The sequence below is a fragment of the Somniosus microcephalus genome, chromosome 34 (assembly GCF_052327205.1).
Source record: "Somniosus microcephalus isolate GS21.2 chromosome 34, FLI_Smic_1.0, whole genome shotgun sequence".
Classification (NCBI taxonomy): Eukaryota; Metazoa; Chordata; class Chondrichthyes; order Squaliformes; family Somniosidae; genus Somniosus; species Somniosus microcephalus.
In genome coordinates this window covers 14,136,873-14,205,832 of record NC_141020.1, presented here as the reverse complement: position 1 = coordinate 14,205,832, position 68,960 = coordinate 14,136,873, and the positions used below count along the sequence as shown (strand labels likewise).

The following is a 68,960-nucleotide window of genomic DNA, read 5'->3' as shown; positions in this document are numbered from 1 at the left end:
TGGCAGACAGGAAGCAAAGAGTTGGAATAAATGGCTCTTTTTCCGAGTGGCAGGCAGTGACTAGTGGGGTACCGCAGGGATCGGTGTTAGGACTCCAGCTATTCACAATATATATTAATGATCTAGACGAGGGAATTAGATGTAATATCACCAAGTTTACGGACGACACAAAGCTGGGTGGGCGTGTGTGCTGTGAGGAGGATGTAGAGAAAATCCAGTATGATTTGGACAGGTTGGGTGATTGGGCAGATGCAGCATAATGTGGATAAATGCGAGGTTATCCACTTTGGTGGCAAAAACAGGAAGGCAGATTATTATCTGAATGGCAATAGATTGGGAAAAGGGGAAGTGCAACGAGGCCTGGGTGTCCTTGTGCACCAGTCGCTGAAGTTAAGCATGCAGGTGCAGCAGGCGGTTAAGAAGGCAAATGGTATGTTGGCCTTCATAGCAAGAAGATTCGAGTACAGGAGCAAGGATGTCTTGCTGCAGTTGTACAGGGCCTTGGTGAGACCACACCTTGAGTATTGTGTGCAGTTTTGGTCGCCTTATCTGAGGAAGGATGTTCTTGCCATGGAGGGAGTACAGCGAAGATTCACCAGGCTGATACCTGGGATGGCAGGAATGACGTATGAGGAGCGATTGGGTCGATTGGGCTTGTACTCGCTGGAGTTTAGAAGAATGAGAGGGGATCTCATTAAAACTTACAGAATTCTAACAGGGCTGGACAAACTAGATGCAGGAAGGATGTTCCCGATAGTCGGGGAGTTCAGAACCAGGGGCCACAGTCTAAAGATAAGGGATAAGCCATTTAGGACTGAGATGAGGAGGAATTTCTTCACCCAGAGAGTGGTGAACCTGTGGAATTCTCTACCACAGAAGGCAGTTGAGGCCAAATCATTAAATATATTCAAGAAAGAGTTGGATATATTTCTTAAGGTTAAAGGGATCAAGGGATATGGGGAGAAAGCAGGGACAGGGTACTGAGTTTGGATGATCAGCCATGATCTCATTGAATGGCGGAGCAGGCTCGAGGGGCCGAATGGCCGACTCCTGCTCCTATCTTCTATGTTTCTATGTTTCTATGTCCAGTCTGTTTCTGCACCCGCTGCAGGTTGGGTGGTCACAGGCTGCCCTGTCACTCATTCCCAGTGATTGACACAGGCCAGGGGGACTTGTTAAAGGCGCCTGCCCTCCGCCCAGCCGCGGCTTGGCTTCTCAACCTGCCCCAAACAACCGCCACTTTAACGCCCTTGGCAAATTTGGGTCGGCTCATTTTATTTTTGCACTCGCTGCAGCGCTAGCCCAACCAACCTGGCCCCACCCACCGGCAGCCATTGGGCTGGAGCTGGCGTGACGTCAGCGGACACCCGAAAAGGCGCTCGCTGATTGGCGGCGGCGGGTGTCCATCAGCGGGCCCACGGAGCTCGCAGTGCGCAGGCGCTGCCAGAGGCACGCCGCTGATTGGCGACGGTGGCTGTCGGTCAGCCCGTAGGCTCCACTGATTGGTGGCTGTCGGTCAGCCCGCAGGCTCCGCTGATTGGTGAAGCTGCAGACTCTCACTGGGATACAGTTCCTGAAGGTGCTGACTCTCACTGGGGTACAGTTCCTGAAGGTGCTGACTCTCACTGGGGTACAGTTCCTGAAGGTGCTGACTCTCACTGGGGTACAGTTCCTGAAGGTGCTGACTCTCACTGGGGTACAGTTCCTGAAGGTGCTGACTCTCACTGGGGTACAGTTCCTGAAGGTGCTGACTCTCATGGGGTACAGTTACTGAAGGTGCTGACTCTCACTGGGGTTGTGTTTGAGGATGGGGTGGGGCTCAATTAAGGACATGTGTTGGTGGAATGAGCCGTGCCGTGCGAGAATGTGCAAATTAGGATGCCTAGCCTTGGCCAGGCAGTTTGCTGTTGCAGTTTATGTAACAAATGATGATTTTAATGGAAATCTTGATGCAAATCTCCACTATTTGTCTTATTTTTGGACATTCTGGTTGTGTTTCTCAGCAGCTCCTCGGAATGGCTTCTCCCGTGAGGGTGGTGCGTCTCCCTCGGGGTCCTGATGGAGCGAGCTGAGGCTTTGACCCGAGGTCCCCACGGTACCCTGCCCTCGCGCCTTCCCCCATTCAAGCTTCAAACAACTGCCCCAGCTCCAGCCTCGAGGAGGAGCGGTGATCGCTGTCTGCCCTTCGGGAATGCTTCGGGAAGACTGAAGCTGTCGCCTTGGAGCCCACCATAGAGTCCGTCCCCGCGCCGCCCAATCCATCCCCCTCCCCGCCCTCTGTCTCAGGCTGAACCAAACTGTTTGCAATCTCTCTGTGTGCTTCTTGATCCTGAACTGAGCTTCCGACCCCATATCCCTCACAAAGACCACCTTGGTCCACCTCAGTTGTTAGATCCGTGCATCTTAATGTTGTGTCCTTCAATAATCAGACAACAGACTGCAGGAACGATTCAACAGGTGTTTACTGAATGAGGGTTACTCTAGAACTAACTGTACAGATCACTACTCAGGGTTTATATACAGGTGTGGTCACTACCGGTACTACAGTATACAGGAGCTGTAAAAAGTAGTTCTCCCCTTAAAGGTACATACATTACAATTCCTCCCCTTTTAGATTAACAGTACCATAACACTCATTTAACAATTAAATATCAAACTAATTACAATTAACAATTTTAACATGAAACATTAGCTGAAAATAGTCTATTTATAAATTCAGTCTTTGGGGAGGCTTCCTGATCCTTTCTGGATAGCGCCTTTCCCAAGTGTCTTGCTCTTGGTGCGGAGGCGATTCTGGCCCCCTGTCGTCGGTTGGTTCATCAGCTTCCGATGCTACAGTTTCTGGGGTAGATGCTACCTGTACGTCGGGTTCATCACCAGGTACGTATGGGCGAGGCATGGGGTTGACTTGTTCCTGTGACTCTAGGATCTGGTCAGCATGGTGTCTCACGATGCTCTCCCCAACATCCACTGTGTACATTAGTGGGCCCTGCCGTATGCATATCGTTCCTGGCTGCCATTTTTCTGTTCAGTAGTCGCGGGCCAAGACTGGTTGCCCTACATTGAAGCTCCTTGTTGGCTTCTCATGGATGTGCTGGAATTGCTTACTCTCAACATCTCTTCGTACGTTTGGTCTGAGCAAATCCAGGCGAGATCTTAACCTTCGGTTAAAGAACATCATGGCTGGGGCCTGGTTGGTGACTGCATGTGTCGCATTCCGGTAGGCGAACAGGAAATTGTCCACCTTGTGCTGCAGCGGAATGTTGTCATTGTACATAGCCTTTATTGCCTTCTTAAAGGTTTGTACGAACCTCTCAGCCAATCCATTTGTGGCTGGATGATACGGGGCGGATGTGTAATGCCTTACCCCATTCCTTTTCATAAATCTACGAAACTCTTTGGACACAAACTGTGGTCCGTTATCAGAGCAAATCTGCTCTGGCAAGCCGTTCCTGGCAAAAATGGTCCGTAGGACTGCAATAGTTTTCTCCGTGGTGGTGGAGGACATTTTGATCACCTCAGGCCATTTCGAGTGCGCATCCACAGCTATTAAAAACATTGAGTCCATGAATGGACCAGTAAAATCAATATGCACCCATTGCCATGGAGATGAGGGCCACTCCCATGGGTGTAGAGGGGCATGTGGTGGTGCATTTTGGACCTTCTGGCATCCTGAGCAGCTCTTTGTCAGGTCCTCGATTTGCTGATCGATCCCCGGCCACCACACATAAGCCCTAGCAAGGCTTTTCATTTTCACCCCTCCCAGATGACCTTCGTGAAGCTCATTGAGCACTCTCTCCCTTAACTTGGGTGGAATTACCACTCGGGATCCACACAATCACGGTCCCCTGGCATACTGACAGCTGTTCTCTTCTGGATGAGAATGCTGGCAACAGTGAGTCGCCATGGCTGGCCATCCCTTCACCGTCAAATCATATACCCGAGACAGTGTCGGGTCATTTCGGGTCTCCTTCTCTATACCAGCGTTAGTTACTGGCAAGCATTCAATTATAGTCGAATGAAATATTTCAACAGGATCCACTGCTGGTGCTTCCTCCGCAGTAGGCAGTGGAAGGCGTGATAGCCCATCAGCGTTTCCATGCTGTTTCGTGCCCTTATACTCGATTTAATATTGGTGCGCCACTAGGAAAAGGGACCATCTTTGTAGCCGTTGCGCAGTCATCACCGGAACGCCCTTCTTTGGATTAAAGATGGAGACAAGTGGTTGGTGGTCAGTCAGCAAGGTGAACTTCTGCCCGTGCAGATAGTGATTGAACTTTTTCACTCCCCACACTAGGCTGAGGGCCTCCCTGTCAATCTGGGCGTAGTTACGCTCGGCTGAGGTTAGTGATCGTGACGCAAAGGCTATTGGCCTCTCTGAGCCATCCGAGAATTTGTGCAACAGCACCGCTCCAATGCCGTAGGGTGACGCATCACATGCCAACCGAATTGGTAATGCCGGGTTGTAATGGGCCTATACCTCTTTCGATGTGATTAGTGTTTTGCTCTTCTGGAAAGCTCGTCTACATTCGTCACTCCACTTCCATGGCATCCCACTTTGCAGTAGGGTGTTCAGTGGGTGTAGTATTGTAGACAAATTTGGCAAGAACTTATGGTAGTAGTTTACCAGCCCGAGGAACGACCTCAGCTGTGACACATTTTCCGGTGCTGGAGCCTTGACTACTGCCTCAATCTTCTCTGGGGACTTATGTAACCCCTCTTTATCGATAACGTGGCCACAATACGAGATCTGTTTTCTAAAAAACTCGCATTTGGGGCGGTTAGCTCGGAGCCCATATTCCTGCAATCTAGTGAGCACCTGCTCCAGGTTGGCAAGGTGATCACTGTCATTTTCGCCCGTGACCAGGATGTCGTCCAAATAACACTGGGTCCCTGGGATCCCTTGCAGGACTTGTTCCATTGCCCTCTGCCAAATAGCCGGAGCTGATGCTACCCCGAATACCAGCCGGTTGTATTGGTAGAGACCTTTATGGGTGTTGATTGTGAGGTATTTTTTTGATGCTTCTTCTACCTCCATTTGCAGATACGCCTGGGCCAGATCAATCTTAGTGAAGCGTTTCCCTCCAGATAGCGAGGCAAAAATATCTTCAATCCGCGGAAGTGGATATTGTACGGTGTGAAGGACCGGGTTCACTGTTACCTTAAAGTCCCCACAGATGCGAACCTTCCTTGGTTCCCCAGGCGTGCTGCTCAATGACTTTTTCATCACAGGGACGATTGGTGTAGCCCACTCACTCCAGTCTACCTTGGACAGTATACCTGAACGTTCCAGACTCTCCAGCTCTGCTTCGACGGCTGGGCGGATTGCATAAGGTACTGGTCTGGCCGTAAAAAATTTTGGGCTTGCGTTTTCTTCAATTTTAATCATCGCTGTCATGCCTTTTAGTGTTCCGAATCCTTGCTGGAACACTTCTTTCGCATCAGTTAGGATCTTTGACAGTCGCCCAGGTGTGACATCATCATCCTTTTTGTCAGCCACAGTCAGTGCCTGTATGGAATGCCAATCTAGCTGTATCTTCCGGATCCATTCACGTCCTAGTAGTGGTGGTCCTCCATCTGGCAATACATATAGGTCCATTTTTGGTGTTTCCTTGCCGTTATATATAACGTTCACCCTTATTTTTCCTTTGGGGTAGACTTTTTGCCCTGTGTACATCTTCAAGACAATCTTTGTATCTCTCAAGGGTATATGTGAGAATAGCCGCTTGTAGCCCCTTCGGTTTATGACTGTTAGGGCTGATCCTGTGTCCAATTCCATTTTCACTTGGACTCCTGCAATCTTGAGCGTGACCCAGATAGTTTGGTGATCCTCCATTTTGATCACATTATGTAGTTTCAGACAACCCAGCTCCTTGCTTCCGGAGTCTGTATCACTCTTCTGTTCGTCTGAACTACTCTCCGTCACCTTATGTACCTTCTTGTACTTCTCCTGTGGAGATTTCTTGCTGCTGGTTTTCTTTCCCGACCTGCAGGCTCTTGCTATGTGTCCTACTTTTCCACACTGTCTGCACACTTTGTCCTTGAACCAGCAATCATTATGGTCGTGTGTTGTTCTGCCGCAGCGATAGCACTTCACTGTTCCGTATGACATTTCATTTGTGCCATATTCTTGCGGTCTCCATTGTATCTCTGCAGCGCCCCGTGCTGCTGCTTCGTGTGATACTGCAATGCTGAAACCCTTGTCCAGCGTAAGATCCTTTTCTGATAGAAGCCGTTTCTGGGTTCCTTCACTTTGAAGCCCACACACAAACTTGTCCCTTAAAGTATCTGCTAGTCCCGTTCCAAACTGGCAGTGTTTCGATAGCTTGCGCAGTTCCGTTAAATACTCAGCATTACTTTCATCTTTATGCTGGTTCCTTTTGTGAAACTTAAATCTTTCTGCTATCAGCAGCGGTGTGGGGTTTAAGTGGTCCTGTAGGATTGACACTATGTTTTCAAAATCCTTTTCTACTGGCTTCTCTGGGGTTACTAGGTTTCATAGTAAGCCATACGTTTTGGCACCCATTGAATTCAACAATACCAGCGCTTTCTTGTCATCTGGCACTTCATTCGCCTTGCAGTATACTTCTATGCGTTCGACATGTCGTCCAATCTTCGACTTCATTGTCGAACGCTGTGATACAGCCACTCTTCGGCATTTTTGGGTGTGGTTAGACTGGCTTAAAATGGCGTCTCCCGCGCTTTCCTTTCTTCCCCGCTGTGGCTTAAAATGGCGTCTCCTGCGCTTTCCTTTCTTCCCCGCTGCGGCTTAAAATGGCGTCTCCCGCGCTGCTGCCAACGCCGCGGTCCTCGTGGCAAATGGCGACGCCCTGTGGGTTTCGTGCGCTGCTCCTGCGCTGCTGCCAACGCCGCTCTCTGCGGTCCTCGTGGCAATGGCAGCGCCTCGCGTTTTCCTGCGCGCCTCTCTCCCCCGTTGACGCTGCTCGGCCCTTGAACACCGGCTGCGCTCTGCGCGTTTTCCTGCGCGCCTCTCTCCCCCGTTGACGCTGCTCGGCCCTTGAACAGCGGCTGCGCTCTGCTCTCTCTCGCCTCTCTCCCCCGTTGATGCCGCTCGGTCCTGAACACCGGCTGCGCCCTGTGCGCTCTGCCCTCTCTCTCTCCCCCGTCGACGCTGCTCGGCCTTTTTCTGTGCCGCTCGGTCGGGCTCTAGCCCGTCGCTGTCCGGGAAGGGTCTGCGCAGTACCTGTTGCCAGCCCGTTTCGCTGGACCACCGTGACTGGAAAGCCAAGCCTGGATCTCGACAGCCTCCCCTGCGATGCTCAAATCTCCGCTGGATGACTGGGCGGTTGCCCGTGGTCGACGCCCGTGCTTCTGGACTCGACCTTCTTCCACTGTTCTCCAGGAGCGAATCCCTGGGAGGTGATGCAGAGTTGCAGGTAGGTTCGAATCTGCTCGTCGCCAATGTTAGATCCGTGTATCTTAATGTTGTGTCCTTCAATAATCAGACAAGACTGCAGGGAACAATCAACAGGTGTTTTCTGAATGAGAGTTACTCGAGAACTAACTATACAGATCACTACTCAGGGTTTATATACAGGTGTGGTCACTGCCAGTACTACAGTATACAGGAGCTGTAAAAAGTAGTTCTCCCCTTAAAGGTACATACATTACATCAGTAACATCTCCCGCCTCAGCCGACCTGCTGCTGAAACCCTCATCCACGCTCTTGTTACCTCCTGACTCCACTATTCCAATGCTCTCCTGGCCGGCCTTCCCATCCTGCACCCTCCGTAAACTTCAGCTCATCCTAAGCTCTTGCTGCCAGTATCCTATCCCGCACCTGCTCACCCATCACTCCTGCCCTGGCTGATCTAATATTCTCCTGAATCCATTCTTGCCCTGGCTGACTACCAGTGGCCCTTGCCTCCAATTTAAGATGATCATCCTCGTGTTTAAATCCTTTCTTGGCCTTGCACCTCCCTATCTCTCTAATCTCCTCCAGCCCTACAAAACCCCCCCTTCAAAATCTCTGTTCCTCTGACTCTGACCCTTTGTGCATTCGCTCTCCCTTCACTCCACCATTGGCGGCCGTGCCTTCAGCTGTCTGGGTCCCAGACTCTGGAATTCCCTCCCTAAAAGTCTCCACCTCTCTCTCCTCCTTTAAGTCCCACTTAAAAATCCAGCTCTTTGGCCATCCCTCCTCACATCTCCTTCTTCGCTCCGTGCATCCATTCTCCCTCAGATCTCTGCGATCTCTGGGGCACAGTTCTTGAAGGTGCTGCTTCTCACTGGGGCACAGTTCCTGAAGGTGCTGACTCTCACTGGGGTACAGTTCCTGAAGGTGCTGACTCTCACTGGGGTACAGTTCCTGAAGGTGCTGACTCTCACTGGGGCACAGTTCCTGAAGGTGCTGACTCTCACTGGGGTACAGTTCCTGAAGGTGCTGACTCTCACTGGGGTACAGTTCCTGAAGGTGCTGACTCTCACTGGGGTACAGTTCCTGAAGGTGCTGACTCTCACTGGGGTACAGTTCTTGAAGGTGCTGATTCTGAGGGGAGGGGGTGTGGGGTGAAGAGCCCTGAGGTCTGAGGGGTGTCGGGGGGGAGCCCTGGGGTCTGAGTGGAGTCAGGGGGAGCCCTGGGGTCTGAGGGGAGTCGGGGGGGAGCCCTGGGGTCTGAGGGGTGTCGGGGGGAGCCCTGGGGTCTGAGTGGAGTCGGGGGGAGCCCTGGGGTCTGAGGGGTGTCGGGGGGAGCCCTGGGGTCTGAGTGGAGTCGGGGGGAGCCCTGGGGTCTGAGGGGTGTCGGGGGGAGTCCTGGGGTCTGAGTGGAGTCGGGGGGAGCCCTGGGGTCTGAGGGGTGTCGGGGGGAGCCCTGGGGTCTGAGGGGTGTCGGGGGGAGCCCTGGGGTCTGAGTGGAGTCGGGGGGAGCCCTGGGGTCTGAGGGGTGTCGGGGGGAGCCCTGGGGTCTGAGGGGTGTCGGGGGGAGCGCTGGGGTCTGAGTGGAGTCGGGGGGAGCCCTGGGGTCTGAGGGGTGTCGGGGGGAGCCCTGGGGTCTGAGGGGTGTCGGGGGGAGCCCTGGGGTCTGAGTGGAGTCGGGGGGAGCCCTGGGGTCTGAGGGGTGTCGGGGGGAGCCCTGGGGTCTGAGGGGTGTCGGGGGGAGCCCTGGGGTCTGAGTGGAGTCGGGGGGAGCCCTGGGGTCTGAGGGGTGTCGGGGGGAGCCCTGGGGTCTGAGGGGTGTCGGGGGGAGCGCTGGGGTCTGAGGGGTGTCGGGGGGGTTGACCTGGGGTCTGAGGGGAGTCGGGGGGGAGCCCTGGGGTCTGAGGGGAGTCGGGGGCCATGGTTTCTCTGAGCGGGTAGCGGAGTGTTATAAGAGTATGATTTAAAAGTTGCCAATCATTGCTCCCTGGTTTCACCGTGTTGGAATAGAGACTATCTCTGACTTTTCACTTTCTTTCCCAGGATCTCAATACTGGGGAGCTGCATGCTGCTTTAAGTTCTTCCCTCCTAAAATCTACAGGTTTTTACAACTAAGCTTCGTGTCATCTGATTTACTTTATTTATTCTCTCTACCCATTGACTCTTGCTGAGGGACGGTTCCAGGATGTTGCACCAGGACTCACGCAAAGAGTTGGAATAAATGGCTCTTTTTCCGAGTGGCAGGCAGTGACTAGTGGGGTACCGCAGGGATCGGTGTTAGGACTCCAGCTATTCACAATATATATTAATGATCTAGACGAGGGAACTAGATGTAATATCACCAAGTTTACGGACGACACAAAGCTGGGTGGGCGTGTGTGCTGTGAGGAGGATGTCGAGAAAATCCAGTATGATTTGGACAGGTTGGGTGATTGGGCAGATGTATAGCAGATGGGTGATTGGGCAAAAGCATGGCAGTTGCAATATAACGTGGATAAATGCGAGGTTATCCACTTTGGTGGCAAAAACAGGAAGGCAGATTATTATCTGAATGGCAATAGATTGGGAGAAGGGGAAGTGCAACGAGATTTGGGTGTCCTTGTGCACCAGTCGCTGAAGGTAAGCATGCAGGTGCAGCAGGCGGTTAAGAAGGCAAATGGTATGTTGGCCTTCATAGTGAGAGGATTTGAGTACAGGAGCAAGGATGTCTTGCTGCAGTTGTACAGGGCCTTGGTGAGACCACACCTTGAGTATTGTGTGCAGTTTTGTTCACCTTATCTGAGGAAGGATGTTCTTGCCATGGAGGGAGTGCAGCGAAGATTCACCAGGCTGATACCTGGGATGGCAGGAATGACGTATGAGGAGAGATTGGGTCGATTGGGCTTATACTCGCTGGAGTTTAGAAGAATGAGAGGGGATCTCATTGAAACTTATAAAATTCTAACAGGACTAGGCAGACTAGATGCAGGAAGGATGTTCCCGATGGCCGGGGAGTCCAGAACCAGGGGTCACAGTCTAAGGATAAGGGGTAAGTCATTTAGGACAGAGATGAGGAGGAATTTCTTCACCCAGAGAGTGATGAACCTGTGGAATTCTCTACCACAGAAGGCAGTAGAGGCCAATTCAATAAATATATTCAAGAAGGAGTTGGATATATTTCTTAAGGCTAAAGGGATCAAGGGATATGGAGAGAAGGCAGGAACAGGGTACTGAATTTGGATGATCAGCAATGATCTCATTGAATGGCGGAGCAGGCTCGAGGGGCCGAATGGCCTACTCCTGCTCCTATCTTCTATGTTTCTATGTTTCTATGTCCAGTCTGTTTCTGCACCCGCTGCAGGTTGGGTGCTGGTCACAGGCTGCCCTGTCACTCATTCCCAGTGATTGACACAGGCCAGGGGGACTTGTTAAAGGCGCCTGCCCTCCGCCCAGCCGGGGCTTGGCTTCTCAACCCGCCCCAAACAACCGCCACTTTAACGCCCTTGGGAAATTTGGGTCGGCTCATTTTATTTTTGGTGTGGAGATGCCGGAGTTGGACTGGGGTGGACAAATGTAAGAAGTCACACAACACCAGGTTATAGTCCAACAGCTTTATTTGAAATCACAAGCTTTCGGAGCGCTGCTCCTTCTTCAGGTGAAGTGGAGAAATGCTTAAAGACACAGCTTATATAGTCAGAGAATCATGTCAGATGTTTACAGGTAACCTTTCCAACTGCCATTAATCACACCTCGGCAGAGAGATAATCACAGCAGTCAAAGGTGTGAATGGTGTCCAAACAGGTCAGTCAGGGAAACATTACATCAAAGAACAATGAGGTGGGGTCACAAGGGGTCAAATATTGCAGATGCTGGGGTCTGTATGAAAAACAAAAAAACAGACAAAAAACATTTTTTTTGGCTGGAAATCACAGCAGGTCCGGCCGCATCTGTGTAGAGAGAACAAGCCAATGTCGACTCGAGTCTGGATGACCCTGCGTCAGGTGGGGTTACATGTAGCGTGACATGAACCCAAGATCTCTGTTGAGGCCGTCCTCATGGGTGCGGAACTTGGCTATCAGTTTCTGCTCGACGATTTTGCGTTGTCGTGTGTCTCGAAGGCCGCCTTGGAGGATGCTTACCCGAAGATCGGAGGCTGAATGTCCTTGACTGCTGAAGCGTTCCCCGACTGGGAGGGAACACTCCTGCCTGGTGATTGTTGCGCGGTGTCCGTTCATCCGTTGTCGCAGTGTCTGCATGGTCTCGCCGATGTACCATGCTCCGGGGCATCCTTTCCTGCAACGTATGAGGTAGACAACGTTGGCCGAGTCACATGAGTATGTACCATGTACCTGTTGGGTGGTGTCCTCACGTGTGATGATGGTATCTGTGTTGATGATCTGGCATGTCTTGCAGAGGTTGCTGTGGCAGGGTTGTGTGGTGTCGTGGTCGCTGTTCTCCTGAAAGCTGGGTAATTTGCTGCGAACGATGGTCTGTTTGAGGTTAGGCGGCTGTTTGAAAGCGAGTAGTGGAGGTGTGGGGATGGCCTTAGCGAGGTGTTCGTCGTCATCGATGACATGTTGAAGGCTGCGAAGAACATGGCGTAGTTTCTCCGCTCCGGGGAAGTACTGGACGACGAAGGGTACTCTGTTGGTTGTGTCCCGTGTTTGTCTTCTGAGGAGGTCTATGCGATTTTTCGCTGTGGCCCGTCGGAACTGTCGATCGACGAGTCGAGCGTCATATCCCGTTCTTACAAGGGCGTCTTTCAGTGTCTGTAGGTGTCCATCGCGTTCCTCCTCGTCTGAGCAGATCCTGTGTATTCGCAGGGCTTGTCCATAGGGGATGGCTTCTTTAACGTGGTTAGGGTGGAAGCTGGAGAAGTGAAGCATCGTGAGGTTGTCCGTGGGCTTGCGGTAGAGTGAAGTGCTGAGGTGTCCGTCTTTGATGGAGATTCGTGTGTCCAGGAATGAGGCCGATTCTGAGGAGTAGTCCATGGTGAGTTTGATGGTGGGATGGAACTTGTTGATGTTATCGTGTAGTCGTATCGTGACTACACGATAACATCAACAAGTTCCATCCCACCATCAAACTCACCATGGACTACTCCTCAGAATCGGTCTCATTCCTGGACACACGAATCTCCATCAAAGACAGACACCTCAGCACTTCACTCTACCGCAAGCCCACGGACAACCTCACGATGCTTCACTTCTCCAGCTTCCACCCTAACCACGTTAAAGAAGTCATCCCCTATGGACAAGCCCTGCGAATACACAGGATCTGCTCAGACGAGGAGGAACGCGATGGACACCTACAGACACTGAAAGACGCCCTTGTAAGAACGGGATATGACGCTCGACTCGTCGATCGACAGTTCCGACGGGCCACAGCGAAAAATCGCATAGACCTCCTCAGAAGACAAACACGGGACACAACCAACAGAGTACCCTTCGTCGTCCAGTACTTCCCCAGAGCGGAGAAACTACGCTATGTTCTTCGCAGCCTTCAACATGTCATCGATGACGACGAACACCTCGCTAAGGCCATCCCCACACCTCCACTACTCGCTTTCAAACAGCCGCCTAACCTCAAACAGACCATCGTTCGCAGCAAATTACCCAGCTTTCAGGAGAACAGCGACCACGACACCACACAACCCTGCCACAGCAACCTCTGCAAGACATGCCAGATCATCAACACAGATACCATCATCACACGTGAGGACACCACCCACCAGGTACATGGTACATACTCATGTGACTCGGCCAACGTTGTCTACCTCATACGTTGCAGGAAAGGATGCCCCGGAGCATGGTACATCGGCGAGACCATGCAGACACTGCGACAACGGATGAACGGACACCACGCAACAATCGCCAGGCAGGAGTGTTCCCTCCCAGTCGGGGAACACTTCAGCAGTCAAGGACATTCAGCCTCCGATCTTCGGGTAAGCATTCTCCAAGGCGGCCTTCGAGACACACGACAATGCAAAATCGTCGAGCAGAAACTGATAGCCAAGTTCCGCACCCATGAGGACGGCCTCAACAGAGATCTTGGGTTCATGTCATGCTACATGTAACCCCACCTGACGCAGGGTCATCCAGACTCGAGTCGACATTGGCTTGTTCTCTCTACACAGATGCGGCCGGACCTGCTGTGATTTCCAGCCAAAAAAAATGTTTTTTGTCTGTTTTTTTGTTTTTCATACAGACCCCAGCATCTGCAATATTTGACCCCTTGTGACCCCACCTCATTGTTCTCTGATGTAATGTTTCCCTGACTGACCTGTTTGGACACCATTCACACCTTTGACTGCTGTGATTATCTCTCTGCCGAGGTGTGATAAATGGCAGTTGGAAAGGTTACCTGTAAACATCTGACATGATTCTCTGACTATATAAGCTGTGTCTTTATGCATTTCTCCACTTCACCTGAAGAAGGAGCAGCGCTCCGAAAGCTTGTGATTTCAAATAAAGCTGTTGGACTATAACCTGGTGTGTGACTTCTTACATTTTATTTTTGCAGTCATTGCAGCGCCGGCCCAGCCAACCTGGCCCCGCCCGCCGGCAGCCATTGGGCTGGAGCTGGCGTGACGTCATCGGACACCCGAAAAGGCGCTCGCTGATTGGCGGCGGCGGGTGTCCATCAGCGGGCCCACGGAGCTCGCAGTGCGTTGGCGCTGCCAGAGGCACGCCGCTGATTGGCGACGGTGGCTGTCGGTCAGCCCGTAGGCTCCGCTGATTGGCGGCTGTCAGTCAGCCCCCAGGCTCCGCTGATTGGCGGCTGTCGGTCAGCCCGCAGGCTCCGCTGATTGGTGGCGGCTGCCGGTCAGCCCGCAGGCTCGGTTGATTGGCGGTGGCGGTTGTCGGTCAGCCCCCAGGTTCCGCTGATTGGCGGCGGCGGCTGCCGGTCAGCCCGCAGGCTCCGCTGATTGGCGGCGGCGGCTGTCGGTCAGCCCGCAGGCTCCGCTGATTGGTGGCGGCTGTCGGTCAGCCCGCAGGCTCTGCTGATTGGCGACGGTGGCTGTCGGTCAGCCCGTAGGCTCCGCTGATTGGCGGCTGTCGGTCAGCCCCCAGGCCCCGCTGATTGGCGGCTGTCGGTCAGCCCGCAGGCTCCGCTGATTGGTGGCGGCTGCCGGTCAGCCCGCAGGCTCTGTTGATTGGCAGTGGCGGTTGTCGGTCAGCCCCCAGGTTCCGCTGATTGGCGGCGGCGGCTGCCGGTCAGCCCGCAGGCTCCGCTGATTGGCGGCGGCGGCTGTCGGTCAGCCCGCAGGCTCCGCTGATTGGTGGCGGCTGTCGGTCAGCCCGCAGGCTCTGCTGATTGGCGGTGGCGGCTGTCGGTCAGCCCACAGGCTCCGCTGATTGGCGGCCGCGGCTGTCGGTCAGCCCGCAGGTTCCGCTGATTGGCGGCTGTCGGTCAGCCGGCAGGCTCCGCTGATTGGCGGCAGCGGCTGTCGGTCAGCCCGCAGGCTCCGCTGATTGGTGGGGGCGGCTGTCCGTCAGCCCGCAGGCTCCGCTGATTGGCGGTGGCGGCTGTCAGTCAGCGCGCAGACTCCGCCTTCTCTCTCTCCGGCTGTTGGGGCCGAGCCGAGCGCGAGCTGTCCAAGCTCCGCTCCCCCGACATGGACCACAGCCGCCCCGCCGGCTTTCGACAGCGTAAGTTACGTACGTGGCCCGATTATCTAACCCCCTCCGACCCCCAGATTGGTTGTTCATGCGACGGCAGAGGCGGCCACGAAAGTTCCTTCCTTGTCGACAAATGGCAGCTGGCGAAGAATAGCGCGGAGGCGCGGCAGCTTCCCCCGGGACCCGAGTCCAGGACCGAGGGGACAGAGAATGGGCTATCTCCCCCCCCCCCCAGACTGAGGGAGAATGGGATATTCCCCCCCCCCGACTCAGAGAATGGGATATCTCCTCCCCCCCCCCGCCCCGGACTCAGAGAATGGGATATCTTCTCTCCCCCCGACTCAGAGAATGGGCTATCCCCCCCCCCCCCCAGACTGAGGGAGAATGGGCTATCCCCCCCCCCCCCAGACTGAGGGAGAATGGGATATTCCCCCCCCCCCCCCGACTCAGAGAATGGGATATTCCCCCCCCCGACTCAGAGAATGGGATATCTCCTCCTTCCCCCCCCCCCCGGACTCAGAGAATGGGATATCTTCTCTCCCCCCTCCCCCGGACTCAGAGAATGGGATATTCCCCCCCCCCCCCGCCCCCCGACTGAGATAGAATGGGATATCCCAGACTGGGGCGGGAATGGGATGTCCCATACAACTCCCCCCCCCCCCCCCCCCCCAAAAGACTCAGGGAGATTGGGATATCCCAGACAACCCCCCCCCCCCCCCCCCGAAGATTTGGGGGAGAATGGGAAATGGCAGAGCCCCAGATTTGAAGGGGGAATTGGTTTCCCTCGGGATTCCCTCAGTGTGAGAGGTGCGTTACCACAGGGACCCTTCAGTTTGAGGGAAACGTGCGAGGGTCAGGTGCAAGCCAGTGCCCCTTACTTAGGGCATGTCCCCAGGGCAAATCACTGCCCCTCAGTTCTTGGGAACTAGTGATCCGCATTCCCGACCCTTTACACCACTGAGGGTTGTCCCCAAACTTTAGGGGCAGCTGCAGGATGGATGTACACATCTCGCTCCCGCCCCCAGGTTAAAGTTTGTCTTAACTGAAGTTGAATAATCTTCGTAGCTGTGGCTCAATGGGTAGCACTTTGTGAGTCAGAAGGTCGTGGGTTCGAGTCCCACTCCAGAGACTCCAGCACAACACCTAGGCTGACACTCCCAGTGCAGGACTGAGAGAGTGCTGCACTGTCGGAGGTGCCGTCTTTCGGCTGAGACGTAGAACGAGGCCTCATCTGCTCTCAAGTGGACGTAAAAGATTGCACAGCGCTGTTCAAAGAGCGAGGGAGTTTCCCCGGTGTCCTAGCCAATGTTTAGCCCTTATCCAACATTAGTGCGCAAATTGGTTGCTGCTTTTCCAGCGTTACGACGGTGTCTACATTCCAAAAGTACTTCATTGGCTGTAAAGCGCTTGCGACATCCTGAGGTAAGGAAAGGCGCTATAGAAATGCAAGTCTTTCTATATAAACAAACCAGCGAAAACAGGTAACGCTGCAAGACTGCCGTGGAGCTTCAATTCGTAACCTAATCTTGTGTGAAGTCAGACAGAAAATTCTATGAATTTGTGATGTTTAACCGTGCTATGACACAGATTTCTGGTGAAATTCAGTGGCTGGTGTGAAATCGTCACTGACTGCAGCGATGATTAGATAGTTGAATACGTTGCTGAAACTCGCTTCCTGCGCTCACACACACAGGATGACCACTCGTATATTTCCAGCATTTTATTTATGATTTCTAGGGTTTGTGAGTTTTTTTTCTTCAATTTTTACATCGATTTTTAAATCTGTTCGTGAACTGACATAATCTTGGAAGCGCGGGTGGCCTAGTGTCAGCTGTGGCTCAGTGGGCGGCACTCTCTCTCTCGCCTCTGAGTCAGAAGGTTGTGGGTTAAAGTCCCACTCCAGAGGCTTGAGCACAACTAATCGAGACTGACACTCCCAGTGCAGTGCTGAGGGAGCGCTGCACTGTCGGAGGTGCTGTCTTTTGGATGAGACGTTAAATCGAGGCCCTGTCTGCTCTCAGGTGGATGTAAAAGATCCCGGGGCACTATTTCGAAGAAGAGCAGGGGAATTATCCCCGGTGTCCTGGGCCAATATTTATCCCTCTATCAACATAAATAACCAAAACAGGTGATCTGGGTCATTATCGTATTGCTGTTTGTGGGAGCTTGCTGTGCACAAATTGGCTGCCATGTTTCCTCCATTACAGCAGTGACTACACTCCAAAAGTGCTTCATTGGCTGTAAAGCGCTTTGGGACGTCCGGTGGTCGTGAAAGGCGCTATAGAAATGCAAGTCTTTCTATTTATAGTCTGTCAGCATGAGGCTTTGCTGTGGGTTTGAAGAGATCAGGTGCTCCCGGTGATCTCTGCCCTTCCTGGTGCGTATCCTGATGGTAAAAGGGCTCCTTGTTCACCCTTTAGTCTGATATCGCAGCCATTTAGTGCATATAGAAAGAAAGGCACTCTGTTTGTACAGCGTCTTTCCCGTCCTCGTGATGTCCCAAAGCGCTTCATAGCCAGTGAGTTATTTTTGGAAGTGCAGTCACTATGGTTGACAGGCACATCAGCCATTTAGCAGGCAGCACGCTCCCACAAACAGCACTTTAGATGTTTGACTCGTTAGCAATGAGCGAAATGCCCACATAACCTGTTACTGCGATGTTGGTTGAAGGATAACTGTTGGCCAGGGCACGGGGAGAACTCCCCTGCTCCACTTTAACTAGTGCAATGGGATCTCTTTATGCCCACCCGAGAGGGCAAACAGGGTCCCGGTTTACCATCTCAGCGGAAAGACGCCACCTCCAACAGTGCAGCACTCCCCTCAGTACTGCACGGCACAGAGACCCAAGATTCCAAGGTGGGGCCCATGACCTCCCGAATCAGAGGGAGGAGTCCTTTCTCCTTTTGCCCTCTTGCTGTCTTGGCAATCTTGAAGACCTCTGTCGGGTTACCCCCTTAACCTTCCGAGCTGTAGTGGAAAAGGTCCTTATTTCTCAAGTTTCCCACTTTTACCGCAATACAGTTCCCACTGCCCAAGGAATCTGAACCTTTCTCCGTGCACCATGCGTTTCTGGCTGGTTCTGTTCTGTTCTGGCTAGTGCATGGCAATAGTAATCTTGACATTGCTACCTTTTTTAGGGTGCGTTTCTTGACCTAACTCCTGGAACTCTCTGCAAGAGCTGAAAAGTATTCCCTATGTTGCTGACTTTTGACATGAACTACACCTTCCAGCTGCGCACCCCTCCCTCCCTCGCCCCAGAGCTTCTGCACTTAGTCAGTTATGTCCCTTCCCTACACCACCTTTTCTAGAAAAGAGAAGGCTGAGGGATGACCGAATCGAGGTCTTCAAAACTATGAAGGGGGTTCGATAGGGTAGACGTAGAGAAGATGTTTTCACTTGTGGGGAAACCAGAACTAGGGGCCAGCAATATAAGATATAGTCAGTAATAAATCCAATCGGAAATTCAGGAGAAACTTCTTTCCCCAGAGAGTGGTGAGAATGTGGAACTCGCTACCACAGGGAGTGGTTGAGTGGAATAGTGTAGATATTTAAGGGGAGGCTGGATAAACACATGAGGGAGAAAGGAATAGAAGGCTATGCAGATAGGGTTAGATGAAGAAGGGGAGGAGGAGGCTCGTGTGGAGAATAAACTCCGGCATAGATCCGTTGGGCCGAATGGCCAGTTTCTGTGCTGTAGACTCGATGTAACCGAGGAGGCAGCACATCATTCAGGACTCCGAGTGTCTCTCCCCCTCTTTCCTGTCTTCCCTGCTCTCTCGCTCTTGAATCTCTCGGTATCCTGCATTCTCTCCGGGCAGCCCTTTTTTCCCATGGTGCTGTGGCATTCCTCATGCTTGCCCTTCCCTGAGTCAGCAACCTTGGAACAGGTACAGGAAACTCTCGATTTACCAGCACCTAAATAACCAGAAATCTCTGTTAACCGGCAAAATTCAGGAGTAGGTTCAGGTAAGTTTTACTTCATATTAGTGGCAGTTCCTGGATCTGTGGCTGTGTAACTGGGGTTCGTGCACTTGTTGCTAAGCAACAGGGACGCTTGGTCTGTGGCCGGAGTTCCTGCACATGTTGCTAAGCAACAGGGAAGCCTGGATTTGTTGCTGTGTACGGAGCTCTCGTACCTTTTAAACTATACCTCTCTGTAATCCGGACTTTTTGATAAACCGGCACCACGCCGGTCCCGGATAATAGAGTTTCCTGTATTCAGCATTGAAAACTTATTTACCAAGGGGGAGGGGGGGGGGGGGGGGGTGCACTCCTCCCTCCTCGATGGATTCTCACCCACTTCCAGTACTCTGTCACTCCTGCCTGCCCGTGGCAGCAAGTGTTTAGGAAACCCAGATTTAACTAGATATATAGAACATACAATGATACTGACCATATTCACAAAAAAAAATCCAATTACATATAATACTATGACTTACCCAAATTTAGAAGTAAACTGCTTATGCAATCTCACCTCTTGCTGACTTACTGCACTTTTATGCACACTCCGACAAAACAGTTCCTTTTTTTAATTCATTCACGGGGTGTGGGCGCCGCTGGCAAGGCCAGCATTTATTGCCCATCCCTAATTGCCCCTCGAGAAGGTGGTGGTGAGCCGCCGCCTTGAACCGCTGCAGTCCGTGTGGTGAAGGTGCCCCCACAGTGGTGTTAGGGAGGGAGTTCCAGGATTTTGACCCAGCGACGATGAAGTAACGGCCGATATATTTCCAAGTCAGGATGGTGTGTGAGGGGAACCTGGAGGTGGTGGTGTTCCCGCGCGCCTGCTGCCCTTGGCCTAGGCGGTAGAGGTGGTGGGTTTGGGAGGTCTTGCCGAAGAAGCCTTGGCGCGTTGCTACTTGTAGATGGCACACACTGCGGCCACAATGGTGGAGGGAGTGAATGTTTAAGGTGGTGGATGGGGTGCCAATCAAGGGGGCTGCTTTGTCCTGGATGGTGTCGAGCTTCTTGAGTGTTGGTGGAGCTGCACTCCTCCTTTGTTGCTCATTTTGCTGTGGAATCAGTGGGGGGAACCTGATGAATTTCAGTGTTTTACACATGTTTCAGGCGATGTTTGAAATTCATCCCCAGTTTCTGGTGGGGTGGGGTGTGAGAATGTACTGTGACCGGGTGTGAAGCCATCTACAAAACCTTACACTTTATTGAGCTTAAGAGGGCCGCGGAGGAATTGAATTTGGCCACAAGTGTTGAGATATGTAGCCCGGTTACTACAACGGCTAGCTTATTCTCTCCCTCTCCGTTCCAGCTGCCAAGGCGAGAACGAGGGGGTCGATGCACTCCTTGGGACACCCCAGCCACCTCTTTGAAGACACCAGCGGGAATATGGAAGCTCCGTCGGCGGGACCAGGATACGAGGGCACCGCCGAGGGCTTTGGCCTCTCAAGACAGGGCATCCTCAGCGACCCCATGATGTCCAACCTGGCAATGGCTTACGGGAGCAGTTTGGCGAGTCAGGGGAAGAACATCGTCGATCAAAATGTAAGAGTCCGACGGGGGCGTGGGGGGAAGTAGGAATTGGCCATTCTCTGCCCAGCATCGGGGTCTGTCCCTTTACCGATTGGTTCCTGGACCCCACATGCTCAGCACACCGAAATATCACGTGATCTAACTAACCTCATCAGCCAACCCGTTTACCCCCGGCACCAGTTGACCGTTTATCGTTCCTTGTCTCGGTCACGCCTTCAATTCATGGGAGCTGCTTACAACGGCAACAACAAGTTGCATTTATACCTTTAATGCAGTAAAACGTCCCAGGACGCTTCACCGGAGCGAATATCAAAACAAAATTGACACCGAGCCACATAAGCAGATATTAGGACAGGTGAGCAAAAGCTTGGTCAACCTGGCAGGTTTTAAGCAGCATCTTAAAGGAGGAGAGATTGGTAGAGAGGCGGAGAGGTTTAGGGAGGGAATTCCAGGGCCCAGGCAGCTGAAGGCACGGCCGCCAAAGGTGGAGCGATGAAAATCAGGGATGCTCAAGAGGCCAGAATTGGAGGAGCCCAGAGATCTCCGGGGGTGGGGTTGTAGGGCTGGAGGAGGTTACGGAGATAGGGAGGGGCGAGGCCAAGGAGGGATTTGAAAACGAGGATGAGAATTTTGAAATCGAGGCGTTGCTCAACCGGGAGCCAATGTAGGTCAGCGAGCACAGGGGTGATGGGCGAACGGGACTCGGTGCGAGTTAGGACACGGGGCAGTGAGCACAGGGGGTGATGGGCGAACGGGACTCGGTGCGAGTTAGGACACGGGGCAGTGAGCACGGGGTGATGGGCGAACGGGACTCGGTGCGAGTTAGGACACGGGGCAGTGAGCACAGGGGGTGATGGGCGAACGGGACTCGGTGCAAGTTAGGACACGGGGCAGTGAGCACAGGGGGTGATGGGCGAACGGGACTCGGTGCGAGTTAGGACACGGGGCAGTGAGCACAGGGGGTGATGGGCGAACGGGACTCGGTGCGAGTTAGGACACGGGGCAGTGAGCACGGGGTGATGGGCGAACGGGACTCGGTGCGAGTTAGGACACGGGGCAGTGAGCACAGGGGGTGATGGGTGAACGGGACTCGGTGCGAGTTAGGACACGGGGCAGTGAGCACAGGGGGTGATGGGTGAACGGGACTCGGTGCGAGTTAGGACACGGGGCAGCAGCGTTTTGGATGAGCTCAAGTTTAAGGAGGGTGCAAGGTGGGTACGGAGAAAGGTAGCATTGGAATTCTAGCCCTGGGTTGACTTTCAGAGAAAATTCTGCTGAGCTTTGCGAATGGGCAGAACCGCTCGTGCTGCGGTTTGAATGGAGAGTGCGAAGTTCAGGGATTTATTGCTGGCTTTTCCGCAGAAGGGTTTGAGGAATGAGTTACAGGAAACTTTGTGATATCCGGGACCGGCGTGTTGCCGATCTATCAAAACTGCCGGACATACAAAGTTAATGTTGAAGCATACGGAGGTTTTCATCTCCGTATCTGACAACAAACACTGTTGCTTAGCAACAGCTTCTAAAGAGTCGGCTGCAGCTGCAAGCGTCTCTAGCTGAAGCTGTTGCTATAGCTACAGACCTTGCAATGCCTGACTGGGAAAAATAAAAGAACGAGAACTAAAAAAACAGCTCCTGATTTTTGCCGTTAGATCGAGTATTCCGGACATACAACCTCCGGATAAACCAAAATTTCCTGTACATTTGAGCATCGTGTAGGTTTAAAATGAGCATTTGCTGCAACTGCTGAGACAATGGGTTTATTTGTTAACAACCCGGGCAGTGACGGTATGTATTAAAACTAGGCAATCAGTGACGTAATAAAGCTCACTACACACTTGGTTTGAGTATAAAGCAAGGCTTTAATCAACTTGTTTCAGAACATGGAGGTCTAGTTGTACTTCACTAGTTCCTTGTCTTACAAAATGTCCCTGGAAAGCTGGGCCCACGCCCGAGTATTTATACTCCTTGGACGGCGCCACCAGCTGGCCGTCCAGTGTTATTTCATAAGCAGTTTCTTGATGATGAGATTTATAACAATCAGTTTGTTGGATGTCACGGCTCACGTCTGTCTTCACCTTTATAGTGAGAGTCACTTGCTTCATCTCGAGACTCTGGATGGTCCTCATTCATTTTGAGAAAAGCAGATGTTTTCTTGAGATTCCACACCCAGGGGCTGGCGGGGCAGGGCGGCAGTTGGCAGGGGCGGGTGGGGGAGGCGCAGGTAGCTGCTTTTATTGATGGACCTACTGGCGAATAACGGAAAACGGGAGAAGGTAGAGAGACAGCCCTCCCACGTTCCGGGAGCACGAGGAGACAAAGCAGTGGGACACATGGGCAGTCAGGGCCGGAGCCTGGCCAAATGAGGGAAAACTCGCTCATCTCAAACCTGGAGCTGGTCAGAACCAGCACGAGTTTGGGGAGAGTGTAGCACAGTTTGTTGTTTTTCGTTCTCTGGGAGGGATCTGAAGTTAATTGTTGTTTCGTGTGACGGGAAAAGCTTATAACGGGATGTCTTGTTTGGCTCTGCATCCGAGGGCCTCCTGAGATGCCGAGTGGGGAAACGAGGTGCCTCCCGCAACAGATCTCAGTGGGCAGGTTGACATGATGTGTTCCGTGGTCTGGGACTCGTGGCCACAGTCGCACTTCGGGTCGTCCCTCCTCTCCCACTGGTGGGGCAGGTGGCCACATCGTCCGTGCCCGGTGCGGATTGGGTTGAGCGCCGCCCACTGTCTTCGAGCCAGGTCGAAGCCAGGGACCTCTGCTGTTGGTCAGTGATGAGGTGTTGGTTCTTTGTGTTGCACGCATTTACTGCTCTAATGTGAGATAGCTATGTTCACGTGCTGTCCGTAAAATAACATAGCTGAACCATTTGTACCCGGCCTCCTGTTACCAGTCTGCCAACTGAAAGGTGAGAAGTGCACCCGAGCGTACATGTTAAAGGCACGCTATAGATTACAAGGCGCCCTGTTGTTATACCCTAAGTTAAGCTATCGTATCATTAGCTATCAGGCAGTGTGTGCACACTCGCTCGATCCACTTCAGTGCTAAACACGAGAGAATATCTTGGACAGACCTGATATTTGTAATGGGAAGTATGGCAGTGCCAACCCCTGCAAAGGGCTTCAAGCATTGTGAGGATTGTAATCGAGGGACATAAAATGTCTCTCAGTACACCCCAACACCAGTAACTATGCTGGCTGTCTCGAGTTCTCTGCGACTAACCGTAAGGGCCACGCGCTCTGCTTGTTTGAAGGGAGATAGGGAGATGATCCAGAGAAACCGAGAAAATGTGAGGATATACTTGCCTTAAAGGCGGTGCAACGAAGGTTCACTGGAATGAGAGGGTTGTCCTGAGGAGAGATTGTGTAGAATGGGCCGATACTCTCTGAAGTTTAGAAGAATGAGAGGTGATCTCATTGAAACGTACAAGATTCTGAGGGGGGATTGACAGGGTAGATGCTGAGAGGCTGTTTCCCCCTGGCTGGAGAGTCTAGAACCAGGGGTCACAGTCTCAGGATAAGGGGTTGGCCATTTAAGACTGAGATGAGGAGGAATTTCTTCACTCAGGGGATTGTGAATCTTTGGAATTCTCTACCCCAGAGGGCTGTGGAGGCTCAGTCGTTGAGTATATTCAAGGCTGAGAGCGATAGATCTTTGGACTCACGGGGAATCAAGGGATATGAAGATCGGGCGGGAAAGTGGAATTGAGGTCGAAGATCAGCCATGATCTTATTGAATGGTGGAGCAGGCTCGAGGGTCATGTTGTTATGTGAGAATATCAAGCAAAGGACGGACTGGCATCTCTGATCCAGAGGCTTTCATCAGCTGTGAGGGGCCTCCTGCCTACACTGTCAGTGCCAAGGTATCCAAAGATACAAAAGAGAGCTGGCACTAAGGGTCAGATTGATACCAGCTCCATCAGTGGGGATACTCTCCGCTTCTGCCCCGGCACTGATTGGGAGTGTGCTGGGATGTTTCCCAGTGAGACTGTTGCACTGAGGCCTGGACTCACTGCCTTCACCGTCCTGGCTCCTGTGTGATCAGCCAGGCACAATGTACCAATAGACAGAAGCACCCCTCTAACTGAAGAAACAAGTTGCCACAACCAGGGGAGACCCCTACCTGTGCGAGACTGTCCAGTCCCAAGCCCCCACTCCCACCACACCCTGCCAATCCTCATTGAGATATAGGTCTGGGGTTGATATCCCTAACAATGTTTCCTCCTAATTGTTTTTTGGGTGCGCGGTCCCTTTAACGGGCTGCGCAGCCCATTCAAAATTTCGCATATATGCGAAATCTCCCATTCAAAGACCGGGGCCTAGAGGCGGCCGCGTAGCCTAGCGGGAACGTTGATCACTGGTCCTTTATCTGCCGTGCCACTGGAGTATGTCTGATGCCTTCGACCCTGGGTCCTCCTCTGATCTTTGGTGTCCTGACTCAGAGTCTTCAGGCCCAGGCTCCTGCCCAAGGGATCATTTTAACATGGCAATATGTTCCATTCCTCAGCAACACCTTGATCTAAGAATGTTTTAATACACTTAACATTAATTCTGCATATTGCTTCTTAACCCTCCGTCCCCCCGTACGGTCCTGACGGCCATACAGAGGAGAGCGATTGAACCTTTTCCCTTGACTCCGGCAGATCGATCGCTTTATTCCAGTGAGCAGACTGAAATATTACTTTGCCGTGGACACCATTTATGTCGGGAAGAAGCTGGGACTCCTCGTTTTTCCCTACATGCACCAGGTAAGGGAGGTGTCCTTTCGCTGGCGATTCCGCCTGCGAGGCATGCACGATTAATAACTTGAAACTTGGCAGTTGACTGTCTGTCTGAGAAGCAATGATTGAAACCTCTTCAGGAGCCCATCTAAACTGTCTGCTGCAGCCTCTTCTCCAAAAGCACCAAGAATCCCACAAATTGAATGTAAATACGTTACGGTGGGGGTGGGGGACATGGTGCCTAGATGGACCAAATCAGATTTCAGGCTATTTGATCTCTGAATGAGCCAGCTGTGCATAGCACAAGATTTAAAATCGTGAAGGGTTTAGATAGAGTAAATAAAGAGAAACTGTTTCCAATGGCGGAAGGGTCGATAACCAGAGGGCACAGATTTAAGGTGATTGGCAAAAGAACCAGAGGCGACAGGAGGAAACACCTCTTTACGCAACGAGAGGTTAGGGTTTGGAACGCGCTGCCTGATAGGGCGGTGGATACAGATTCAATAGCAGCCTTCAAAAGGGAATTGGATAAATACTTAAAGGAGAAAAATTTGCAGGGATCTGGGGAAAGAGCGAGGGGAGTGGGACTGACTGGATTGCTCTTCGAAAGAGCCAGCGTGGACTCGATGGGCCGAATGGCCGCCTCTTGTGCTGCACTATTCTAGGATTAACCAGGAAAGCTGCGGCCGCGGCGGGTCACTGCGGTTAAAGGTGCAGCGTGCTGTAGCCTTGAAACTCGCTGGATCGTCCAGGGGGTGCCTAGGGACTCGCAAGTCTTTGTTGAGTTGGGGTTACGGGGGGGGGGAAAGAGCGCAATGTTGCACTTATCAGTCAGCCGCCTGTGTGGGACACGCTGAGAGCAGGTTCATCGGCCCGATGGGTTCTGAAATACAGAGCTGCAGTTTAATTTCGGCTCGTCCCTGGGGAGGGGTTCTCTGCTGATATGTGGCCACTCGCACCCCTTTATACCGCGGCATCGCTTCCTTAACTGAGGTTTCCAATGGCAGGAAACTAGTTACCTTGGTTGCCGGGGGGTGCTTTGCACTCGGAGACAGGACATGGGAATCACTTCTGGAGGCACGTGCCCTGCCTCACTTATAACCCAGCACTGTGTCTCTGTTGTAAGTGGATGACGCTGGGTAACGTGAATGATGAGGGGGGGGGGAGAAACTGTTGCATAGCTGGAGTACAGACAGGCACAGAGGGACACCTAAGGAGGGAGAATTAGAGCCTGACAGCTGTGCTCCGAGAGGATAGGCATGACTAGATTGATTCCTGGTATGAGAGGGTTGTCCTATGAGGAGAGATTGTGTAGAATGGACCGATACTCTCTGGAGTTTCAAAGAATGGGAGGTGATCTCATTGAAACTTATAAGATTCTGAAGGGGATTGACAGGGTAGATGCCGAGAGGTTGTTTCCCCTGGCTGGAGAGTCTAGAACTAGGGGGCATAGTCTCAGGATAAGGGGTCGGCCATTTAGGACTGAGATGAGGAATTTCTTCACTCGGAGGGTTGTGAATCTTTGGAATTCTCTGCCCCAGAGGGCTGTGAATGCTGAGTCGTTGAGTATATTCAAGACAGAGATCGATAGATTTTTGGACTGTAGGGGAATCCAGGGATATGGAGATCGGGCGGGAAAGTGGAGTTGAGGTCGAAGATCAGCCCTGATCTTATTGAATGGCGGAGCAGGCTCGAGGGGCCGAATGGCCGACTCCTGCTCCTAATTCTTATGTTCTTATGCAAATGTTCCTCAGCATCTCCAGCTGGCACTATCCTGTTTCACTCGAGGACTGTTCCCGTACCCGGTGCTCGAGTATGTCGAGCGACGTTTTTTTGGTGTTTGTTCTTTGCGCTGGCAAGGTTTTCATTGCCCATCCCTGGTTACCCCGAGGGGATTAAAAGCCAACCACATAGTGTGGGACTGGAGTGACTCGTAGGTCAGACCGGTTGGGAGATTGAAGCTACCTCCCTTCCCTGAAGGGCATTAGGAGCATGGTGAAAAAGAGTTAGAGCGGAGAGGCACAGAGACAGAACAGAGTGAAAGAGGGCTAGCCGGGTGCCGACATTCCAAAGTGGGAGAGCGATGGACAGTTACAAGAGGAAGAGCAAGAGGCAGGTTTTTTTTTTTAAAAGAATAATGATCGAAGAGCAATGCTGCGGGAGATCAGCTGGATAATGGGCTTGGAGATCAACAGCCTTTCTCCTGCAGTGACATAATGCAGGTCTTCACCCTCCGCTGGTGTTGGCTGTGCCTGACCTATTGATCAATGTCTAACCTTCTGTGCGTTGACAGAATTGGGAGGTACGATACCAGCAGGACACCCCCGTGGCCCCTCGGGTGGAAGTGAATGCTCCTGACCTGTATATTCCAGGTAAGAACAGGCGCTACGCGATCAGCACTATCCATAGTCGGAGCCAGGCCCGTGAAGTGTTTCGGGGGCGGGGGTAGGGCGCCTGACACACTCTAGTCAACATTATGCAAGGTTTTAATTGACTCCAACAGTGACGGACGCTGAAGGGTGAGACCCATACTCTTTAGCGAGAGTGAATTGGCAATCGCTTCCTAGTTATAGAGCGGGTTCCCACTCCCTGAGCAGTCTGGGTGAGCTCTACCTCCAACAGTGTGAAACTGGTTTTGCCTTGATCTGTAGAATTAGTAACATGGTCAGCCGGGTTTCCTGAAGTCTGCATCCCTGGTGAATTTGTAACGGTGTTTTTGGGATTGCAGCTCCCACTGGCCGCCAGTGTCCCCTCTGAATTTTTTTGTGCGCGCGGTACCTTTAAATTTGCTGCGCGGTATCCTGCAGGGAACAGCCTGCGAGAGGCCTGCGCGCAGCTTAGAGGGAACATTGCTGGCCGCCAACGTTCCTGTTTAGCTGCGCAACCTCGCAGCGATCTGCAGGTCGCACGCAGCCGGCTCCATGTCAAAAACCGCGCATGCACGGTAATTTGAGTGGGCCGCGCACCCAAAAAAAAATTACATAGAAACATAGAAGATAGGAGCAGGAGTAGGCCATTCGGCCCTTCGAGCCTGCTCCGCCATTCAATGAGATCATGGCTGATCATCCAAATTCAGTACCCTGTCCCTGCCTTCTCCCCATATCCCTTGATCCCTTTAGCCTCAAGAAATATATCCAACTCTTTCTTGAATATATTTAATGAACTGGCCTCCACCGCCCTCTGTGGCAGAGAATTCCACAGGTTCACCACTCTCTGGGTGAAGAAATTCCTCCTCATTTCAGTCCTAAATGGCTTACCCCTTATCCTTAGACTATGACCCCTGGTTCTGGACTCCCCGGCCATCAGAAACATCCTTCCTGCATCTAGTCTGTCCAGACTTGACAGAATTTTATAGGTTTCGATGAGATCCCCTCTCAATCTTCTAAACTCCAGTGAGTATAAGCCCATTTGACACAATCTCTCCTCGTACGTCATTCCTGCCATCCCAGGTATCAGCCTGGTGAATCTTCGCTGCACTCCCTCCATGGCAAGAACGTCCTTCCTCAGGTAAGGTGACCAAAACTGCACACAATACTCAAGATGTGGTCTCACCAAGGCCCTGTACAACTGCAGCAAGACATCCTTGTTCTTGTACTCGAACCCTCTTGCTACGAAGGCCAACATACCATTTGCCTTCTTAACCGCCTGCTGCACCTGCATGCTTACCTTCAGCGACTGGTGCACAAGAACACCCAGGTCTCTCTGCACTTCCCCTTCTCCCAATCTATTGCCATTCAAATAATCTGCCTTCCTGTTTTTGCCACCAAAGTGGATAACCTCACATTTATCCACATTATAGTGCATTTGCCATGTTTCTGCCCAATCACCCAACCTGTCCAAATCGTACTGGATTTTAATGACATCCTCCTCACAGCATACCCTCCCACCCAGCTTTGTGTCGTCTGCAAACTTGGAGACATTACATCCAATTCCCTCGTCCAGATCATTAATATATATTGTGAACAGCTGGGGTCCTAGGACCGATCCTTGCGGTACCCCACTAGTCACTGCCTGCCACTCTGAAAACGACCCGTTTATTCCAACTCTTTGCTTTCTGTCTGCCAACCAGTTCTCTATCCAAGTCAATACCTTGCCCCCAATCCCATGTGCCTTAATTTTGCACGCTAACCTCTTATGGGGGGGACATTGCTTGCTGGCTGCCCTCGGATGTCTCTGTCAAGCGGTCACTCTTTGTGCCTGGCAGTATCTGCAGGTGATTTGACCATAGATGGCATCACAGCCCAGCCTGCCCCCGTCCCCGCCCGCCATCCACACATGCAGTTTCCAACGGGGGGCTCGGGATTGCAGTCGGGGGCAGGAACCCCGGCTGCTTCCTCCACGCACACTGAATTGTAATGTCTCTATCACCGGCCCGGCTGAGATCCACTGACTTGCCACAGGAATGGAAAGTGGGTCCTTCTCAATCTGTACGGCTCAGTACCGCACATGGCTGTGCATTTACCCACTGAGCCATTGGGAGCTGGGGCAGAGCCTTAAGTTCCGCCTAAGTCAGGTGTTGTATTTGATTGTGCGACTACACGTTTCGCTTGATAGGTTCCTGACTTGGAAATATATCGGCCGTTCCTTCATCGTCGCTGGGTCAAAATCCTGGAACTCCCTCCCTAACAGCACTGTGGGAGCACCTTCACCACACGGACTGCAGCGGTTCAAGAAGGCAGCTCACCACCACCTCCTCGGGGCAACTAGGGATGGGCAATAAACGCCGGGCCTTGCCAGCGACGCCCACATCCCGTGATCACTGTATTGTGATGGATGGTCGTTAAATGTTCTCGGTGAACGTGTAGCAATAACTTCATGGGCTGGTTTAACGGGCTGCAGTGCTGTGAATCCGTTCACTGTCCGCGCCGTGTCTTATGGCCATTTCTCTCTTCCCAGCGATGGCGTTCATCACGTATTTACTGGTGGCCGGGTTTGCCCTCGGAACTCAGAGCAGGTGAGAATCCTCGTGTTGCAGCAGTCACACGATCACCCAGTGCTTCTCCGCTCTAACCAGGCGTATTGTTAAGCATGTTTAAGCGGGACGGTTTGTGAGCGTCAGCATCACTCATGTTTAATTTTATGAATTTTATGCTCCACATAAAGGACATTAGCACTAAGAAAGAAAGAACTCGCATTTCTATAGCGCCTTTCACGACCTCGGGACGTCCCAAAGCGCTTTACAGCCAATGAAGTACTTTTTGAAGTGTAGTCACTGTTGTAATGTAGGAAACGCGGCAGCCAATTTGTGCACAGCAAGCTCCCACAATAATAACCAGATAATGTTTTTTAATAATGTCGGTTGAGGGGGAAATATTGGCCAGGACAGCAGGGATAACTCCCCTGCTCCTCTTCAAAATAGTGCCTTGGTTCTTCTGCGTCCACCTGAGAGGGCAGGCAAGGGCCTCGCTTTAACATCTCAGCCGAAAGACGGCACCTCCGACAGTGCAGCGCTCCCTCAGCACGGCACTGGGAGTGTCGGCCTAGCTTGCGTGCCAGCCTGCACAACCTTCTGACTCGGGGGAGAGTGCTGCCCGCTGAGCTACGGCTGACGAGCACTCCCTGTTTCAAGCATCAAGCACTTGCCCATATTTGTAATTCTTTATTATACTTAATTAATCATTTGTGTTCATATTTTTTCCCTAAAACAATGCACCATTCCAAAGCCTAGAACAAACCTGCTGCGGACCAGTGCTGCTCTCCAGCTGGCTGCTGGGGAGTATATGAGAGAATTCTGACATGACTTCCCTTTCCTGTTGGAAGTAGCTCCCTCGCGGGATTGCCCGAGGGTGCAGGCCTGCATTCTGTCGATCTCCAGCCCATTATCCTGCTGCGCCATACAGGCAGATCCTTGCTCACACCCAGCATTTACTAACCTCACTTTTTTCTCCCCCCCGCTGTAGGTTCTCTCCAGAGGTGTTGGGCATGCAGGCCAGCTCGGCATTAATCTGGCTAGTCATTGAGGTGCTCGCCATCCTGCTCAGTCTCTACCTGGTCACGGTGAACACCGACCTAACCACCATCGACCTGGTTGCCTTTGCTGGGTACAAGTATGTCGGGTGGGTTTGCGAGTGATGGAGTCGGGCGGGTCTGTGGGCGAGTGCTGGAGTCTGGCGAGGGTATGGGTGCAGATGTCATCACAGTTAAGCGGGTCTGTAGTCATTTGTAAAATGTCTTGTTTTGTTTTTCTTACCCACAGGATGATCACTGGAGTCGTGGCTGGGCTGGTTTTTGGGAGAACGGGATATTACGTTGCTCTGGGCTGGTGCTGCATCTCGATCGTGGTTTTCATGGTGGGTTTAGTAATTCAACTTAATTTCTCCATTCACTTTACAACCCGTTAACATTTACCCCTTCAGGAAAAAAAGATCTTTTCTCCCTGACTTGGCTTGAGGTACTGACTCTCTCTGGGGTACAGTTCCAGAGACCCTGACTCTCTCTCGGGTACAGTTCCAGGGACGTTGACTCTCTCTGGGGTACAGTTCCAGGGATGTTGACTCTCTCTGGGGTACAGTTCCAGGGACCCTGACTCTCTCTGGGGTACAGTTCCAGGGATGTTGACTCTCTCTGGGGTACGGTTCCAGAGACCCTGACACACTCTGGGGTACAGTTCCAGGGACCCTGACTCTCTCTGGGGTACAGTTCCAGGGACGTTGACTCTCTCTGGGGTACGGTTCCAGAGACCTTGACACTCTCTGGGATACAGTTCCAGGGACCATGACACTCTCTGGGGTACAGTTCCAGGGACCCTGACTCTCTGGGGTACAGTTCCAGGGACGTTGACTCTCTCTGGGGTACAGTTCCAGAGACCTTGACACTCTCTGGGGTACAGTTCCAGGGACGTTGACTCTCTCTGGGGTACAGTTCCAGGGACCCTGACACTCTCTGGGATACAGTTCCAGGGACCCTGACTCTCTGGGGTACAGTTCCAGGGACGTTGACTCTCTCTGGGGTACAGTTCCAGAGACCTTGACACTCTCTGGGGTATAGTTCCAGGGACCCTGACTCTCTGGGGTACAGTTCCAGGGACCCTGACTCTCTCTGGGGTACAGTTCCAGGGACGTTGACTCTCTCTGGGGTACAGTTCCAGAGACCTTAACACTCTCTGGGATACAGTTCCAGGGACCCTGACACACTCTGGGGTACAGTTCCAGGGACCCTGACTCTCTCTGGGGTACAGTTCCAGGGACGTTGACTCTCTCTGGGGTACAGTTCCAGAGACCTTGACACTCTCTGGGGTACAGTTCCAGAGACCCTGACACTCTCTGGGGTACAGTTCCAGGGACGTTGACTCTCTCTGGGGTACAGTTCCAGGGACCCTGACACTCTCTGGGATACAGTTCCAGGGACCCTGACTCTCTGGGGTACAGTTCCAGGGACGTTGACTCTCTCTGGGGTACAGTTCCAGAGACCCTGACTCTCTGGGGTACAGTTCCAGGGACGTTGACTCTCTCTGGGGTACGGTTCCAGGGACCCTGACACTCTCTGGGATACAGTTCCAGGGACCCTGACTCTCTGGGGTACGGTTCCAGGGACCTTGACACACTCTGGGGTATAGTTCCAGGGATGTTGACTCTCTCTGGGGTACAGTTCCAGGGACCCTGACTCTCTGGGATACAGTTCCAAGGACCCTGACTCTCTGGGGTACAGTTCCAGGGACCCTGACACTCTCTGGGGTACAGTTCCAGGGACCCTGACTCTCTGGGGTACAGTTCCAGGGACGTTGACTCTCTCTGGGGTACGGTTCCAGGGACCCTGACACACACTCTGGGGTACAGTTCCAGGGACCCTGACTCTCTGGGGTACAGTTCCAGGGACGTTGACTCTCTCTGGGGTACAGTTCCAGGGACCCTGACTCTCTCGGGTACAGTTCCAGGGACGTTGACTCTCTGGGGTACAGTTTCAGGGACCCTGACTCTCTGGGGTACAGTTCCAGGGACCCTGACTCTCTGGGGTACAGTTCCAGGGACCCTGACTCTCTGGGGTACAGTTCCAGGGACGTTGACTCTCTCTGGGGTACAGTTCCAGGGATGTTGACTCTCTCTGGGGTACAGTTCCAGGGATGTTGACTCTCTCTGGGGTACAGTTCCAGGGACCCTGACTCTCTCTGGGGTACAGTTCCAGGGACCCTGACTCTCTCTGGGGTACAGTTCCAGGGACCCTGACTCTTTGGGGTACAGTTCCAGGGACCCTGACTCTCTGGGGTACAGTTCCAGGGACGTTGACTCTCTCTGGGGTACAGTTCCAGGGACCCTGACTCTCTCGGGTACAGTTCCAGGGACCCTGACTCTCTCTGGGGTACAGTTCCAGGGACCCTGACTCTCTGGGGTACAGTTCCAGGGACCCTGACTCTCGGGTACAGTTCCAGGGACACCGACTCTCCCTGGGATACAGTTCTAGGGACACCGACTCTCCCTGGGATACAGTTCCAGGGACCCTGACTCTCTGGGGTACAGTTCCAGGGACCCTGACTCTCGGGTACAGTTCCAGGGACCCTGACTCTCTGGGGTACAGTTCCAGGGACGTTGACTCTCTCTGGGGTACAGTTCCAGGGACGTTGACTCTCTCTGGGGTACAGTTCCAGGGACCCTGACTCTCTGGGGTACAGTTCCAGGGATGTTGACTCTCTCTGGGGTACAGTTCCAGGGACCCTGACTCTCTCGGGTACAGTTCCAGGGACCCTGACTCTCTGGGGTACAGTTCCAGGGACCCTGACTCTCTCTTGGGTACAGTTCCAGGGACACCGACTCTCCCTGGGGTACAGTTCTAGGGACACCGACTCTCCCTGGGATACAGTTCCAGGGACACCGACTCTCCCTGGGGTACAGATTCCCCCCAGTGAAGCCACCTTCTGCCATGTGTCATGTGTGAGCGTGCAGGACATTCAACCGTGCGGGTCTTGATGTTCCTCTGATCCTGTCCTTGTCGGACTTCCACGTGCTCACTTTCCTGCAGCAGGAATCCTGGCCGAGTTCCCCTCCCAAGACTAAGGCCAACGAGTAACTACTGCTAGCCTGACTGCAATCAACTAACGCAGGACTTTCCTGATCTGTAGAGTTCGGTATCGCGACAGGACCTTTATCCGCCGTGCCGTCCCATAAGCCTCTTACTTGTAAACAAATGTTTTTCCAGATTCGAACGTTGAGACTGAAGATTCTGTCCGAAGCTGCGGCCGAGGGAGTTCTGGTGCGGGGCGCAAGGAATCAGCTACGAATGTACCTGACCATGGCGATCGCCGCAGTGCAGCCATTCTTCATGTACTGGCTCACGTTTCACTTGGTCAGATAGGAAAGCCAGACAAGCTCTGCGTTCTCTGGGGGCTTGGGGTGGGCGGGGGAGGGGGGGTCCGTCTCCCCGTGCAGGGGTGGGGGTTATGTCTTCTCGGGTGGGGAGTGAGCGTGGGATGGTTCGACTCCCCGAGGGGCGGCGGGGGGGAGGTAGCGCAGAGCTAGCTGTTTCCCTGGGGGCGGGGGGGGGGGGGGGGGCGGGAAGGGTGCAGGATGGGTCCGGCTTCCCATGTGGGTGGGGGGCTGCGAGGGATGGGTCCATCTGCCTGAAGGCTAAGGGTGGGTCTGTCTTCCCCACGAGGGGGCTGGTAAAACAGTTTTTGGGGGGGGGGCAGGGCAGGGCAGGTCCATCTTCCCGAGATGGGGGTGGGTCGTGTCCTCTCCTTGGAGCTTTTTCTGCTGGGCTGCCCGTATTATCTTAAACACAAGAAGTTAATTGAGAGTCGCCGCCTCCGTCCCAGATAATCTGATAGGAATCACAAGCTGATGGACATTTCTGCTCTGTGTTGACTCTCCAGACCGCACTGTGGGAATTTTTTTTTTAAATATCTATTTATAAACACTGAAGTTGGGCAAATAAAATCTGTAAAGTATAATCTCCCATTCAGTTGTGATTGTTTCAGCAGAAGTACTTAAAGGGGAAATGTGTTCTACTGCATTGCCCATTGTCCCGCCCAGGTTATAAGATTATTCGACTCTTTCTGGAGTCTTTCAGTTTCCCCCTCGTTAAAGTGCGAGTTAGCGGCTGAGGGAAGCGGTCTGAATTTGCCGCCTTTTGTGCAAAACCCGTTGATGGATGAATGGGTCGGTACCCAGAGGACGTCGGTTTAAGATAATTGGCAAAACGACCGGGGTGGAGGGGGGATTAAGAAATGTTGTGCAGCCAGTTATTACGATCTGGGACGCACTGCCTGAAAGGGCGGTGGAAGCAGATTCAATAGTAACGTTCAAGAGGGAATTGGATACATAGGATTGGATCGCTCTTTCGAAGAGCCGGCACAGGCACGATGGGCCAAATGGCCGCCTCCTGTGCTGTAAGAGTATGAAATGGTGTCCTCTGGTTATCGACCCTTCAGCCACTGGAAACAGTGTCTCTTTATTCACACTGTCTAAACCCTTCATGATTTTAAATCAGATCTCCTCTTGTCCTTCTCTGCTCCAAGGAGAACAACCCTAGTTTCTCCAGTCTATCCACAAAGCTGTATTCCCTCATCATTCTAGTACAGGAAACTCTTTTTTATCCGGCACCGACGGGACCGGCGTGGTGCCGGTTGATCAAAAGGTCCGGATTACAGAGAGGCATACTTAGCAAGGTACGAGAGCCCCGGTTACACGGCCACAAATCCAGGAGTCCCGGTTACACGGCCACAGATCCAGGCGTCCCGGTTACATGGCCACAGATCCAGGAACCCCAGTTACACGGCCACAGATCCAGGCGTCCCGGTTACACGGCCACAAGTACAGGAACCCCGGTTACACGGCCACAGATCCAGGAGTCCCTGTTACACAGCCACAAGTACAGGAACCCCGGTTACACGGCCACAGATCCAGGAGTCCCTGTTACACGACCACAAGTACAGGAACCCCGGTTACACGGCCACAGATCCAGGAGTCCCTGTTACACGACCACAAGTACAGGAACCCCGGTTACATGGCCACAGATCCAGGAGTCCCTGTTACACGGCCACAAGTACAGGAACCCCGGTTACATGGCCACAGATCCAGGAGTCCCTGTTACACGGCCGCAGATTCAGGCGTCCCTGTTGCATGGCAACAGGTGCAGGAACCCCGGTTACACGGCAACAGGTGCAGGAACCCCGGTTACACGGCCACTAATATATAGTAAAACTTACCTGAACCTACTCCTGCATTTTGCTGGTTAAGAGAGATTTCTGGATATTTAGGTGCTGGTTAAGAAAGAGTTTCCTGTAAATCTCCTCTGTACCCTCCCAAAGCCTTCACGTCCTTCCTAAAGTGTGGTGCCCAGAACTGGAAACAATGCTCCAGCCGGAGGGCCAACTCTACCCGAAGTATCTGCTCCCTGTAACAACCCGTTCTAAGGTAGAAAGCCTGAATATAGAACAGCAGAGGCCTCTGTAATATAGCCCTGGAAGCTGGCTTAGTGAGTAAGGACTGTTACTAAGTCAAACAAACCAGAAAATATCGGGTTTAATTCCCGGCCTGTGCTTAATTAACCGATTTGGAATGGATTACTGACCTGACTGGGAGCGACTTCAGTTACACTGTGTACTTGCTTTCATTTTGTATTTTCCCCTTAATTTTTTCACCTCGCCCCTCCCCTTTCCTAAGGGTGCTAATTTGGACAGAGGTCCATTTCTCCAGCACCTCTCCCAATTGCCCATTCTTGACACGTGATCCTGAATAGTGAACGTCAGTAGGATATTTGACCGTGGAGGGATTCACAGCCACGCTCAATCCGGAAGTCTACCCACCGGCACCTCCCAATTGATCGGGGGCATTGAGGCCCTGGAGCAGAAGCCATGTCTGCAGGAGAGAAACACGCCGAGTTGCTAACTGCCACTCGTATACCACCACCAGCTGGCTCACCGTGAGAGATCAACTCCCCCGATGTGATGAGGTGGAATACTTTCAATCCCAGGTCAGAGTGCCAAATGCCCATTGGCACCAATTGGGCAATTGCCTCCACCATCAAGGGAATACAGAAGTTACACTGGCACGAGTGCTGCCCCGCTTTCTCCCCTTTATCTGTGACAGGAACAAGCCAAACATTTATACTGATTACTAAAACCAGTCACTAAATATTTAAGTGGAGTAAATGATCAAAGCGATATGCGAATTGGATTTTCATGCGGGGGAGTGTGAGAGAGTAAACCAAGGAGAAACCTGTCACCGTTTTATTGCAACTCTTTTTATTGGAGCAAGTGACTCTGAGCCTGATCAAAGGTGCGTGTGTGGTGATGTGTGCACCAGCAGCTGTTTGACAAGGAGTCCAATAATTGGTGCAATCTCCTTCAAACACAGCAGCACGTTGCCCCCTCCTCCAAGTACAGGGCCCGTGCCCGGGTTAAGGCAAATTCAATTTGAAATGTATAACCTCCCCGAGCTAGAGCGAGTTCAGTCGATGGTGGTTTTTCCAGCTCCACTTGAGTACGTAATCCAGGCTGGCTGATACTCCCAGTGCAGTACTGAGGGAGTGCTGCACTGTTGGAGGTGCCGTCTTTCGGATGAGATGTTTAACAGAGTCTGTCCTCTCGGGTGGACGTAAAAGATCCCATGGCACCATTTCGAAGAAGAGCAGGGGAGTTCTCCCCGATGTCCTGGCCAATATTTATCCCTCAACCAACATCACTAAAACAGATGATCTGGTCAGTATTTCATCTGTGGGAGCTTGCTGTGTGCAAATTGGCTGCCACATTTCCTACATTACAACAGTGACTACACTCCAAAAAATTGTGCTATATTGGCTATGAAGCACTTTGGGATGTCTTGAAAAGTGCTATATAATTGATGGTTCTTTTATGTGGTCAATACTAGTGGAAGTGGCCAACTTTCGGTTCGTTACTGAGACAACGGTTGCAGAAGAATCACAGCCCCGCACAATCCCGACTCCAACCCCCCGTCCGGTACGACGTAAACCGTCCCGTCAGACTCTCGCTTTGGGCTGAACTCCGTCAGCTGCGTGTTGCTCTCGTGCACTCGCTCGTACTCCCACAGCTGGTACCTCAGACTCTTCCCTTGCTTGGCCAGCAGATAGGTCTGGACGACGCAATGCTCGGGGTAGGTGGCCCCGGGCACGTCCGCACGCAGCTGGAAGAGGCCGGGAATATCGGGATCTTCTTCACAGATGTCCCCCGGCAGTCCACGATTCAGTCCCAGGAGCACTCCTGCACAGTAAATAGAAACAGAATCTAAACTGCTAAATGGCCAGCACGCATTGCCAATCAACCTATTCACAGAAACATTTTGAATGTGCCCATCATACTCAAAAGGTGTCAAAACTACAGGAAACTCTCATTTAAACGGCACCTAAATATCCGGAATTCTCTATTAACTGGCAAAATTCTCACTCCGAAAACACCTCAATAACCGGCAATGTTGCCGAGTCCGAGTCTCCCGCAGTGGCCGAGTTAGTCAGTGGGGGTAGTTCTCCAAACTGCCACTACTCGGCTTCTTAGCGCTGTCTGAAGTCCGAACACCTCAATAACGGGAGTCTGACTCTTTGTTTGTTAAAAATAGCCTCGGTAGATAACCCTCTCCGTCATCCGGAATTTTTAATCAACCGGCACCATCCCGGTCCCGTTGGTGCCGGATACCAGAGAGTTTCCTGTATACTGAAAAAAGATGTTCTTTTCTGAGCTGGACCCAGATATTTACAAGCACCTAGCAATCTGTAAACTTGCCAAACAGCAATTAAACAGATTAACCTCGTGTGTTTGGGGGGGGGCTATTTAGACCACCTTTGCACAAGGGGAGTACCTGAGCATTGGTCTTAAAGTGACGGGCCAAGTTTTCCGTGAAACTTTGTAACAGGGTACGGCTGTGTAGTGGGTATGGGACGAGTAGTAATCCAGCAGCCTAGACTAATAATCCAGAGAATTAGTTCAAATGCACCGTGGCACTTTGAGATTTTGAAATCAATTTTTTTTTAAAATCTGGAATTAAAAGGGGGAAGATTGTCATAAAAACCCATCTGGTTCACTAATTCCTTCCTTTAGGGAATGAAATTTGCCGTCCTTACCCAGTCTGGCCTATGTGTGACTCCGGACCCACAACCTTAACAACTCGCATAGTTGAATCAAATTGCTATTTCAGAGCAACTAGGGATGGGCGATAAATGCCGGCCTTGCCAGCGCCGCCCCACATCCCGAGAATGAATTTTTTTTTTAAACAATCGCTTCAGATTCCAGGGGATCTGCTGAAGACACATCCCTCACAATTCAACACACTAAACTTCGGTTTCAGCTGTGGCTCACTTCAAATCCCGCTCCAGGGACCAGCGCTGCGCCGTCGGAGGGGTGCCGTCTTTCGGATGAGACGTTTAAACCGAGGCCCCGTCTGCCCTCCCGAGTGGGTGTTATAAGAGCCCGTGGTACTAGTAGAAGAGCAGGAGGAGTTCTCCCCCGGTGTCCCGGTCAACATTTATCCCTCAACCAACAGAATTACAGCGCATGATCTGGGCATTTATCTCATTACTTTCTGTGTGCAGATTAGCTGCTGCGCTGGTCAACATTAGAATAGTCACTACACTTTATAGTGAAGCCCTGTGGGACATCGTGAACACATGAAAGGCGCTCTTATATTTATATATAGAAGCTCTTTAAACAACCACCTACATTTACAAAGCACTTTTAATGTAGACAAGATATCTCTCAAAGTGGTTCACAGAGGCACAATCATAAAATGGATGCCGAGCTATAGAAGGAAATATGGGGAAGGGTGACCAAAAACTTGTCCAATGAGTTGAGTTTTAAGGAGGGTCTTGAGGGAGGTGGAGAGGCAGAAGGGTTTAGGGAGATGAATTCCAGAGTGTCGGGTCCAGGCAGCTGAAGGCACAGCCATCAGTGGTGGGGCAAAGGGAGGGGGGAGATGCCAAGAGGCCAGAGTCGGAAGAACAGCGAGTTTGGGGGCCCTGTAGGGTTAGAGAGATGGCGAGGCCATGGGGAGATTTAGACAGCGAGAGAAAGCCAATCATTTCCTGGTTTCTACTGAACCCCGACCTCACGTGGAGATGTGGAAATGAGATCCTGTGGCCTTAAAAGGGGACACCACATATCACACAGAACGCACCTTCGCAGCAGAATAATACATGGCGTGACCAATCACGTAACGTTAGGTGTCGCGACTTAGTGCGAGCAATTCCACAGGAGAGCCACTGGCTTAGACTTTGTGAAAGAGACTTGCCTTTCTATAGCGCCTTTCACGACATCGGGACGTCCCAAAGTGCTTTACAGCCAATGAAGTACTTTTTGAAGTGTCACTGTTGTAATGTAGGAAACACGGCAAGATCCCACAAACAGCACTGAGAGAATGACTGGATAATGTTTTTGTTATGTTGATTGATGGATAAACATTGGCCCCAGGACACCGGGGATAACTCCCCTGCTCTTCTTTGAAATTGTGCCATGGGATCTTTTACGTCCACCTGAGAGAGCAAACGGGGGCCTCGGTTTAACGTCTCATCCGAAAGACGGCACCTCCAACAGTGCGGCACTCCCTCAGCACTGCAGTGGGAGTGTCGGCCTAGCTTGATGTGCTCAAGTCTCTGGAGTGGGACTTGAACCCACGACCTTCTGACTCCGAGGCGAGGGTGTTACCCACTGAGCAAGCAGTCCGAAGTTATGGGGTGGGGGAGTGTGGTACTCTTTATATTATCAGTTACAGAGAAGGGGGAGGCAATATATTGACGGTGACACAGCCTCTATGCACAAAGATCCACCTAGTGTTCTGCTCCCACCTGAAACCACAGCCCAGTGAGCTTTGTGCCCCTTCCGTAGACAAGGTTCATGGTTGAAATCTTCGTCGTACCTTCCTGTAGTTAAGGAGTTACATAGGAGCAGGAGTAGGCCATTCGGCCCATTCAATATGATCATGGCTGATCCTCTATCTCAATACCCTATTCCCGCTCTCCCCCCATACCCAGTTGCCCCAATTTCCTGTAAGCCAGGTTGTTAGCGACGTGATCCCTCTGGCCCAGGGTTGCCGACTCCGCGCAGAGCGGCGCTTGAACCTCGGGTCCTGCGGTCTGTTCGACTCAGTGCCTCACTGAACCCTCGCGTGCAGCTGGCTTCCTCATTAAACCAGCAGGGGGGCAACAGGTGTTGGACTGAATCGTACAGACCAGGATGGTCCTCAGTTCCACCCCCAATCTGTGCTAGTCCAGGTCAAGCACCAGTAGCAATTCCTACAGTTAGAGAGAGGGGAAATCAGCCAGGGTTCCTGCTCCTGATCACTGTCCAGTGACCCCCTGGGTTAGAGAGAGGGGAAATCAGCCAGGGTTCCTGCTTCTGATCACTGTCCAATGACCCCTGGGTTAGAGAGAGGTGAAATCAGCCAGGGTTCCTGCTCCTGATCACTGCCCAGTGACCCATGGGTGAGATAAAGGGGAAATCAGCCAGGGTTCCTGCTCCTGATCACTGCCCAGTGACCCATGGGTGAGATAAAGGGGAAATCAGCCAGGGTTCCTGCTCCTGATCACTGCCCAGTGACCCCTGGGTTAGAGAGAGGGGAAATCAGCCAGGGTTCCTGCTCCTGATCACTGCCCAGTGACCCCTGGGTTAGAGAGAGGGGAAATCAGCCAGGGTTCCTGCTCCTGATCACTGCCCAGTGACCCCCTGGGTTAGAGAGGGGAAATCAGCCAGGGTTCCTGTTCCTGATCACTGTCCAGTGACCCCCTGGGTTAGAGAGAGGGGAAATCAGCCAGGGTTCCTGTTCCTGATCACTGCCCACAGTGACCCCTGTGTTAGAGAGAGGGGAAATCAGCCAGGGTTCCTGCTCCTGATCACTGCCCACGGTGAACCCTGGGTTAGAGAGAGGGGAAATCAGCCAGGGTTCCTGCTCCTGATCATTGCCCATGGTGAACCCTGGGTTAGAGAGAGGGGAAATCAGCCAGGGTTCCTGCTCCTGATCACTGCCCGGTGACCCCCTGGGTTAGAGCGAGGGGAAATCAGCCAGGGTTCCTGCTCCTGTCATTGCCCAGTGACCCATGGGTGAGATAAAGGGGAAATCAGCCAGGGCTCCTGCTCACTGCCCACAGTGACCCCCTGGGTTAGAGAGAGGGGAAATCAGACAGGATTCCTGTTCCTGATCACTGCCCACAGTGACCCCCTGGGTTAGAGAGAGGGGAAATCAGCCAGGGTTCCTGCTTCTGATCACTGTACAGTGACCCCTGGGTTAGAGAGGGGAAATCAGCCAGGGTTCCTGTTCTTGATCACTGCCCAGTGACCCATGGGTTAGAGAGAGGGGAAATCAGCCAGGGTTCCTGCTCCTGATCACTGCCCAGTGACCCATGGGTTAGAGAGAGGGGAAATCAGCCAGGGTTCCTGCTCCTGATCACTGCCCACAGTGACCCCCTGGGTTAGAGAGAGCAGGAAATATTTCCTGCTCCTGATCACTGTCCGGTGACCCCTGTGTTAGAGAGAGGGGAAATCAGCCAGGGTTCCTGCTCCTGATCATTGCCCAGTGACCCCCTGCTGTGGGCAATGGGTCAGGCCCGGCTATCGCAGGCTTATGAGGAAGGAGATTGCCAAAACACTCACTACATGTCGAACGGCCACTTGGGTGTACCCGCGGAACTGTCCCCAGCCCGCCAGGCACTTTATGCTGCTCTGGAAGCCGCTGTACGCCTGCGCGTGCATCTGACCCATGGCCACTGATTCGCAGCCGGGAGCTGTACAGGCAGAGGCTGCCTTGAAGAATTGAACGCCAATGTAGTTAATGGTTGCAAGGATACGGTATTAATACGGGATAGCCAGCCCGCAGGTGGTGTATTATTCTGACTTTGTTCCTTCCCATTAAGCCTTCATTAAGGAGTTCACCTTGACATTGAAAAACCAACTCCGCCAGTTTCACCATATTAGCACCTGGAATCAGAAAATAAAAGACTTGCATTTCTATAGCGCCTTTCACAACCACCGGACGTCCCAAAGTGCTTTGCAGCCAATGAAGTACTTTTTACTGAAGTATAGTCACTGTTGGAATGTAGGAAACACGGCGCACATAAAGCTCACACAAACAATAATGTGATAATGACCAGATGGTCTGTTTTTGTTATGTTGATTGACGGATAAATATTGGCCCCAGGACACCGGGGAGAACTCCCCTGCTCGTCCTTCAAAATAGTGGCCATGGGATCTTTTACGTCCACCCGAGAGGGCAGACGGGGCCTCGGTTTAACGTCTCATCCGAAAGACGGCACCTCCGACAGTGCAGCACTCCCTCAGCACTGCACTAGAGTGTCAGCCTAGAGTTTTGTGCACGAGTCTTTGTAGTGGGACTTGAACACATGACCTTCTGACTGAGAAGCGAGAGAGTGCTCCCAACTGAGCCACAGCCGACACAGAAAGAAAGACAGGAACAGACCGCGAACAAGATGAGAGAAACCGGATAAAAAGAACAAGGACCAAGAGGTAGAGCGGAGTCAGGAGGTATCTGACTGCAGTGCGTGTTGAACAATACCTGAGAACATCTCTCCCTGAGCAGTGTAGCCTCTATCCTTCGCACAGCCCACGATCTCCTGCAGACTCATCGCCTCAGCCGCATTCAGCAAATGGCCGGCCATCCACAGCGCAACCAGCCCACACCTGAAACACAAGAAGACACGGAGCAGGAGTGGCTGAGAAAGAGCCATGATGGGGAGGGGAGGGTGCAGTGCAGGCCACAGATGAAATGTAGACCAGAAGAATGCAAGGTGATCTCATTGAAACATACAAGATTCTGAGGGGGGATTGACAGGGTAGATGCTGAGAGGTTGTTTCCCCTGGCTGGAGAGTCTAGAACTAGGGGGCATAGTCTCAGGATAAGGGGTCGGCCATTTAAGACTGAGATGAGGAGGAATTTCTTCACTCAGAGGGTGGTGAATCCTTGGAATTCTCTGCCCCAGAGGGCTGTGGATGCTGAGTCGTTGAGTATATTCAAGGCTGAGATCGATAGATTTTTGGACTCTAGGGGAATCAAGGGATATGGGGATCGGGCGGGAAAGTGGAGTTGAGGTCGATGATCAGCCATGATCTTATTGAATGGCGGAGCAGGCTCGAGGGGCTGAATGGCCGACTCCTGCTCCTAATTCTTACGTTCCTAGACAGGGTGTAGACCAGACAGATGGGGCATCTTTCCATTATGCCATCAGGGAAGCTCCTCCTGTTGGAATGTCGTCCAACAGGAGTGAGTGGGGAGGCGTTTGGGAACTGTGTATGTCTGGATTACATTTAGCAAGCAAGTCTGGTCTTCACAGAGCGCCTTATCGCAGCTCGAAGCGCATCACGTGCAATGAATGACTTTGAAGGGCAGCCACAGTTGTTATGTTGGTGAACACAACGACCATTTTGTGCATTTATATAGCACCTTTAACATAGTAAAGCGTCCCAAGGCGCTTCACAGGAGCGTTATCGGACAAAATTTGACACCGAGCCACATAAGGAGATATTTGGACAGGTAACAAGAGGTAGATTATAAAGAGCGTCTTAAAGGAGGAGAGAGAGGTAGAGAGACGGAGAGGTTTAGGGAGGGAATTCCAGAGCTTAGGGCCCAGGCAGCTAAGGCACGGCCACCAACAGTGGAGCGATGGAAATCGGGGATGCTCAAGAGGCCAGAATTGAAGGAACGCAGAGATCTGGGAGGGTTGCAATCCCACAGACTAAAATGAGATCAATAGGCAGTCTGCTTTTGGCGGCATTGAGGAATGAATATCGGCCGGGACACTGGAGAAACTCACTTCTCTTCCATTAGCGCCACGAGGTCTTTGAACAGCCACCTGAGCAGGCAGACAGGTTAACCTCTCCTCCAGAGCATGGTATGGCCCCCTCCGACAGTGCAGCACTCCCTCAATACTGCACTGGAGTGTCAGCCTAAACGATGTGCTCGTGTCCCTGGAGTGGGGCTTGAACCCACAACCTCCTTGACTCCCGAGGGGGCCAGAGACACTAACCGAACCAAACCGAAAGTTTCCGTCAACGTAGAAACAGGATGGGATACTCACTGTGGGCCATCTTGGATCAGCGAGGGGACATATTTATTAATGAGGAGCCACTTCAATTCTTTACTGAAACTGTGGAGAGAAAGAAAGAAAATCAGAAACATTCTCAGTCATTGGCAGTCACTTTGTAGCAGGCAGGAATAACAGAAAACGCTGGAAAAACTCAGCAGGCCAGGCAACATCCGTAGAGAGAGGAACAGAGTCAACGCTTCAGGTCGCAACCCTTCTTCAGAACTGAGAAAAAAAGGCAGTTTGCGGGCTGGGAAATGGGGGAGGGTGTCACCGTCTGTGACACCTCCGTTCAGTCCGTAAGGATGACCCCGAGCTTCCGGTCGCCTGTCATTCCAATTCACCGCTCCATTCCCACTCGGACCTCACCGTCCGCGGCCTCTTGCATTGTTCCACGGAAGCTCAGCGTAAACTCGAGGAACAGCACCTCATCTTCCGATTAGGCACTTTACAGCCTTCCGGACTCAATATCGAGTTCAACAATTTCAGATCATAACCTCGGCCCCTATTATATTTTTATATTTTTTATCCACACTTTTGGTTTGTGCCTTTTCCTTTTTTCGCTCTCTCTCTCACTCTGCCAGTGCATTTCACACTTCATCGAGAGCCATTGTCTGTTTCTTTACCTGTCCTATTACCATCTCGTCTCACCTTGAATATCTCTTAATGTCCCTTCTTTCATCCCCTCCCCCATTTCCCAGCCCCCAAACTGCCTTTTAATCTGTTTCATTTCCTGTGTTTCTCAGTCCTGACGAAGGGTTTTGACCTGAAACGTTGACTCTATTTCTCTCTCCACGGATGTTGCCTGACCTGCTGAGTTTTTCCAGCATTTTCTGTTGTTATTTCGGATTTCCAGCATCCGCAGTATTTTGCTATCGTTGTAGCAGGCAGGGTTCTGATGTTAAAATGTAATAGCACACGGGGGGGGGGGGGCATATTAATCTGTAATAACACACACCTAGCTCACTGCGCTGCGGGGAGGGGAGGCTGAGAGCAGCACAAAACGGGCTCACAGTTTCTTGGATTGTGTACCTGTTCGATCTGTTCTGGAGCAGCGTCTTCACCTCCTCCCGGTCTCCGATCACAGGCAATCGCCCTTCAGCCAGAATCTGGTACAACTTTTTTGCAGGTTCAGAAGGCGGGGGCAAAAATGGCGGAGGAGGGGGAGGCAGTCCCGACATCGAGGATCCAGAGATGCTGAGGTACGACACTTGCATTAGAGGAAAAAAGAGTTAATCAGTCTCGCTTATAATTCCAAAAACTATTCAAGCATCTTTAATGGGGGTTGTGGAGTGATTACTATACCTGCCTAATTTCTCCTAATGTGGCTCGGTGTCAAATTTTTTGTCTTACAACACTCCTGTGAAGCACCTTGGGACATTTTGCTATGTTAAAGGCGCTATATAGATAGAGAAGTTGTTTTTGTCACAGGGGGGTCACTGTTGGACCCGCCCGTGATTGGTGCCCCCCTGTGATTGGTGCAACCTGTGATTGGCGCCCCCCTGTGATTGGTGCAGCCTGTGATTGGTGCAGCTTGTAATTGGCACCCCCCTGTGATTGGTGCCGCCTGATTGGCGCCCCCCCTGTGATTGGTGCGTCGAGTTCATCTCAGCCAATCAGCTCTGAGCCCGGCCCCAGGGGTGGGACTAGATTATAAAAAGCCGGCGAGCGAGCGGCCGAAGGTCCCCGTGGCTGAGAGGAAAATTAAACCGGCGGAGGGAGGCAAATAAACCACTACCCCCCCGCCCGAAACCGTCCGCTCCTCAACTGGCGCCTTCCCGCCCCGGCGACTGACGGTTTAAGCAGCCAATCGGTAAGCGGCGCGGCGCCTGCAGGGACCAATCAGGAGGGGGCGCGGGCGGGACATCCGGCGGCGGCGCGGGCGGTTGGTCGGGACTCCGGAACAATCCGTCTCCATCGGTGAGAGCGCGGCGGCATCGGCGGCCTGGACCGGGCTGGGTGGCGCCACCCCGACCCTCCGTACCTGGGGCGGCCCATATTACACCGCCAACCGCGCCCGCGCAGCCGCCGTCTTACCGGATTGTGCGGAGCGGGCCTCAGGCGGCATCGGCGGGACTGCTCCATTCCCCGGGGCGGGGGAGGATGGGCTGCCCCATTCCTAATTTGGGGCGGGGGAGGTTGAACTGCCCCATTCCCAATTTTTGTGGGGGGGGAGGGTTGAGCTGCCCCTTTCATAATTTGGGGGTGTTGGGTTGCACCGTTCCCAATTTTGGGGGGGGTGAGGGTTGTACCATTCCCAATTTGGGGGGGCGGGGTTTTGGGCTGCCCCATCCCAGTGGGGGGTACAGTTTGGGGCTGAGTGGGTCGGTTACGGAGACCCCAGCCCTACCCCAGCGAGACTTCGGCTCTAGTTTGTGGGGGGGTGCCCACATCCAGCGCTCGCTCGCTGCGCCACCTCGGGGCGTTCAGTCAACCACATGGTTGGCACTAGAGCCAAGTGTGGGTGCTGGGCTCCCTTCCCTGAACCAGTCGAGTTTTAGCGTTGATCTTCGGTCACTTTTTTTATCCTGGTCCAAAGCGGAATAGAATTTCACAGCTTGCTGTGGTTGGATTTGAATTCATGAGCGCTGGGTGATGTGAGTTCAATACGGTGCCGATTACCCTGTGGCCCGTGTGTGTCAATCTTCTCCAGCAGTGAAGAGGGCTGCTATCAGGCTTGTGACTTTCATTGTGGTTTGTTTTTCAGTTACTCCAGTGAAGAAGCATGTCTGTCCAAGAGACTCGTCCAAACCACACCATCTACATTAACAATCTGAATGAGAAGATTAAAAAAGATGGTAACTGTTCCGGGGAGGAAATGGAGCAGCAGTGTGTTGGGATAACGGGTTGGTCAGGAGAGCGTTTGGGAACGGGGGTTACGTAGAATCGCACAGAAATTTACAGCACAGAAACCGGCCTTTCAGCCCAACTGGTCCGTGCCGGTGTTTATGCTCCACGAGCCTCTTCACCTAACCCCATCGACATAACCTATTCCTCTCTCCCTCGTGTACTTATCTAGCTTTCCCCTTGAAGGCTATTTGTTGTGGTAGCAAGATTGTCAGCCATGGCTCAGTGGGCAGCACCCTCGCCTGAGTCAGAAGGTCGTGGGTTCAAGTCCCCACTCGAGACTTGAGCACAAAAATCTCAGCTGACACTCCCAGTGCCGTGCTGAGGGAGTGCTGCACTGTCGGAGGTGCCGTCTTTCGGATAACATTAAACCGACTGCCCTCTTGGGCGGACGTAAAAGATCCCGCGGCACTATTTCGAAGGAGAGCAGGGGACTTCTCCCCGGTGTCCTTGCCCAATATTTCTTCCTCAATCAACATAATTAAATACAGATTATCTGGTCATTATCACATTGCTGTTTGTTGGAGCTTGCTGTGCACAAATTGGTTGCTTTAAAAGTCCTTCAGTGACTGTAAAGCACTTTGGGATGTCGTGAAAGGCCACATTCTAACCACCCTTTGGGTAAAGAAGTTTCTCTTTAATTCCTTATTGGATTTATTAGTGATGATCCCAACAATTGGGAATGACATCTCTGCATCTACCTTATCAAACCCCTTCATGATTTTAAAGACCTCTATTGGGTCACCCCTCAGCCTCCTCCTTTTCTAGAGAAAAGAGCCCCAGCCTGTTCCGTCTCTCCTGATGGGGAATAACCCCTCAGTTCTAGTATAATTCTAGCAAATCTTTCTTGCACCTTCTCCCGTGCCTCTGCTGTTTTTTGTAATATGGAGACCAGAACTGTCCACAGTATGGAACAATGTCAGAGCAAAAAAATAATTGCCATCAACCAGATTTACTGGACATTAATGAACTTCAATTGTGGCTTTCGCCAGTGACTGAGAACTGCCCAGTGATATTTGAGTCGTGCTGCTTTAGGCTGAGTTGAAGCAGAAGCTGATTGATGATGTCTGTCTCTCTCTCTCTCACTCAGAGTTGAAGAAATCGCTCTATGCCATCTTCTCACAGTTTGGCCAGATTCTGGACATCCTGGTCTCCAGGAACCTGAAGATGCGGGGACAGGCCTTTGTGATTTTCAAGGAAGTGAGCAGTGCTACCAATGCGCTGCGGTCCATGCAAGGATTTCCGTTCTACGACAAGCCGATGGTGAGTTCCGTGTCGAGTTCATGTCTGCCCTGGGGCCTGTGCCACACCACACACTCTTGTGCATTTCAGTGGTGTTCCACTGAGGCAGTCGGGCAGCACAGAAACGGGCCATTCGGCCCATCGTGTCTGTGCCGGCCGACAGTTATCCAGCCTAATCCCACTTTCCAGCTCTTGGTCCGTAGCCCTGTAGGTTACGGCACTTCAAGTGCATATCCAAGTACTTTTTAAATGCAATGAGGGTTTCTGCCTCGACCACCCTTTCAGACAGTGAGTTCCAGACCCCCACCACCCTCTGGGTGTAAAAAGCTCTCCTCAACTCCCCTCTAATCTTTCTACTACAGGAAACTCTCGATTTACAGGCACCTAAATAACCGGAAATCTCTGTTAACCGGCAAAATTCAGGAGTAGGTTCAGGTAAGTTTTACTTCATATTAGTGGCCGTTCCTGGAGCTGTGGCTGTGTAACTGGGGTTCCTGCACCTGTTGCTAAGCAACAGGGATGCTTGGTCTGTGGCTGGGGTTCCTGCAGCTGTTGCTAAGCAACAGGGAAGCCTGGATTTGTTGCTGTGTACGGAGCTCTCGTACCTTTTAACTATACCCCTCTGTAATCCGGACTTTTTGATAAACCGGCACCACGCCGGTCCCGTCGGTGCCGGATAAAAAAGAGTTTCCTGTAATTACTTTAAATCTGTGACCCTGGTTATTGACCTCTCTGCTAAGGGAAATAGGTCCTTCCTATCCACTCTATCTAGGCCCTTCATAATTTCAATAATACACCTCAATTAAATCTCCCCTCAGCCTCCTCTGTTCCAAAGAAAACAACCCCAGCCTCTCTAATCTTTCCTCATAGCTCAAATTCTCCAGTCCTGGCAACATCCTGGTAAATCTCCTCTGTATATCCTTCTATTCCTTTCTCCCTTGTGTATTTAATAGAGGTCTCGGCTCTTGTCAGTCTGAAGCCCTTATCCCAGCTGTCAGTGGCAGTCCAGCCAGTGCTGGTCCCCATTTCCTCACTGGCACAACTTGCAATCTCTCTTGTAGAGGATTTTCTTGGCTCCAGAGCAGCTTAAAACGTCTGACTGTATGTGTGAGCGCAACCGTCCATTGAATCCAGTCTCCTGGACCTTGGGTTTCCGGTCTTGTACGGCGCTCTCTCTCGTGGGGTACCCTTGTGCAAGCGGCCTGCGGCGTTTAAGGGCTCTGACACGTCTTTTCCCCTTGTCCACAGCGGATTCAGTACGCAAAGACTGATTCCGATATCATCGCCAAGATGAAGGGCACCTACGTGGAGCGCGACCGAAAGAAGGAGAAGAGGAAGGTCAAGGCTCCCGAGCCCTCGGTCAACAAGAAGGTGTCGGCCCCGCAGGCGGGTAACGCTGTCCCCCCTCCTGTCTCGGTAAGTGCGACTCCGCGACCTGGTAATACAGCGTCGGGACGCGAGTGAGCAACTGACTGGAAACGGAAGTTAACCTGCTTCCTTCCTTATTCAGAGAAGGGGTATGGCACGTGTGTTGGGTGAGGTCTGTAGGCTCAGTCTTCGCCTGAGGTGGCCACTCTTGTCATTCTTAAGCACAACCCCAAAGGGATATTGGGAGGGGAGAGGGAGAGGACACTGTCTGCAGTCCGGCAGCACGGATTCTGGTCTCGGACTCGGTCAAACGCTCTTCCTACCCCCCCCCCCCCCCCCCCACCCCCCCCCCCCCCCCCCAATCCTGTCCGGTGATGCTAAATGTGGCTCTTGAATTACTGCTGGGTTTGATCAGCTGCCTCTGAATGAGGCCTCCTGGTCCTGCCTGCCATTTAATGTCTGTTCAGGTTAATGCTTTCTTTCCAAATTTAAAGGCAACCAGAAATTTGTTTGAAAGAATATTTCCAAATGGCTTTTTTGGGGTTAATTATATCTTTCCATCGACAAGAACTCCCTCTGGGCCTTGGTGAGACCACACCTTGAGTACTGTGTGCAGTTTTGGTCACCTTATCTGAGGAAGGACGTTGTTGCCATGGAGGGAGTGCAGCGAAGATTCACCAGACTGATACCTGAGATGGCAGGAATGACGTATGAGGAGAGATTGTGTCGATTGGGCTTATACTCGCTGGAGTTTAGAAGATTGAGAGGGGATCTCATCGAAACCTATAAAATTTTGGCAGGCCTGGACAGACTAGATGCAGGAAGGATGTTCCCGATGGCCGGGGAGTCCAGAACCAGGGGTCACAGTCTAAAGATAAGGGGTAAGCCATTTAGGACAGAGATGAGGAGGAATTTCTTCACCCAGAGAGTGGTGAACCTGTGGAATTCTCTACCACAGAAGGCAGTAGAGGCCAATTCATTAAATATATTCAAGAAGGAGTTGGATATATTTCTTAAGGCTAAAGGGATCAAGGGATATGGGGAGAAGGCAGGGACAGGGTACTGAGTTTGGATGATCAGCCATGATCTCATTGAATGGTGGAGCAGGCTCGAGGGGCCGAATGGCCGACTCCTGCTCCTATCTTCAATGTTTCAATCGCAACGTTGGGAAATGCCAGTGGAGTTTGGCGTGTTTTCACTTGCCCCTGCCTGCTGCCTCCCACCCCGCCACCCCCCCCCCCCCCCCCCCCACCCACAGTCAGGAGGGTTGGGGATGAAACAACGCCTCCCTTCACGCCACCATTGGCCACTGTGCCTTCAGCCACCTAGGCCCACTGCTCTTTGACCCTGTAAAACCCACCTTTGACCCTGTAAAACCCACCTTTGACCCCGCTTTTGGCCTCCCCTTGCCTCTGGCTCGAGGCTGACTTTACTTCCCGAAGTGTCTCGGACGTTTATACATTTAACGGTGCCGATTAAATGGCCGTCGCGGAACAGCAGGACTCTGGGAAGATTGGATTTGTGGGGCGGGAGCCAAAGCCACCCTGCCCAGTACCCGGGGTGGGGGGGGATACGCCTGTTGTCGTGGTAACAGTTTCTTCAGTTTCCGTCTGGTTGCTCAGGCATCACATGCTCGGTATTGGCTCTCAGCTGTTCTGTAGGCTTCAGCGACTTGTTCCGCAAGCCCGTGTCCCCGTTTATTCGCTGCTGTCTGTTCCAGGGCATGCCCATGATGAACCAGGCCCCGCGGATGATGCCGATGCCAGGACAGCCTCCCTACATGCCGCCGCCTGGGATGATGCCACCGCCAGGGATGGCCCCTGGCCAGATGCAACACGGCTCTATCCCCCCTGGCCAGATGATGCCGGGGCAGATGCCGCCCCCTGCTCAGCCGGTAAGTGTACCGTCGGTGCGCGCACTCAGAATTGTCGTCGACCACGTGCAGACTTGGTAACTTCCTTTATGAGAACGGAGAGGAAAGCCGTCACTGCCTGGTGAGGGCGTTCTCGCTCTCCGGGCTTAAGGGTTCGCCTTGTGCCCTCGGGTGGGGAAAATCAGTGCAAATCTTTTTGCGAGATGCTCTGTCTTAAAGCACTGTCTCCCTGACCAATGCTTGGGCCTGTGGCTGGGGTATATTCCTGCTGCTAACCTGGCGGGGGTGGTGGGCTCGGAGCTGGAGGACGGAGCAGCTTCATGGTGCAGCTTTGAGCGGAGCGCCGAGTCATTCGCTGCTGCGGGGTGGGGGGGGGGGGCGGGTGGTGTGTGTGTGAGGTGGTGGCGGAGGGGTTGTACACAGTGTATGTCTGTGGGAGGGAGATGGGGGGGGGGGGTGTCTGTGGGAGGGAGATGGGGGGGGTGTCTGTTGGAGAGAGAGGGGGGGTGTCTGTTGGAGAGAGGGGGGGTGTCTGTTGGAGAGGGGGGGGTGTGTCCGTGTTTTGGGGGGGGTGTCGGGGAGGGGGGTTGTCGGGAGGGGGGATGTCTGTCGGAGAGGGGGGTGTCTGTCGGAGAGGGGGGGGGTGTCTGTGTCTGTAGGAGGGGGGGGTGTCTGTGTAGGAGGGGGGGGTGTCTGTGTAGGAGGGGGGGTGTCTGTCTCGGAGAGGGGGGGTGTCTGTGTCGGGGAGGGGGGGTGTCGGGGAGTGGGGGGTGTCTGTGTCGGGGAGTGGGGGGTGTCTGTGTCGGGGAGGGGGGGGTGTCTGTGTAGGAGGGGGGGGTGGTGTCTGTGTAGGGGAGGGGGGGGGTGTCTGTCTAGGAGGGGGGGGGGGTGTCTGTCTCGGAGAGGGGGGGTGTCTGTGTCGGGGAGGGGGGGTGTCTGTGTCGGGGAGGGGGGGGTGTCTGTGTCGGGGAGGGGGGGGTGTCTGTGTCGGGGAGTTGGGGGTGTCTGTGTAGGAGGGGGGTGGGGGGTGGTGTCCGTGTCGTGCTGGAATGTTAACTGCCCTCTTTCTGGCTTCCAGGCGGCTGAGAATCCACCCAATCACATCCTCTTCTTGACCAACCTGCCCGAAGAGACCAATGAGCTGATGCTGTCCATGCTGTTCAATCAGTGAGTATGGGGAGGGGGGTGCTGAGTAATTATTAGACAGATTCTGGGGGTCTATTCTGGACCCTGCCTCCAGGCTGTGTGGTTTTGGGTGTGGAGTATTGTCAACTGGGGCCCTAATTCCCCGAATGATGTTACTGGGGGGTGAGGGCAGGGTGACGATTCGTCCCACCCTGACTGGCCATCAGCTTGTTGGAGAGGTGATGCGTCCTCTTGCACGATGTGTATTCTCATTGAAACAGAAGATTCTGAGGGTAGATGCCGAGAGGTTGTTTCCCCTGGCTGGAGAGTCTGGAACTAGGGGGCACAGTCTCAGGATAAGGGGTCGGGCATTTAAGACTGAGATGAGGAGGAATTTCTTCACTCAGAGGGCGGTGAATCTTTGGAATTCTCTGCCCCAGAGGGCTGTGGAGGCTCAGTCACTGAGTATATTCAAGACAGAGAGCGATAGGTTTTTGGACTCTAGGGGAATCGAGGGATATGGAGATCGGGCGGGAAAGTGGAGTTGAGTCAAAGATCAGCCATGATCTTATTGCGTGGCGGAGCAGGCTCGAGGGGCCGAATCCTGCTCCTATTTCTTGTTCCATTCCAACCTGATCACCGTAGCCTTCAGCTGTCTCGTACTGTTCAGGAACTCCGCTGGTTCAGCTGAAAGGCTGTCTGAGTTGGAGTGAGGTAAAACAGACTTTCTAACAAAGCTCTGGTGGGGCTGCGAGGGTGAGGGAGGGAAGAGAGAGAATCTGGGAAGTCTGAGCATTACCCTTTTTACAGGAAGGGACTGCCAGTGGTGTCGTGTGTACTGTATGTGCCTCTTGTGCAATGTGCACTCTCCGCGAGGGACAGTAAGGAAACCCGATCGGTCGGTGCGCCTCACTGCTTACTGGGTTTAGGTTCTATGTACGCCATGCCCCTTCCCCGCCCCCCAACTCTCTCTCTGTCCGTCCAGCTAATCCGATTCTCTGCTTTTCCTCAGGTTCCCCGGCTTTAAGGAAGTCCGTCTGGTACCTGGTCGCCACGACATCGCCTTTGTGGAATTTGACAACGAGGTTCAGGCCGGAGCGGCGCGTGACGCGCTCCAAGGGTTTAAGATCACGCAGTCGAACGCAATGAAAATCTCCTTTGCCAAGAAATGAGGGGTCGGGAGGATCGAACTGGTTAATTCTGGCTTTGTTTTCTGAAGCCGTTGCTGGTGTTTTTATTTTTTAATTAGTTCAGTGACTGGTTTGTGTATTAGAGTTAAGGTTCTGATGCTTCAGGTAAGTGGGTGAGGCGGCTCCTCGGCTTCGCCCTGCCCCTCGGAGGATTGTTCGCGCCTCCCGGCGTGCCCTCCGCAGGTGCTCCAGCGTCACGCTGGCCCGCCGTGTGAACGAGGCAAGTTTCTGGTCTTGGGTGGGTGGCTGGTCTGAGGGCTGTTCAGATTGTGTTGTGGATGTTGTCACCTCTCCTTGCCCCATTCCACCCTGGGCAATGTTCCCGTTGATTTTTTTTTTTTCCGGTGCGCGGCCCATTCCGTATACCACGCGAGCCCCGTTTTTCTCATTGGAAAGCCGGCTGCGCGGGAGGTCCAGGGAGCTGTGCGGCCGCGCGGCTTAAAGGGAGCATCGACCCTGGGTACATCAAATCAAATCTAAATAATTCACTCCCCCCTTTCGAATGATGTCCAGGAGCTGATTATCCTGACTGGAGGAATTGGATGGACTTTAGTCTCTGCTCCTGCTATTTTATTTAAATCTGGCTGCCCCGGTTTGGCTGCAGTTTTGAGTGAATGGGTATGTCTGGCTGGCTGAGGCAACAGTTTAGCTTAATGGCACTGTTAGAAAGCTGTTCACCCAGAGTCTCCGTGACATTGCACCTGGAGCTTTCCAACTTGTTGAACTAACTGAAGAATTAAAGATTTTTTTTTTATATAACCCGTTGCGAGTGTGTTTATTTATCGCCACGCTCTCGTACTTTACAGGGTTATGAAGCTGGATGGGTCGGCCTGCTTGGCCTTTGAAACCCAGGATCTCATGGTGCTGCTAGTGAGATGGGTCTAATGCACAAACAAGCCATTCGGCCCAACTGGTCTAAGCTGGTGTTTATGCTCCACACGAGCTTCATCTCACCCTATCAGCATATCCGTTCTCCCTCATGTGCTCCTCTAGTTACCCCTTAAATGCATCGATGATATTCGCCTCGACTATCATCGAATCATTGAAATTTACTGCACAGAAGGAGGCCATTCGGCCCATCGTGTCTGTGCCGGCCGAGAAAGAGTTATCCAGCCTAATCCCACTTTCCAGCTCTTGGTCCGTAGCCCTGGAGGTTACGGCACTTCAAGTGCATATCCAAGTACTTTTTAAATGCAATGAGGGTTTCTGCCTCTACCACCCTTTCAGGCAGTGAGTTCCAGACCCCCACCACCCTCTGGGTGAGAAGTGTTCTCCTCAACTCCCCTCTAATCCTGCTACCAATTACTTTAAATCTATGATGTGGAGATGCTGGTGTTGGACTGGGGTGGACAAATGTAAGAAGTCACACAACACCAGGTTATAGTCCAACAGCTTTACTTGAAATCACAAGCTTTCGGAGCGCTGCTCCTTCATCAGGTGAAGTGGAGAGATGCATATAGACACAGCATATATAGTCAGAGAACACTGCCAGATGATGCATCTCTCCACTTCACCTGATGAAGGAGCAGTGCTCCGAAAGCTTGTGATTTCAAATAAAGCTGTTGGACTATAACCTGGTGTTGTGTGACTTCTCACATTTAAATCTCTGCCCCTGGTTATTGACCTCTCTGCTAAGGGAAAATAGGTCCTTCCTCTCCACTCTATCCAGGCCCCTCATAACTCTATACACCTCAATGTATAAAGTTACCCCTCCATGTGGTAACGAGTTCCACATTCTCACCACTCTTAAGGTAAAGATTTTCCCGAATTCCTTTTACTGGATCTATTAGTGACTATCTTATATTTATGGTCCCTGGATTAGGACTTCTCCACAAGTGGAAACATTTTCTCTGTCTATCAAACCCCTGCATAATATTCAAGACCTCTATTCGATCACCTTTTTTCTAGAGAAAAGAGCCACGACCTGTACAGGAGCCGACCGTGACACACACGGGCTGTACAGTACCTTTTCCTTTTTTTATTTGTTCAAGGGATGTGGGCGTCGCTGGCAAGGCCAGTATTTATTGCCCGTCCCTAATTGCCCTTGAAGGTGGTAGTGAGCTGCCCTAGGAGTCGCTGCAGTCCGTGTGGTGAAGGGTACCCGCTGTGTGCTGTACATGTACAGGAGCTGACACTGAGACACACACAGGCCCGTACAGTACCAGACTGGAGTGAATCGTTCCCTTTTACCCGCTGTGTGTTGTACATGTACAGGAGCTGACGCACGGCCCGTACAGCACCAGACTGGAGTGAATCGTTCCCTTTTACCCGCTGTGTGTTGTACATGTACAGGAGCTGACACTGAGACACACACAGGCCGTACAGTACCAGACTGGAGAGAATCATTCCCTTTTACCTGCTGTGTGTTGTACATGTACAGGAGCTGACACACAGGCCGTACAGTACCAGACTGGAGAGAATCGTTCCCTTTTACCCGCTGTGTTGTGCGTGTACAGGAGCTGACGCACACGGCCCGTACAGTACCAGACGAGAGTGAATTATTCCCTTTTACCCGCTGTGTGTTGTACAGGAGCTGACGCACACGGCCCGTACAGTACCAGACTGGAGAGAATCGTTCCCTTTTACCCGCTGTGTTGTGCGTGTACAGGAGCTGACGCACACGGCCCGTACAGTACCAGACGAGAGTGAATTATTCCCTCTTACCCGCTGTGTGTTGTACAGGAGCTGACGCACACGGCCCGTACAGTACCAGACGAGAGTGAATCATTCCCTTTTACCCGCTGTGTGTTGTACAGGAGCTGACGCACACGGCCCGTACAGTACCAGACTGGAGAGAATCGTTCCCTTTTACCCGCTGTGTTGTGCGTGTACAGGAGCTGACGCACAGCCCGTACAGTACCAGACAAGAGTGAATCATTCCCTCTTACCCACTGTGTGCTGTACACGTACAGGAGCTGACACTGATGCACGCTCTGGTAGGAGTAGAGATTTGCACTGACTCGGTAGAATAAACCTATTGGGAGTGGGTTTGTTGGGTGAACTGATGTAATGGGGGAAACTAAATAGAAATTTGCATTGCTCACTGTTGCTGCACGGTGGTGTCTGTGAGGGGACTGAGTAACTGGATTGTTGCACCAGCAGGGGAGGGAACGTGTGAGGGGTAGGAGTGGGCTGGACACTCTGAAAAGTGCAGCACCAGCCCTTCACGTACCAATGTACTGGGCCTGGTTTGCCACCGATTTAATCAAGCTGTTTTTTTTTTTTTAATTCATTCATGGGATGTGGCCGTCGCCAGCAAGGCATTTAGTGCCGTCCCTAATTGCCCTCGAAGGTGGTGGTGAGCCACCGTCTCGAATACAACTGCAGTAGCTCGCTAGGGCATTTCGGAGGGCAGTTAAGAGTCAACCATGTCGCTGTGGCTCTGGAGTCATGTATAGGCCCAGACCTGGGTAAGGACGGCAGATTTCCTTCCCTAAAGGACATTAGTGAACCGACATGTCTTCCTTTTTCCTCAACCGAGGATTCCCCTCTACTGTGGTTGACACGGCCCTTGACCGTGTCCGTTCCATCTCCCGCACTTCTGCTCTCACCCCTTCCCCTCCCTCCCAGAACCACGATAGGGTTCCCCTTGTCCTCACCTTTCACCCCACCAGCCTCCACATTCAACGGATCATCCTCCGCCACCTCCCAACGTGATCCCACCACCAAACGCATCTTCCCCTCACCTCCCCTTTCAGCATTCCGAAGGGACTGCTCCCTCCGAGACACCCTAGTCCACTCTTCAATCACCCCCAGCAGCCCTTCTCCTTCACCTGGCACCTTCCCGTGCAAGCGCAGGAGATGCAACACCTGCCCTTTTACCTCCTCCCTTCCCACTGTCCAGGGCCCCAAACACCCCTTCCAGGTGAAACAGCGATTTACTTGTACTTCATGCAATCTAGTATACTGTATTCGCTGCTCACGATGCGGTCTCCTCTACATTGGGGAGACCAAACGCAGATTGGGTGACCGCTTTGCGGAACACCTCCGTTCAGTCCGTAAGGGTGACCCTGAGCTTCCGGTCGCCTGTCACTTTAATTCACCGCTTCACTCCCACTCTGATCTCTCCGTCCTCGGGCTATTGCACTGTTCCAATGAAGCTCAACGTAAGCTCGAGGAACAGCACCTCATCTTTTGATTAGGCACTTTATAGCCTTCGGGACTCAACATCGAGTTCAACAATTTCAGATCATAACCTCGGCCCCCATTTTTCATGCAGTATGATTTTTGCCATTCCCATTTGCAACATTTTATCTTTCCTGCCTCTTACAAAAGCACAGGATGTTCCTTCAATTCGTCTCTGCACCCGCTTAATATCTGTTATATCTGCAGCTTTTTCCAGTCCTGATGAAGGATCCCAGACCTGAAACGTTAACTCTGTTTCTCTCTCCACAGATGCTGCCTGACCTGCTGAGTATTTCCAGCGTTTTCGGTTAGATTAGTGAAGCAGATGTGTTTTTACGACAATCTGGTCACCGTTACTGATGCTAGCTTTATTTAATTAACTGAATTTAATAGAAGGGGTGGGATTTGAACTCATGTTGCTGGATCGTTTAGCCCAGGCCCCTGGATTACTGGTCCAGTAACATAACCACGATGCTACCGTACCCTGTGCAGCCTCTGGTGGAACAGCGCCTGGGAGGGTTTGCGCGAGGTGCTCAGTCAGTACAAGAGGGGCGGTAAAGCAGCAAAGGTTCCAGATTTTCTGATCGGTTAGCAGAAAAGCTGTGCCTCTGCCTGAACAACTTGCATCAAATGTGTTCCTGTTTCCTTTCTCCAACCCAGCTCCAAGATAAATTCTGAACCTGTAGCGAGGGTTTGGAGTGTTTCCCTGTGCAAAGTGGAGGTTTGTGCTAAATACACCAGGCAGCATAAAATAAGGGGATTAAAAACAGACAATGCTGGAAATACTCAGCAGGCCAGGCAGCATCTGTGGAGAGTGAGAAACCGAGTTAACGGTTCAGGTCGATGACCTTTCATCAGAACTGGAAAAAGTTTAGAGATGTAACAGGTTTTAAGCAAGTGCAGGGTCCGGGAGAGAGGGAAGGTCTGTGATCGAGTACAAGGCAGGAACGATTGAATAACAAAAGGGATGAGGGTGCGAGGAAAAGGGGATGGTAACAGGACAAGTAAAGAGACAAATGATGGATCGAGAAGTATAAACAGGAACAGCGGATTCAGCTCGGAGACTGGCGACTTCCCTTGTCTCTGTCTCTGCTTAAGGGTCCAACCTGCGATGAGTCGGGAGTCTCGGTCTGTTCTGCAGCAGCAACAACCAACAGCAGGACGCTCCATTTAACCCAGTCATGGGACAGCTGGTGCGGGGAGTAGACAACTGTCACACTGGTGTAGTAAGGGAGAGTGGGACAGTGTAGAGGGAACTTTACTCTGTATCTAACCTGTGCTGTACCTGCCCTGGGAGTGTTTGATGAGAGAGTGTAGAGGGAGCTTTACTCTGTATCTAACCCCGTGCTGTACCTGCCCTGGGAGTGTTTGATGGGACAGTGTAGAGGGAGCTTTACTCTGTATCTAACCCGTGCTGTACCTGCCCTGGGAGTGTTTGATGGGACAGTGTAGAGGGAGTTTTACTCTGTATCTAACCCATGCTGTACCTGCCCTGGGAGTGTTTGATGGGACAGTGTAGAGGGAGCTTTACTCTGTATCTAACCCGTGTTGTACCTGCCCTGGGAGTGTTTGATGGGACAGTGTAGAGGGAGCTTTACTCTGTATCTAACCTGTGCTGTACCTGCCCTGGGAGTGTTTGATGGGACAGTGTAGAGGGAGCTTTACTCTGTATCTAACCCGTGTTGTACCTGCCCTGGGAGTGTTTGATGGGACAGTGTAGAGGGAGCTTTACTCTGTATCTAACCCGTACTGTACCTGCGCTGGGAGTGTTTGATGGGACAGTGTAGAGGGAGCTTTACTCTGTGTCTAGCCCGTGCTGTACCTGCCCTGGGAATGTTTGATGGGACAGTGTAGAGGGAGCTTTACTCTGTATCTAACCCGTGCTGTACCTGCCCTGGGAGTGTTTGATGGGACAGTGTAGAGGGAGCTTTACTCTGTATCTAACCCATGCTGTACCTGTCCTGGGAGTGTTTGATGGGACAGTGTAGAGGGAGCTTTACTCTGTATCTAACCCATGCTGTACCTGCCCTGGGAGTGTTTGATGGGACAGTGTAGAGGGAGCTTTACTCTGTATCTAACCCCGTGCTGTACCTGCCCTGGCAGTGTTTGATGGGACAGTATAGAGGGAGCTTTACTCTGTATCTAACCCGTGCCTTGAGAGTGCATAGCCATTCCCAGCACTACCAAATCTCTAAAATAGCGTGAGAGGGACCCTGATGTGTTTAAGGGAATGTCAGGTGTGAGGGGTGGTGTCAGTGTGGTTCATTCTAACACATCCTAAGAAACCATTTAAAAACAAACCATTCAGTAATACCAGCTTTTGAAATCCAAGTCAAACAGCAGATTTCGAGAAATATTTTGATTCAGTGTATGGAAGAGGTAAACACACTTCTAGTGACCATGCTTAGAGTTGATGAAAAGCCAATTGTTCTTTTTTTTTGCTTCGAGCCAGTTCCTGTCGGGAAGGACATTCCACAAAGTTTTTAGGCTGCAAAGCCAATCTGTTCAGCTCAGCAAACATTGGCACGGGCTCCTGGGATTCCACAGTAACAGTATTTTACCCGAAGCTGCCTCCTCCTCTCCCAGTCTGCTGAGGCTTCAGAATGTTTGCTGGATGGGACAAGATGCAGCCTGGGATGTCTCTGGCAGTCGGGGTCTGGTGTCTGATTGTTTTCTGCCCCGGCGGGGTCTTATCCGCAAGGGGCGAGGTGATGCATAAGCTGGCGGACAGGAAGCAGTGTGCCGACGAAGAATGCAGCCGTGAGTATACCTCCAACACAAAGCCGCTGCTGCAGAGCTGAACAGTGTTTGCTGAACTGCAGGAGTCGGTTGAAATGCAATGCCACACCCCAGGAGGCGGCTGCATTATCGAGCGTTACTCGGTTTAACGGAAGAATTTTAAACTACGACAAAAGAAAATCAATTTTTTCATCGTACAGCACAGCAGGAGGCCATTCAGCCCATTGTGCCTGTGCCAGCTCTTTGAAAGAGCTCTCCAATTAATCCTGCTCCCCCTGCTCTTTCCCCACAGCCTTGCAAACTTTTCCTTTTCAAGTATTTATCCAATTCCCCCTCGAATGTTATTGAATCTGCTTCCACCGCCCTTTCAGGCAGCGCATTCCAGGTCACAACATCTCGCTGCGTTTATTAAAAAAAAAGTCTCTCCCTCTGGTTCTTTAGCCAATTCTCTTAAATCTGTGTCCTCTGTTTACAGAACCTGCTGCCATTGGAAACAGTTTCTCCTTATTTACTCCATCAAAATCCCTCAAAATTTTGATGAGAGTCGGTGAGGAGAGGCCACTTCCACTGGCAGGAGGAATGAACAGAATTACAAAAGTCGGCAGCTGATTTCACTTTGACAATCCTTGACTATTTTGCTATCGGTGCATTCCTGTTGGAAGCGGGCAGCTTTCAACTGGGGACTGGCTCCCGTCTCTCTGCTAAAGATATCTTGGCGTCAGCTGTGGCTCAGTGGGTAGCACACTCGCCTCTGAGTCAGAAGGTCGTGGGTTCGAGTCCCACTCCAGGGACCTGAGCGCACAAATCTAGCCTGACGCTCCCAGTGCAATGCTGAGGGAGTGCCGCACTGCCGGAGGTGCCGTCTTTTGGATGAGACGTTAAACCGAGGCCCCGTCTGCTCTCTCTCAGGTGGATGTAAAAGATCCCACGGCCACTATTTCGAAGAAGAGCAGGGGGGAGTTCTCCCCGGTGTCCTGGGGCCAATATTTATCCCTCAATCAACATAACAAAAATAGATGATCTGGTCATTATCACATTGCTGTTTGTGGGAGCTTGCTGTGCCCAAATTGGCTGCCACGTTTCCCACATTACAACAGGGGCTACACTTCAAAAAGTACTTCATTGGCTGTAAAACGCTTTGGGACGTACGGTGGTCGTGAAAGGCGCTATAGAAATGCAAGTCTGTCTTTTTTACCTCACCATTCTTGATGTGTCGGCAGGTTTTATAGAATAGAATCATAGAATGGTTACAGCACAGAAGGAGGCCATTGAGCCTGTGCCGGCTCTCTGCAAGAGCCCTTCGGCTACTCCCACTCCCTCGCCCTTTCTCCGTTTGACTTGTACAGCGATTTACTTGTACTTCTTGCAATTTAATATACTGTATTCACTGCTCATGATACGGTCTCTACACTGGGGAGACCAAACGCAGATTGGGCGACCGCTTTGCGGAACACCTCCGTTCAGTCCACAAGCGTGACCCCCGAGCTTCTGGTCACCTGTCACTTCTCACTTTAATTCTCCGCCCCACTCCCACCCTGACCTCTCCGCCCTCGGCCTCTTACACTGTTCCAATGAAGCTCAATGTAAACTCGAGGAACAGCACCTCATCTTTCGATTAGGCACTTTACAGCCTTCTGGACTCAACATCGAGTTCAACAATTTCAGACCATAACCTCGGCCCCTTTTTTTTGGACGGGCAGCTGTTGATGAATCTGCCGTTCCCATTTGCACCTCCTCTAGACCCATCTTCTGTTCCTTTACCTGTCCCATTACCATCTCCTTTTGCTTTGTACAATCATCCCTTTTGTCATTTAATCTCTCCTGCCCTCCACCCTATCATAGACCTTCCCTTTTGTCCTTTCCTCCCCTCCCTGCACTTGCTTAAAAACCTGTTACATTTCTGACGAAAGGTCATCGACCTGAAGCGTTAACTCTGTTTCTCTCTCCACAGATGCTGCCTGACCTGCTGAGTGTTTCTAGCATTTTCTGTTTTTATTTTGGATTTCCAGCGTCCGCAGTATTTTGCTTTTCTAATGGTCTTGGCAGGCGTATTCTCTTGATTGTCACAGCCAAGGCACATTTTATCCTCCCTCCAACATTCAGATACGTGCGTTGGACGGAGATCAGGAGCACGGAGCCTGTCTGACTTTTCCCCCCTCAGAGCGCTGATAAATAATGGCTGGCTTATTCTGGGCTTCACTCTGGGGCGACGGGTGCCCAGCCTGGACACTGCGCGCTCTGTTTAAAAATCCTGCCTGCTGTTTTTCTTGTAGATCCCATTTCAATGGCTCGAGCATTGGCAGATTACACGGGTCCTGACTGCAGGTTCATCAACATCCGTCAAGGACAGATCGTTTATGTGTATGGAAAACTCAAAGGGAGGGGACGCAATTTCTGGCAAGGGACGGTGAGTCTGAGACCGAGTCTCCGCAGAATTTGTCTTTCGGTGTTTGGCGCTGAGATTGGCTGCCCCAAGTTAGCCTTTGGCTCTGTGACCAACCCCAGCCAAGTGTGGTGCCCAGTGTCGGTGTTTGGGCTGTGGGTCTGTCTGGCGTCTGTGATACTGACGCCAGCCTGTGCGAGACGGGCCGGTGCCTGTGCGAGACGGGCCGGTGCCTGTGCGAGACTGGCCGGTGCCTGTGCAAGACGGGCCGGTGCCTGTGCGGAGAGACTGACCGGTGCCTGTGCGGAGAGACGGGCCGGTGCCTGTGCGAGACGGGCCGGTGCCTGTGCGAGACGGGCCGGTGCCTGTGTGTCTGACCAATGTCTGTGCGAGACTGGCCGGTGTCGGTGCGAGACTGACTGGTGTCTGTGTTTAGGTTCAAGGTGATTATTTTGGGGAGCAGTCAACAGTTCTTGGATTTTTCCCAAAGTCGGTTGTGAAGGAGATGCAACAGCTGGGGACGGATCTTGTGGAACTGCCGACAGTAGTAAGTGTATTTTTCTTCTTTACACTGGCACCGTGGGGCGATGGCGGGCACCGTGGGGCGATGGCGGGCACCGTGGGGCACTCAACGTTGTGGTGCTGCTTTTATCATAAAAAGCCTCTTCCTCTCAGCTCCCCCTCCCCCCAGCAATAGTCAGTAATAAGCAGAAAAACTGCTGAACTTGGGAACCTGAAACAGGAACAAAAAATGCTGGGAGTGTTCAGCGGGTTATTCAGCGCCAGCGGGGAGAATGAAGTCAGTGCGATGGTTTGAAAGGCTCGTGCCCCAAACGCTGGCCTCTGCTGCCCTGTGTTTATAACACATCCTGTTCTTGTTTCACTAATGCTTCACCCAGGGTGGGACTGCGCTAGAGCCCAGGACGGCCCCAGCCTCCGCTCCCGTCTGCGCTGATCTGTCAGGGAGCAGCAAGAGGCAAATAACTGGCCTCAGCCTTTGGACAGTGAGGAAATGTAGGCTGGAGAGGGGAAATCAGCCAGGGTTCCTGCCCCTGATCACTGTCCAGTGACCTCCTGGGTTAGAGAGAGGGGAAATCAGCCAGGGTTCCTGCTCCTGATCACTGTCCAGTGACCCCTGGGTTAGAGAGAGGGGAAATCAGCCAGGGTTCCTGCCCCTGATCACTGTCTAGTGACCTCCTGGGTTAGAGAGAGGGGAAATCAGCCAGGGTTCCTGCTCCTGATCACTGTCCAGTGACCTCCTGGGTTAGAGAGAGGGGAAATCAGCCAGGGTTCGTGCTCCTGATCATTGCCCAGTGACCCCCTGGGTTAGAGAGAGGGGAAATCAGACAGGGTTCCTGTTCCTGATCACTGTCCAGTGACCTCCTGGGTTAGAGAGAGGGGAAATCAGCCAGGGTTCCTGCTCCTGATCACTGTCCAGTGACCCCTGGGTTAGAGAGAGGGGAAATCAGCCAGGGTTCCTGCCCCTGATCACTGTCTAGTGACCTCCTGGGTTAGAGAGAGGGGAAATCAGCCAGGGTTCCTGCTCCTGATCACTGTCCAGTGACCTCCTGGGTTAGAGAGAGGGGAAATCAGCCAGGGTTCGTGCTCCTGATCATTGCCCAGTGACCCCCTGGGTTAGAGAGAGGGGAAATCAGACAGGGTTCCTGTTCCTGATCACTGTCCAGTGACCTCCTGGGTTAGAGAGAGGGGAAATCAGCCAGGGTTCCTGCTCCTGATCACTGCCCAGTGACCCCTGGGTTAGAGGGGAAATCAGACAGGGTTCCTGTTCCTGATCACTGCCCAGTGACCCCCTGGGTTACATAGAAACTAGGAGCAGGAGTAGGCCCTTCGAGCCTGCTCCGCCATTCAACGAGATCATGGCTGATCATCCAAACCCTAGCACCCGGTCCCTACACAGACAGCCATCCCACACAAACCCTATCCCCGTAACCCCACATATTTAATCCCCCCTAACACTAAGGGCCAATTTTTATCATGGCCAATCAACCTAACCCACACATCTTTGGACTGTGGGAGGAAACCGGAGCACCCGGAGGAAACCCACGCAAACACGGGGAGAATGTGCAAACTCCACACAGACAGTCACCCGAGGCCGGATTTGAACCCAGGTCCCTGGCGCTGTGAGGCAACAGTGCTAACCACTATTCCGAGAGGAAATCAGCCAGGGTTCCTGCTCCTGATCACTGCCCAGTGACCCCTGGGTTAGAGAGAGGGGAAATCAGCCAGGGTTCCTGCTCCTGATCACTGCCCACAGTGACCCCTGCTGGTAAGTGTGTGTTGAACTTGATGGTGATGCTCCCTACAGTTGAATAGTCTGTTGCCACTCCTGGGTTAGGCTTATACCCGAAGGACCACCACTTGGGTGAGACAGCAGAGAGTGACTGATGCCTGTGTGTGACACATCCCCTCACTGTCTTCAATGGGAGAAGGGTTAGTGGTCAAAATGGTGGGTTTATTACAGAACTGTTTGACAATGCCCACCTGTGTTTGTAGGACTGGGATTTCTACTGTTAGTAAAAGAGGATCAGCGAGGGATTGTGCTTCGACCAGCAGAAAACCAGCCAACACCACAGAGAGTCGTATAGAATTAGGAAAACTAGAACACACTGTAGTGAGTGACTGTAAGACACATCCAAATAAACAGGAATATAACCGCTGGGCTGCTGATGTCTTTATTTAATATTTCTCGTGTACACTTCCAGCTCCAATTAAGAGGTGGCATATGCCTCCCCGCCCTTCTTAAAGGGGCACAACCACCAGAAACTTTAACTTGAACAAAAATTAAAGGACACTTAAATTAAATCAATTCTATTTTCCAGGGGTGGTGAGGCACTGCAGTCCCTCCCGTGCCCACCCGGTCGCGGGAGGCCTCGAGCATGCCGGTGGACACCGTGCGCTCCATCTCCAGGGACACCCGGGAGATGGGAGCAGGCAGTCGGGCTGAACGACCTCCTCGACCGCCCCGCTGCCTGGACCTGTTAATGGCTACCTTGGCCAGGCCCAGGGGCAGTCCTGCGAGGTCTTCCGACTTGCAAATAGTATATTGGCCTTTATTACAGGAGGATTTGAGTATAAGAGTAAAGGCATCTTACTGCAATTATATCGGGCCCTGGTGTGACCACACCTGGAGTATTGTGTACAGTTTTGGTCTCCTTACCTAAGGAAGGATATACTTTCCATAGAGGGAGTGCAACGAAGGTTCACCAGACTGATTCCTGGGATGGGAGGATTGTCCTGTGAGGACAGATTGAGTAGACTAGGCCTATATTCGCTAGAGTTTAGAAGAATGAGGTGATCTCATTGAAAGATACAAAATTCTTACAGGGCTCGACAGGGTAGATGCGGGGAGGATGTTTCCCCTGGCTGGGGAGTCTAGAACCAGGGGGTCACAGTCTCAGAATAAGGGGTCGGCCATTTAGGACTGAGATGAGGAGAAATTTCTTCACTCAGAGGGCGGTGAATCTGTGGAATTCTCTCCCCCAGAGGGCTGTGGAGGCTCAGTCATTGAGTATATTCAAGACAGAGATCGATAGATTTTTGAATATTAAGGGAATCAAGGGATATGGGGATAGTGCAGGGAAAGTGGAGATGAGGAGAAGATCACCCATGATCTTATTGACTGGCGGAGCAGGCTCGAGAGGCCAAATGGCCAACTCCTCCTAATTCTTATGTTGCTACTTTTTGGGACTGGAGGCGATACTGAACTGTTCACTGTAGTACTTCCACCCTGCCACAGGATGGCACTTGCGAGCTGTTGGCAGGACCTGGGGTTTACGTTCCAGATGTCTAAACGCCATTCAGGAGCGAGCCAGAGACAGCGAGTGAGAGAGAGAACACACGGTAGCTGTCGGCTTTTCTCTTGCCCTGTAGGGACCCACCCTAATTAAACCAAGTCCAGGGAGCTTGTGCACAGGTTGGCAGAGCAAAGGGTTAGGGACGGCAAACTGGGGATACTGATGGCGTTTAACCAGCTGAAGCCACGTGGCACTAGTAAGGTTCCTGCTGCTCATCGTCCCAGGGTCACTGGCCTGCAGGGTAATCTCCCTCGCTATGCACACCCTCCCCCTCCTGCTATCCACACCCTCCTCAATTGCCAACTATGCCCTCCACTCGCCCCGCAAGTCCGCCAATCATGCCCTCTCCTCACGCAGTATTTCTGCAGCTGGCTCCACCCAGTGTTCAGAAAGTAAACGGGCCCTAGTGTGACAGAGCCGCTTTTTCCCCCACCCCTCTCCCAGTGGCTCGCGCCCTTCAGCGTTCCAGTCGCTGCTTCCTTGGGCCGCCTCCAACAACCGATCACTGCTTGATGTATTAACCAGAGGGGAACAGGAGGAAAGGACGAACTGGCCCTCTTGCGCACCTCCGCGCGCACAACCCAACAAGAGCCAGGGGGAGGGGAGAAACAGGGCAGTGAGCCGGAGGTGGAGATAGCCTGGGAAAGCTCCCTTTCCTAGCCTCGCCCTCGAGTGTAAAATACCCATCCAGCCAGATCACAGAGCCTATAATCTGTAATATATTAAAATCTTAAATCGGCAAGCAAATCCCCATCAACTATTTCCACCATAAATTCCACTGCAACTTAATAAATGGACTCCAAAATGTCTCCAGTTAGAAACTTTATTTCCATAAACATAGTACAAAAAAGAGACAACTGTTAGTTAACTCTCAGATCTGGGTTTCCACCCCCCCCCCCCCCCCCCCCCCCCCCAACAGAATTCTCACCTTTTTCCCCCCAAACAATTTGCTTCTAGACAACAGCAACAAAGCTACCCCCCCCTCCCCCCAAATGTTCACTTTAAATAAAAAAAGTACAAAACCAGGGCCAAGAGCCCCTGCGCAAGGCCAGGCTGAGAATCCGAGGGGTGGCTCCTGGTCCTGATAAGCGTTATTTAAAAAAAAACT

At 52.3% G+C, this 68,960-nt stretch overlaps 4 protein-coding genes across 7 annotated transcripts; 3 read left to right on the top strand and 1 right to left on the bottom strand.

Moving 5' to 3' along the window:
• Positions 1-14,894: 14,894 nt before the first annotated feature.
• yif1b (Yip1 interacting factor homolog B (S. cerevisiae)) lies at positions 14,895-34,520 on the top strand. 2 transcript variants are annotated; one of them, XM_085973410.1, is made up of 8 exons: positions 14,895-15,015; positions 20,240-20,472; positions 25,103-25,207; positions 27,474-27,552; positions 30,077-30,134; positions 31,081-31,236; positions 31,377-31,470; positions 34,310-34,520. In XM_085973410.1, exons 1-8 carry the CDS (start codon positions 14,973-14,975, stop codon positions 34,463-34,465), a joined length of 924 nt encoding a protein of 307 aa, XP_085829536.1. In that variant the 5' UTR covers positions 14,895-14,972; the 3' UTR covers positions 34,466-34,520. The 2 variants fall into 2 exon arrangements, with proteins under 2 accessions (XP_085829536.1, XP_085829537.1); XM_085973411.1 differs by having other exon boundaries at positions 14,900-15,006.
• A 2,814-nt stretch (positions 34,521-37,334) lies between these two features.
• actmap (actin maturation protease) lies at positions 37,335-47,262 on the bottom strand. Its single transcript, XM_085973409.1, has 7 exons — positions 47,183-47,262; positions 46,178-46,355; positions 45,140-45,208; positions 43,621-43,745; positions 42,896-43,025; positions 40,901-40,971; positions 37,335-38,330 (listed from the first exon to the last, which is right to left on the bottom strand). Exons 1-7 carry the CDS (start codon positions 47,211-47,213, stop codon positions 38,005-38,007), a joined length of 930 nt encoding a protein of 309 aa, XP_085829535.1. The 5' UTR covers positions 47,214-47,262; the 3' UTR covers positions 37,335-38,004.
• snrpa (small nuclear ribonucleoprotein polypeptide A) lies at positions 46,794-55,583 on the top strand. Of its 3 annotated transcripts, none has more exons than XM_085973412.1 (7): positions 46,794-46,958; positions 47,853-47,943; positions 49,083-49,255; positions 50,483-50,650; positions 52,323-52,496; positions 53,554-53,642; positions 54,613-55,583. In XM_085973412.1, the coding sequence occupies exons 2-7, from the start codon at positions 47,871-47,873 to the stop codon at positions 54,770-54,772; spliced, it is 837 nt and encodes a 278-aa protein (XP_085829538.1). In that variant the 5' UTR covers positions 46,794-46,958; positions 47,853-47,870; the 3' UTR covers positions 54,773-55,583. The 3 variants fall into 3 exon arrangements, with proteins under 3 accessions (XP_085829538.1, XP_085829539.1, XP_085829540.1); XM_085973413.1 differs by lacking the exon at positions 46,794-46,958 and adding an exon at positions 46,970-47,065; XM_085973414.1 differs by lacking the exon at positions 46,794-46,958 and adding an exon at positions 47,488-47,742.
• Positions 55,584-60,949: 5,366 nt separating this feature from the next.
• Positions 60,950-66,714, top strand: LOC147096785 (melanoma-derived growth regulatory protein-like). Its single transcript, XM_085973408.1, has 4 exons — positions 60,950-61,675; positions 63,928-64,061; positions 64,474-64,584; positions 66,552-66,714. Exons 1-4 carry the CDS (start codon positions 61,519-61,521, stop codon positions 66,570-66,572), a joined length of 423 nt encoding a protein of 140 aa, XP_085829534.1. The 5' UTR covers positions 60,950-61,518; the 3' UTR covers positions 66,573-66,714.
• Positions 66,715-68,960: the final 2,246 nt, after the last annotated feature.

Bases quoted from the DNA above. Each gene is read 5' to 3' on its own strand.
- yif1b (XM_085973410.1), top strand. From the start codon at position 14,973: ATGGACCACAGCCGCCCCGCCGGCTTTCGACAGCGTAAGTTAC. The intron at 20,473-25,102 runs GTAAGAGTCCGA...TGACTCCGGCAG, and splicing joins AGAACATCGTCGATCAAAAT to ATCGATCGCTTTATTCCAGT. The intron at 31,237-31,376 runs GTGGGTTTGCGA...TCTTACCCACAG, and splicing joins GCTGGGTACAAGTATGTCGG to GATGATCACTGGAGTCGTGG.
- snrpa (XM_085973412.1), top strand. From the start codon at position 47,871: ATGTCTGTCCAAGAGACTCGTCCAAACCACACCATCTACATTAACAAT. The intron at 47,944-49,082 runs GTAACTGTTCCG...TCTCTCACTCAG, and splicing joins TGAGAAGATTAAAAAAGATG to AGTTGAAGAAATCGCTCTAT. The intron at 49,256-50,482 runs GTGAGTTCCGTG...CCTTGTCCACAG, and splicing joins CGTTCTACGACAAGCCGATG to CGGATTCAGTACGCAAAGAC.
- actmap (XM_085973409.1), bottom strand. From the start codon at position 47,213: ATGCCGCCTGAGGCCCGCTCCGCACAATCCG. The intron at 43,026-43,620 runs GTATTGTTCAAC...TTCTGATTCCAG, and splicing joins TCAGGGAGAGATGTTCTCAG to GTGCTAATATGGTGAAACTG. The intron at 40,972-42,895 runs GTATCCTTGCAA...AACTACAGGAAG, and splicing joins GGCTATCCCGTATTAATACC to GTACGACGAAGATTTCAACC.
- LOC147096785 (XM_085973408.1), top strand. From the start codon at position 61,519: ATGTTTGCTGGATGGGACAAGATGCAGCCTGGGATGTCTCTGGCAGTC. The intron at 61,676-63,927 runs GTGAGTATACCT...TTTTTCTTGTAG, and splicing joins TGCCGACGAAGAATGCAGCC to ATCCCATTTCAATGGCTCGA. The intron at 64,585-66,551 runs GTAAGTGTATTT...CTGTGTTTGTAG, and splicing joins TTGTGGAACTGCCGACAGTA to GACTGGGATTTCTACTGTTA.